General features: G+C 37.1%; 2 protein-coding genes across 2 annotated transcripts; both read left to right on the top strand.

Moving 5' to 3' along the window:
* The first annotated feature begins 38,176 nt into the window (after positions 1 to 38,176).
* Positions 38,177 to 39,286, top strand: LOC110701502. The gene has a single exon (XM_021879143.1). It carries the CDS (start codon positions 38,177 to 38,179, stop codon positions 39,254 to 39,256), a length of 1,080 nt encoding a protein of 359 aa, XP_021734835.1. The 3' UTR covers positions 39,257 to 39,286.
* A 291-nt stretch (positions 39,287 to 39,577) lies between these two features.
* LOC110701555 lies at positions 39,578 to 40,462 on the top strand. Its single transcript, XM_021879189.1, has 2 exons — positions 39,578 to 40,085; positions 40,329 to 40,462. Exons 1-2 carry the CDS (start codon positions 39,578 to 39,580, stop codon positions 40,460 to 40,462), a joined length of 642 nt encoding a protein of 213 aa, XP_021734881.1.
* The last annotated feature ends 31,627 nt before the right edge of the window (positions 40,463 to 72,089 follow it).

Genomic DNA, 72,089 nt, shown 5'->3' with positions numbered 1-72,089 from the left:
GGAATGGGTGAATGGTTACTTTTAAGTTGTTTTGATGGGTAATTTTGAAAAATTAGAGATTAGTAACCTTGTTAGTTTAGCAATTTTAAATAAATTAGATGAATTAAAGTAGTGAATACATAGTTTATCAATTGTTAGATGAATTAAAGTAGTGAAAATATTTGTGATTTTTGTCAATTAGTTGGATTTTATTATGTTTTAATGGTTAATTTATTTGTTTTGGTGGATAATTTTGAATTAATTATAGAATATATATTAACCTTGGTACTTAAATAGTTGAAATTTGGTATGTTACTTTTAATGGTTAATTTGAAGTTGTTTTGATGGGTTATTTTGAATAAGTTAGCGATTAGAAACCTTGTTATTAAATTAGTTGAATTTTGGAATGTTTAAATGGTTAATACTAAATTGTTTTGATGGCTATATTTGAATAAATAAGAGATTAGTTACCTTGTTACTAAAGTAGATGAATTTTGGAATGGGTGAATGGTTACTTTTAAGTTGTTTTGATGGGTAATTTTGAAAAATTAGAGATTAGTAACCTTGTTAGTTTAGCAATTTTAAATAAATTAGATGAATTAAAGTAGTGAATACATAGTTTATCAATTGTTAGTTCGATGAATGATGTGTTTTAGCTTATAAATAAATTAATTAATTGACATGTTATGAGAAAGAAATAGTACATTCATAATATTTAACCTAATTTTTGTTTATTGTTTTTTTAGATTTGTGAATTGAAGCACGAGTTTAGCTTGAGGACTACATATTGAGCTCAAGTGGGTAGTTGCTATATTGGTATGACTTATAAACTTTACTAAGCTATATTTCTTTCTATTTATCTATTTAATAAAAGTTTATTCATGAAATTGCAACTTGTGTATTGTTTAATTGCAAATAAATACAACCATATATAGAATACTTGCATCATCATATGCCTAGATACCCGTTCAAGGCTTTCTCATTAGGAGAAAGCCTTGAATAGTCCCCGGTTGGGACTGTTCTTGAATGTGTACTCTCACTTAGATGGTGAATGTATGTTTTCTTTTCGATTTTAAGGAACATCTTGGCCTACCATTTCCTCACTATGTTCTCTGGGTACATACGTGGGTAATTAATTATCTAAATCGTGTACTTGGAGAACTAGGGGGAAATGCTGTCGGATTTTCCTTAAAATTGAAAAGTTGACATACATTCACTAGTGAGAGTAGACATTCAAGGATGGGTTAGGTTGGAGTGATAAGGACCCTTTGGAAACATGCATTTTTTCACTATATGAATGGTATACTCACGTTTTGTACTTGAATTTGATTTACATAAAATATGTATCAATTACACATTATTCATTATATATTGCTATATATGTTTAGAGACAATTTACTAAATGGAGAAGGATTGTGGTTGGATGTATGGTAGACGCGATACATTGGAATTTTGGAATGGGGTTCAAGAGTTTTGCGAGAGGGCTTTAGCTTATCAACGCAAATTGGGTGGCAAAGGCCTTTATTGTCCTTGTGTTGATTGTAATTATGTGAATGTGGTCGATAGTGTTGAAATCATTAGAGATTATGTATTATGTCGTGGGTTTAGGCATTTATACCATGTGTGGATTTGGCACGGAGAAAGTGGAGAGTACAGTGGGGATCTTGATCAGAATGATGTGCATGTTAGAAGCAATGAGATTCATGTGGACGAGGAATACAAGAATGATGACTATATTGTTGATAATGGTGAGGATGGAGCCGATGATGATCAGGCGGATGAGGTCAAGGATGAACAAGTGGATGAGATGTTGCATGGTGATGAAGGTGGAGTGTTTGAGTTATTATCGGAGGCTTCCAAAAAGCCTTTGTATCCTGGGTGCAAAAAATACTCCAAACTATCAGCCGTGCTAACACTTTTCAACATTAAGTCGAAGCATGGGTGGACGGACATTAGTTTTACTTCTTTGTTGACCGTATTAAGTGATATGTTGCCTGATGGGAATGAAATTCCTGAGTCTTACTATTACGCAAAGAAGCTCATGTGTCCCTTTGGTTTGGAGTATAAGAAGATACATGCATGTCCTAATGACTGTATTCTGTATCGAAAAGAGTATGAACAATTGCAGGAGTGTCCACGATGCAAGCGGTCACGCTACAAGCGCATGAGTTGAAATCTTGGTACGGAGGGACCTCCTGCTAAGGTGTTGTGGTATCTTCCCATTATTCCAAGGTTTAAGCGTCTGTTCTCAATACCAAAAGATGCTAAAAACTTGAGGTGACATGCAGAGGGAAGAAAGAAAAATAGAATGCTAATGCATCCAGCTGAATCTCCATAGTGGAAGAACATTGATTTGAAGTTTCAGAAATTTGGTGATGAAGTCAGAAATTTAAGGCTTGGGTTGTGCACGGACAGGATGAATCCATTTGGCACTCTTAGTACCCAACACGACACATGGCCGATACTTTTTGTGATTTATAGTTTGCCTCCTTGGCTGTGCATGAAACGTAAGTATGTAATGATTTCATTGCTAATAACGGGGCCTAGGCAACCTGGAAACGACATAGATGTTTACCTTGCACCTCTTATTGACAACTTGAGAAAGATGTGGGACGAAGGGGATTTTGTTTTCGATGCTCATTAGAACGAGATGTTCACATTGCGTGCATCCCTTATGTGGACCATGAATGACTTCCCTGCATATGGAAAATTTATGTGGGTACAAGGTCAAAGGGAAAAAAGCATGCCCCATATGTATTAATGACACATCAAGCGTATACCTTACTCATTCTCACAAAGATGTCTACTTGCGGACTTGAAGGTTCCTTAGGCGTGATCACCCGTACCATAGGTAGAAAAAGGCTTTTGATGAAACAGTGGAAGAGGATACTGCGCCTAGACCATTGACTGGTGCTGAGATTTATGCTCGGGTAAAAGGGATACGAACGGTGTTTGGAAAATCAGAAAAAACTGTGGTCTCAGCCGCTCTGTTTAAGAAAGAATCAATCTTTTGGAAGCTTCCGTACTGGAGAGAACATGACGTTAGGCACTGTCTTGATGTAATGCATATAGAGAAGAATGTGTGTGATGCTCTTTTGGGAACGCTTATGATTATCCAAGGCAAAACAAAGGACGGAAAGGGTGCACGGTTAGATGAAGGTTAGAAAGGGGAAGGAACCGAGAAAAGAAGATGAAAATGTTTCGAAAAAAGGGAAGGAGAAGAGAAAGGGAAAGGGAAAGGCCAAAGATGCGTCAAAGATGAAAGTTGAGGGTAAAGGGAAGGATGAAAATAATTATTTACCCCCGGCTTGTTATACATTTTCAAGGGTAGAAAAACGTATGTTTTGTGCATGTCTGTACGACATTAAGGTCCCATCGGGGTACTTATCTAACATGAAAATATTTGTAACCTTGAATGGAGAATTAAAGCTGAAAAGTATGAAATCCCATGATTGTCACATTATGATGCAAGTATTCCTACCGATTGCAATCCGTGGTATTCTACCGAAGCACGTGAGGGAAGCGATTACAAGCCTTTGTTCGTTTTTCAATACAATTTGTAGCAAAGTGCTTGATCCTTATACACTAGATGCTTTGCAGCCAAGGCAGCAGGCTGCCGGGGCTGCTGCAGCCTCGGCAACCTGCTGCCAGGGCTGCTGCAGCCTCGGCAGGCGGCTGCTAGGGTTGCTGCAGCCTCAGCATCAGCCTGCCGGGGCTGCTGTGGCCTCGGTGGGGGCTGCATTTGCTGTTCCGGCAGCGGGGGCAGCTCCCTTGGCTGTTCCGGCCTCGGCGGAAGTTGCAAATTTTTAAAAAAAATATTTTTAGCCATTTTTTTTCTCAATTCACTCGGCGGAATGGCGTCTCACATGCCTATTTTCTTCATTTATTAACTTATGAACTTATTCTTTCTCAAACCATATCATAATTACATATTTATAAGTGAGTGTGACTTGAAATGACATAAAAGAAGCTAATTTCTAAGTTTTTTGCTCCATTTCATCAAAATAAAGCCATTTAGAGCCTAAATGGCTTCTCACATGCCTATTTTCTTCATTTCTCAACTTATGAACTCATTCTTTCTCAAACCATCTCATAATTACATATTTATAAGTTAATGTGAGTTAAAATAACGTAAAAGAAGCAAATTTCTAAGTTTTTGGGTCCATTTCATCAAAATAAACCCATATTGGGCAAAATGGCTTCTCACTTGCCTATTTTCTTCATTTCTCAACTTATAAACTTATTCTTTCTCAAAACATCTCATAATTACATATTTATAAGTGATTGTGACTTGAAATGACATAAAAGAAGCTAAGGGTTCGTTTGGCATTGTCGTGGTTTTCAGTTTTTTTGGTTTTTTGTATTTTAAAAGTGTATGATATATGTCATATAATGAACAAAAAATTAGTCAAACTTATTATAATCATGTTAATTTTGAAAACTAACAATAGAAAAGTGAAAACACAATTTTCTTGTTTCTTGTTTCCTGTTTTTGGTTTTTTGTTTTCAAAAAGCTGAAAACTGAAAACAAAAAACAATGCCAAACAAGCCCTAAATTCTAAGTTTTTGGGTCCATTTCATCAAAATAAAGCCATTTTGACTGAAATGGCTTTTCACTTGCCTATTTTCTTCATTTCTCAACTTATAAACTTATTCTTTCTTAACCATCTCATAATTACATATTTATAACTGATTGTGAGTTGAAATTACATAAAAGAAGCAAAGTTTTAAGTTTTTGGGCCCATTTCATCAAAATAAAGCCATTTTGAGCCAAAGTGGCTTCTTACATGCCTCTTTTCTTCATTTCTCAACTTTTAAACTTATTATTTCTAAAACCATCTCATAATTACATATTTTTAAGTGACTGTGACTTGAAATGATGATATGTCCAATTTATATAGTGTTTTACCCCCGTCCCACGGTCATAATTAGTAGTGTTTTTGGCTCTCTAGAGCCACTTTTATTACTAATTTGTGTTTTCTAGTGTTTTCATAGTTTTAGTTGTATTTTACAGGAAATTGCACTCTTGGAGCATTTTTCCGGGTTTTCATGGATCAACTACGGAAGCTAGAAGGTCACGACCACTCTTGAAGCCCAGGATCGGTGAGAGCCGATGATTAAGGGCTCGGTATGAGATACCAGGGCTATTGGATCGATTAATCAAGACATGATGAGGAAACTTAGATTGGGCCGAGGAATTGAGCCCAATCGGAATCCAAGCCTCGAAGAAGAAGACCGGGCCCGATCGGGCAAGCATACGCCCGATCAGGCGGCTGCACGCATAAGAACCCTTAAAGAAGAGGCGCGCCCGATCGGGTGAGTGTAAGCTCGATCGGGCGCGGCACACCAGCATCGGGCAAGGCAAAAAGGCGGGCCTGATCGGGCGCGTGTTTTTCTCAGAGCTGATTAGATTAGTTTTAATTTTTGTTTTGAGGAATGTTTAAGTACGAATTATATATGTAATTTTGGATTACCTTCTTCTTTAGACTTTCTCTCTCTACTTAGGATATTTCTCTCTCTTAAATTCTCTCTCAACTTTTGTTCTTAATTACTTTCATTAATCCAGATTTCTTTTGGTAACAATTTCTTCTCTTTTAATTTCAGCTATTTTATTTACTTCTTTGATTATGCTTTGCTTTATTTATTTGATTAGTTTAGTTATGATGATGCTTGAGTAGTTTTATTTCTAGGGTTTATGGGGATCCAATAAATTATATGAAGGGGTAATTTTGTGATTGTTAATTATCAATGCTTGGTTAATTTCCTATTGATTGATTTAATGCTATGCAATTAGATTTGGCAAGATTTAATTGTATGAGTTTAACAATATTAATTCGAGATTCGACAGATGAGAATTGATGTTTAAGCTTAGTTTCAATAGGCGGACTAATTTATAAATGGTTAAGTTGAGATTCGACAGATGAGATTTAATACTGGTAAATTAACTCTGTGATTATAATACATAGCAAAAGCCCTTTACAATCTGATTAATCAATGCTTGATGATTGCTTATTATGATTTTCCCTGGAATATTGTTATTAGTGAACCTATACCCTAGGTCTTTTAATTTTTGATTTTTCCCTACTTTATTTCTTTCAACCTTATTCTTCGTAGTATAGAATTTATTCACAATAATATTGGTTACTTAGATAACTTAGATTATAATAATTAATTAGGAGTAGAGAAAGACTTGTTTCCCTGTGGAGTTCGACCCTACTTCCCTATCTACTTTAGTTAGAGGACTTAGGTAATTACTTTTGATTAAAGGATACGACTTTACCCTGTCAAAATTTGGCGCCGTTGCCGGGGAAACGGTTTTATTTTTATTTTCTGATTATTTTTTGTAGTCTAGATTATCCTCTTTTGTCTCAGAGAACGTTAGTTCTTTGAGGCAATTCTCATATTTGTCTTTTAGTTCCTTGTTTATGCCCAGGTGTTCCAGATCAGGTTACATCCCATTCGATCCTGAGATCGAGCGCTCTTTTCATAGGCAAAGGAAAATCTATAGACAAATTCTGGCGGGTTCCGAGGAGGATAACAGTCGAAGAGATCCTCCCTCTGATTCTAGTGACCCAGATATTCCTTCAGATTCAGAATCAGAGATGACGGCCTAGAAGAAACTCAGTGACTACTCGCAGCCGAAGCTCACAGATTTCCCGCACCTTACTCCCACTCCGGCACTAGATGGAGTTCAGTTCAAAATCAAGACCCAATTTATCACTATTGATAGAGAGGAAGCAATTTAGTGGAGCTAAGGGTGAAGATCCTAATCTTCACATCGCAGATTTCTGCCAGTATTGTAACACCATTAGACAAGCCGGGGTCACGCAGGACCAAATCAGGGAGATTCTTTTTCCTTTTTCATTAAGTGGAAAAGCTAAATTATGGTTTAATGGTTTGAATATAATTGCACTTGGTATTACTGACTGGGAAACTCTTACTTTAAATTTCTATAATAAATACTATCCTGTAGAAAGAACAGCGGTACTAAGGAGTGCAATTCAGAACTTCGCTCAAAAGGCTGATGAAACGCTATATGAGGCTTGGGAGAGGTTCAAGGATCTACAGAGAGAGTGCCCCCACCACAATCTAGCACAACGGCAATTGATCGAAGCATTCTACAATGGACTTGGAAATTCTTCTAGATCAGTGCTAGATTCTGCAGCCAATGGGAGGTTCATGAATTTAAATGTGGACGCGCAGGACAGGTTATCGAAGACATGGCAATACACAATTCCCAATAAGGGAATCCGAGAGGGTTTGCAAATAAAGGAAAACATAATGTCGATTCCGTATCCTTTTTGCAAGCTCAATTAACATCTATTTGTCAAAAATTAGATAATCTTACTGTTGCTCCTAACTCTGTAGCTAATGTTTCTGTTGTTGCTAACAATTAAGATTTTTGTGAAAATTATGGAATTGTAGGGCATTGGGAGCAAGATGTTAGGAGCTCTATAGAATAAGTTAATGCCTTTCAAACCTATAGGCAGAATAACCCATATTCCAATTCCTACAATGCCGGTTATAGGGACCATCCATATCTTTCATACCGGAGCACCAATGTGCAAAACCCTCCACCTCCACAACAACCACAACAGCAAACCCCACCACAACAAAAATATTATCATCCTAATTCCGGCCAGAAAAGCCAAGCATCACCCTCATCATCTTCCGACCCTGCTATGACAGAAATTAGAGCAATGCTTGCTAATATGCAAAAGCATATGGAGAGTAGGGATGCGCAAATTGAATCCATTTTAGCCCATAATAAAATCATGGACAATCAAATTGCACAACTTTCATCTACCCTACAATCCCGTCAGCAGGGAGCTCTACCATCACAACCTATCCATCCTACAGATCATGCCAATAAAATCACTCTAAGGAGTGGTTCACATTATGATGGACCTCCTATGCCAAAGGAAGATAGACTAGTTCCTGATCTAGATTCCTCTATACCAAACGCTAATCCTGCTAGCCCTGCAGGGCTACAAATAGATACTAACTCTACTAATGTTTCTGTGCAGGGTAAATCGCAGGATAAGGGAGGAGATGTGCAGAGCCCGGTTATCAAACTTCCATTCCCTAATAGACAACTGAAGAGTAAGTTTGATAAACAATTCGGTAAGTTTTTAGAGCTTGTGAAAAACCTGCAGGTAACAATTCCTTTTACTGATTTAATCACTCAAGTTCCTGCTTATGCTAAATTTATGAAACACATTCTGACTAGGAAAAGGACCTTTAATGAAGTAGAAACTGTAGCTTTCACAGAGGAGTTTAGCGCTTTATTGCAAAACAAATCCCCTCCTAAATTAAAGGATCATGGTAGTTTTTCTATCCCTTGTCATATAAGGAATGTTTTTATTGATAAAGCTTTGTGTGATTTGGGTGCTAGTGTCAGTGTCATGCCATCGTCTGTCTATGCTAAACTTAATATGGGAGAATTAAAAGTTACTAATATAACTTTGCAAATGGCTGATCGTTCGGTAAAATACCCTTTAGGTATTTTAGAGGACGTCCCTGTCAGAGTTGGCAAATTTTTTATTCCTGTTGATTTTGTTGTGTTAGACATGGCAGAGGATACGCAAATACCCATTATATTAGGTAGGCCTTTTCTCCATACTGCAGGAGCAATTATTGATGTTAAAAATGGTAAACTAACCCTTTTTGTAGGTGACGACAATGTTACTTTTAATTTAGGGAAATTTTTGAAAGGGCCTATGCTAGAGGAAAATTGTTTTTATATTAATGTAATTGATATAATGGACAATATTTGTGATGATAGCTTGCCACAGGTTCTTGCGAGGGATCCTCTAGAGGAAGTTCTCTGCGGGAATTTATCTAAAGACAATGCAAGCGTTTGGGGTAATGAGGTACAAGATATTGAAAAGGCTCTTCCCTTAAAAGAGTTAAGCCCCAAGGAAACAATGAAGGTGGTAAATTTAGTTTAGGAATCAAAACCTGCAGAGGTCTCTCCCTTCTCATTTAAAATATATTTTTCTTGATGAACAGGAACTATACCTCGTGATCATCAGTACTGCACTTACTGACTTACAAACTTCCCAACTTCTAGGGGTTCTCAAAACCCATAAGAAGGCTATTGGGTACATTATTGATGATCTCAAGGGTATTAGCCCTGATTTTTGTATGCACAGTATACATCTAGAGGACAACTATAAGCCCTGCATTCAACCCCAACGAAGATTAAATCCGAACATGCAGGAGGTAGTCAAGAAGGAGGTTATGAAATTACTCGATGCAGGTATTATCTATCCTATTTCTGACTCCAAATGGGTAAGTCCTGTGCAGGTAGTGCCAAAAAAGGGTGGGATGACTGTGATAACCAATGAAAAAAATGAATTAATTCCCAATGGAACTATCACAGGGTGGCGTATGTCCATTGATTATCGTAGATTAAATATCGCCACTAAAAAGGACCACTTCCCTCTTCTCTTTATCGATCAAATGCTTGAGAGGATAGCTAATCATAAATTCTTTTGCTATTTGGATGGGTATTCGGGATTTTTCCAAATTTTTGATTCACCCTGAAGATCAGGAAAAGACTACTTTTATGCCCTTATGGCACTTTTGCTTATCGTAGAATGCCCTTTGGTTTATGTAGTGCACCCACTACCTTTCAGCGTTGTATGATGAGCAATTTTTCTGATTTCATAGAGTCTATTATGGAAGTCTTTATGGATGATTTTAGCGTGTATGGTTCCTCATTTGATTCATGCTTAATTAATCTCGCTAAAATTTTGAAAAGATGTGAAGAGTGCAATTTAGTTCTAAATTGGGAAAAATTTCACTTTATGGTGACAGAGGGAGTAAATCTAGGTCATATTGTATCTATTAAGGGCATACAAGTAGACAAAGTTAAGGGAGTTAGAAGTTTCTTGGGTCATGCGGGGTTTTATCTCCGCTTTATCAAAGATTTTTCTAAAATTGCTAAACCACTAACTCAGCTTTTGCTCAAGGATGCTCCTTTTATTTTTACTGACGAGTGTCTTGAGGCTTTCAACAGGATTAAGCAGGCTTTGATATCAGCACCCATCATATGTGCTCCCGATTGGAACCTTCCTTTCGAGATCATGTGTAATGCAAGTGACTTTGCGCTAGGAGCCGTGCTCGGACAGAGAAAGAACAAGGTTTTGCATGCTATTTATTATGCAAGCAAAACTTTGGATGAGGCCCAAGTCAACTATGCCACTACGGAAAAGAAGCTTTTTGGTGTTATTTATGCTTTAGAAAAATTTAGATGATATCTTGTTGGTTCTAAAGTCATTGTTTTCATTGACCATGCAGCATTAAAATACTTGATAGCTAAGGCGGAATCAAAGCCAAAGCTACTCCGATGGGTTCTCTTGCTCCAAGACTTTAACATAGAAATAAAAGATAAAAAGGGAGCAGAGAACGTAGTGGCAGACCACTTGTCACGTGTCAGGTATGATGAGGGTAAGGATTCTCTACCTATAGATGATTATTTCCCTGATGACAACCTCTATGCAGTTGTAGAGCGACACCCATGGTATGCGGATTTTGCTAATTATTTAGTGGGCGGTACTCTACCTCTTGACTTGTCCTACCAACAAAAAAAGAAATTCCTTTCTGATGTTAAACATTATTTTTGGGATGATCCTTTTTTGTTTCGTGAGTGTGCAAATAGATTGTTTCGCAGGTGTGTTCCCGAATGGGAAGTCCACGGTGTGCTTAATAGTTGCCACACCTCACCATATGGAGGACATCATGGCCCCACTAAAACGGTGGCCAAGATTAATGAGTTGGGATTCTATTGGCCTACAATGTTTAAGGATGCTAACATTTTTGTGAAGGCTTGTGACTCTTGTCAGAGGACTGGCAACATCTCGCGGAGGCATGAGATGCCCCAAAAAGGAATTTTAGAAGTTGAAATTTTTGACGTTTGGGGTGTTGACTACATGGGACCGTTCCCTTCTTCAAAATGGAACCGTTATGTTCTTGTCGCCGTCGACCATGTATCCAAGTGGGTTGAGGCCATCGCCACTCCTACCAATGATGCCAAGGTGGTCCACAGACTTTTCAAGAAGACCATCTTTCTAAGATTTGGCGTACCTAGAGCAATAATAAGTGACGGAGGATCTCACTTTCATGAACGGAAGTTAGACACCCTCCTTAAAAAGTATGGTGTCTACCATAGGACAGGTTTAGCCTACCACCCCCAAACTAGTGGCCAAGTTGAGGTTTCTAACCGTGAGATCAAGGCCATTATAGAGAAGGTGGTGGCAAAGTCAAGGAAAGATTGGAGTGACAAGTTGGACGACACCCTATGGGCGTACAGAACTGCATTCAAGACCCCTATAGGTACTACTCCGTATAGACTTGTGTACGGCAAAGCATGTCATCTCCCGGTCGAATTGGAAAATAAGGCATATTGGGCTATTAAGGAGCTCAATTTAGATGCCAAACTAGCGGGAGAAAAAGAGGTTACTTCAACTTAATCAACTTGATGAGTTTAGGTTGACGGCCTATGATAGTGCTCGAGTCTACAAAGAGAAGACGAAGAAGTGACACGACAAGATGATCCTTCCGAGAGAATTCAAGGAGGGTGATAAAGTGTTACTATTCAACTCTCGACTTAAAATTTTCCCAGGAAAGTTAAGGTCAAGGTGGTCGGGTCCTTTTATTGTAAAAAGGGCCAATAAATTCGGTTCTGTGGAGGTTTTCGACGAACATGGTAACGAGTTTAAGGTTAATGGCCAAAGACTCAAGCTATATCATGAGGGGGCTACAATTGGTGTAGTTGAATTACTTCACCTAAGCGGTTCCAATTCACTCTGAGTTTCACTGTGGTAAGAGGGTCGTGCGGGACCTAGATAAACCAACGCTTTGCGGGAGGCAACCCGTATTTCTTGCTTTCTAGACTAATTCTTTATTTTATTTTTATTTTTACTTTTTCTTAGAGAGTTGAGGAGAGTGAATTTTACCTTTTATGAGTGTTTTGTAAAGGTTTTAGATCACAAAGTACGGAGGTTTCAAGAGAAAAAAATAGGCGAAGAAAGAGAAGCTCCAGGCCTGGGTACGGGCCCGATCGGGCGAGCCTCGCCCGATCGGGCGCACACCTAAGGTCAGAACTGAAGAAAAATTCGCTCGATCGGGCAAGGAGGCCCGATCGGGCGCGCAATATTGATTTTATCGGAGCGTAATTTCACCCGATCGGGCAAGGAGTCCCGATCGGGCGCGCAAGTCAGGGAAGAAATCAAGGGAAATTTCACCCGATCGGGCGAATCCGCCCGATCAGGCGGAATTTTGGAGCTATCGAGTGCCACAAAAATAAATATCGGGCAAAGCTCGCCCGATCGGGGGAGCAAAGGGCAATTTCCAGGTTTGAGTTGCGCCCGATCGTGCAGAGGTCACCCGATCGGGCGCGCACTTTACAAATTCCCCTGAACTACCTTCGCCCGATCGGGCGCGCCTTTTTAGTCCGAGGTTTTACACCCCCTTCTCCCTTTCTCTTTTCTTTTTCTTCCTTACTTCTTCTTTATCCTTCACACTTTCTCTCTCTAAAACCTCCATTTTCAAACCTTCAACTACGCCTTCAATCCAAGGTCTCCTCAAATTCACCCATCAAAACCTCAAATTTCTTACATATTCTTAATCCTCACACCTTCCTCTACATTTTCCACCCATTTTCTCCCACTTTCTCTCATACTTCCTTCAAACCCTTAGAGAGAGAAAGCTCCAAATACCCAAATTTTCCACATACAATGGCTTTAAAGCGTTTAAGGACACAAAGGGGTGAAAGTTCAAGGGCACAACAACCCATGGTCAACCCAGAGCTTTAAGTACCGGGATGGGAGGAGGTTGTTATCACCTCGGAGGAGCAACGGGCTAGGATGTTAAACCTCATTGATCGACAGGTAATCTCAACCCGTTTTGTTCATCATCCCACACTAGCTAGATTAGGTATAGATAAATATGTGGAAATATTGTTTAAAGGTATAGGCATGAGTGGTTTCTTTCAAATGTGCCATGATACATATGACTAATTAAGATTAGAATTTATCTCAAGTTTTAATGTTATTAAAATGAATGCATTAATCACTCATGTGCAATTCCGATTATTAAACAACGATGTGAGACTAACTCTTAAAGAATTTGGAAAGTTGTTTGATTTAAAATCGGATAAACCAATTGAACCCTCTCAAGACCACACTGCCGTGGTCTATAAGAGGCTAACTGGGAAGGATTTGGCTAACCTCCAACATGCCAAAGGGACGTGGATTTAACATCCCGTCTCAAATTTTGGCAAAGATTTGTCGGCCTCACTATTTTTGGCAGGCATGAACCGGCAAATATGAGGAGGGATGAATTGGAACTATTGGCATCCTATGTAATTCCTAACGCTGAAAAATTGAACATACCCCATAGGATAGACAATCACTTCCAAAGGGCGGCCAATGCGGCCGAAGCGAGTAGGTCTAGGGAACTTATTTATTCTAGGGGGTTAGTGACCCATATTGCCAAAAAACACCTAGGTTGGAACCCGGATGGGCATAGGAAAGTTGTAGGCTCAAACCTCATGTACATCGACTATTTAGGGAGTCTAAACTAAGTGCAACCCGTCGGGGGTGACACTTGGTGGATAGTCCACCGACAATCGGGTAGGAGGGACTAAGCCTTCACCTTACCCAACCCCGCCTTGACCAAATTTGAGAAGGGGAAGCCTTCCTATACATTTGAGATTAACGGTCAAGGTGAGGTTCAAGCACCTCACCCTTCACCACAACCCCACCAACCTCCCCAAGACCATTCTCCCCACCACCATTCACCACACTACCCACCACCTCCACCCTTCACCTATGGCATACCCACTTCCTCGGTCGACCATAACGTCGACCCCAATGCCCCTTATGACTTTTCAGCTTTTAGGAGCCAATTGGACCGTATAGAGATGGGGCAAGGGAGAGTTGAGGGTATGATGCAAAACCTAGATTCTAGGTTAAGCACCTTGGATAGTCGGGTAGGACACATAGAGAGGAACCTTGGGAGGGGTCTATACCCCATGTACGATGACTATGCACGCCGAGGGGCTATCCCCCCCGAGGCATTAGTTCCCGACTGGTTCCAATACCCCCAAGGAGGGTATTCTCACCCTGGTGCATTTGGTACTTATGTGGACTACTCTTCAGTCCATAGATATGGGGCTGACGCTCCTTTTGGGAGTATGGGGGGGAATGTGAACCCTAACTACTTTGCAGGTGGTTCGGGTTATGGTGGTGCTGGACCGAGCCAGGGTGGTGCCGGCTCGAGCTATGGAGGAGGATATGAGAGGATGGATGACGATGAGGAGTAGCTCCTCCTAGCTATCCTCCCAAGTCAATGAGGGCATTGCTTGATTTGGCTTGGGGGAAGATTTCTTGTATATATGGTAACTTTCTTTCTCTCTTCTCTATTTATTGTTTTCCTAGTGTAGTTTTTATTGCTTTCCTTTATGAAAAAAATTCAAAAATACGGTCCAATGAATTGTAATTCATGCTTCCCTGTGTCCCATACTTAGAAAATATTGTGTTGATTCTTGATATATGATAGTGAGCTTTGTGAATTTGTTGATCATGATTTTAAGTTTAATTGTTTGGATTCCTAAACATGCGTCAATTTTGCCAACTATTTGTGAATATAAAGCTTGACTAGTTGATTTGGCTAGGAATGTGTGTTAGTTCTTGGTATGTCAATGAATTTGATTATTGGTTTGCAACTATTAGTAATGTTTATATAGCTCAATATTATGCACATTGAGGAGGACGAAGGCATTTGTTCTCTTAGGAAGCCTTCAGACGATATTAGATACATTTGTTCCCTTCTTGTTACCTATGTTGTTGCTTGTGCCCTTTAATTGTTTTTTTAGCAACATTACAAGCCTTTACGAGCCCCATTGGTTACTAGTCCCAAGCTTGGTTTGGGGGAGCTATTAGTTGGTGAGGTGAGAGAGTTGTGGTGTGCACATTATTTGCACAATGTGGGAATAAAAGAAGAGTGATTGTTCTTTGATTTTATGATTGGAAAATATTGATATGTTGTGTTACAAAGTTAAAATTTCCAATATGAGTTAAAAAGAAAAAAAAAGAAGAGAAAAGGAAAAAAGGTTGTCTCATATGTTCAAATGTTCTATTTGAAGGTTGTTCAAAAAAAAAGAAAAAAAATTCAAAAAAAAAGAAGAAGAAAAAGATTAAGTGGTTCAAAGTTTGTTTTAATTCACTCTATTTCGTATTATCATATTTTGTGAGTGAATATGTAAATGTTGGGATTATGTTGTATATATGATTGTTTGGTGAACTTTTGTGGAGTTGAGTTGTTATTGGAGATGTTTTGGTCATCACTTGTTGTGACCTTGGGTTTTACTAGGATATGGCTCCCTTAAGCATGGCTTTACTCTCACATTTTTCCCAAATTTTTCCTACCCTTTACCCTAGCCTTACATTACAAGCTTTAAAGACCTTCTGATCTTTGTGCATAAAGTTGTATGAATGTGAAAGTGTTGTTTATCAATGCAAGTTTTGACTTGACATATTTCTAGTCGACTAGTAGGTTGAGCGTTCATTGTTTTAAACACACGAGAGTGTGAGATGGGTGGGCATTGTTAACAAATAAAGGGGTTGGTTGGAGAGCGATCGAGTACATCTTTTACTCGCCACATAAATGAGAGTTGAGTGTGTGAGCACTAGTCTTGAATTCTATATGCTCATGTGGTTTGCTTTACTTGACAATTGTTGGGGATGAATGATAATTAGATGTATGAGATTGATTGACATTGAAGCATGTTCATTTGGTTTATCTTGAATCGTTTGTGCTTGATTTTGTTTATTGGGATGAGGCATGTTTTATATGTTCATTGAAGAGCTCTTCGCTTAGGGACAAGCAAAGGTTTGGCTTGGGGGAGTTTGATATGTCCAATTTATATAGTGTTTTACCCCCGTCCCACGGTCATAATTAGTAGTGTTTTTGGCTCTTTAGAGCCATTTTATTACTAAGTTGTGTTTTCTAGTGTTTTCATAGTTTTAGTTGTATTTTACAGGAAATTCACTCTTGGAGCATTTTCCCGGGTTTTGATGGATCAACTACGGAAGCTAGAAGGACACGACCACTCTTGAAGCCCAGGATCGGTGAGAGCCGATGATTAAGGGCTCGGTATGAGATACCGGGGCTATTGGATCGATTAATAAGGACCCGATGGGGAAACTTAGATTAGGCCGAGGAATTGAGCCCAATCGGAATCCAAGCCTGGAAGAAGAAGACCGGGCCCGATCGGGCAAGCATACGCCCGATCGGGCAAGCATACGCCCGATCGGGCGGCTGCGCCCATAAGAACTCTCAAGAAAGAGGCGCGCCCGATCGGGTGAGCGTAAGCTCGATCGGGCGCAGCACACCAGCAGCAGGCAAGGCAAAAAGGCGGGCCTGATCGGGCGGCCCTTCGCCCGATCGGGCGCGTGTTTTTCAGAGCTGATTAGATTAGTTTTAATTTTTGTTTTGAGGAATGTTTAAGTACGAATTATGTACGTAATTTTGGATTACCTTCTTCTTTAGACTTTCTCTCTCTACTTAGGTTATTTCTCTCTCTTAAATTCTCTCTCAACTTTTGTTCTTAATTACTTTCATTAATCCAGATTTCTTTTGGTAACAATTTCTTCTCTTTTAATTTCAGCTATTTTATTTACTTCTTTGATTATGCTTTGCATTATTTATTTGATTAGTTTAGTTATGATGATGCTTGAGTAGTTTTATTTCTAGGGTTTATGGGGATCTAATAAATGATATGAAGGGGTAATTTTGTGATTGTTAATTATCAATGCTTGGTTAATTTCCTATTGATTGATTTAATGCTATGCAATTAGGTTTGGACATATTTAATTGTATGAGTTTAGAAATATTAATTCGAGATTCGACAGATGAGAATTGATGTTTAGGCTTAGTTTCAATAGGTGGACTAATTTATAAATGGTTAAAACGAGATTCGACATATGAGATTTAATACCGGTAAATTAAATCTGTGATTATAATACGTAGCGAAAGCCCTTTATAATCTGATTAATCAATGCTTGATGATTGCTTATTATGATTTGCCCTGGAATATTGTTTATTAGTGAACCTATACCCTAGGTCTTTTAATATTTGATTTTTCCCTACTTTATTTCTTTCGACCTTATTCTTCGTAGTATAGGATTTATTCACAATAATATTGGTTACTTAGATAACTTAGATTATAATAATTAATTAGGAGTAGAAAGACTTGTTTCCCTGTGGAGTTCGACCCTACTTCCCTATCTACTTTAGTTAGAGGACTTAGGTAATTACTTTTGATTAGGGGATACGACTTTACCCTGACAAATGACATAAAAGAAGCTAAGTTCTAAGTTTTTGGGTCCATTTCATTAAAATAAACCCATTTATAGCCGAAATGGCTTCTCACATGCCTATTTTCTTCATTTCTCAACTTATGAACTTATTCTTTGTCAAACCATCTCATAATTACATATTTATAAGTTAATGTGAGTTTAAATGACATTAAAGAAGCTAATTTCTATGTTTTTGGCTCCATTTCATCAAAATAAAGCCATATTGGGCAAAATGGCTTCTTACTTGCCTATTTTCTTCATTTCTCAACATATAAACATATTCTTTCTCAAAACATCTCATAATTACATATTTATAAGTGATTAAGACTTGAAATGACATAAAAGAAGCTAAGTTCTAAGTTTTTGGGTCCATTTCATCAAAATAAACCCATTTAGAGCCGAAATTGCTTCTTACTTTCCTATTTTCTTCATTTCCCAACTTATAAACTTATTCTTTCTCAAAACATCTCATAATTACATATTTATAAGTGATTGTGAGTTGAAATTACATAAAAGAAGCTAATTTCTAAGTTTATGGGTCCATTTCATCAAAATAAAACCATTTTAAGCCAAAATAACTTATAATATGCCTATTTTCTTCATTTCTCAACTTATAAACTTATTCTTTCTCAAACTATTTTAGATTTGGCATGGAAGAAAAACTTCAAAGTGAAAGAGGGTGGAGAAGCCTAAAAGCATTGATAAACCTAAGAAGAGGCTAAGTGAACAACTGTCCAAGAGTGAACAAGCGTCGAAGTTGCACTCTTCGAAAGGTTCACCCATGCCACCTACTCCACTTGTTGAAGACATTGTTCTTCAATCGCTCTTTGCAAACATGAACTTTCTTCACAACCATGCTTGTCATTTGGTCGATCCCATGGAAGTTGTACTTCCTAAGGCAATGTTCCACTATGATGAGGATGCAGTTGCATGGATTAGCAAAGAAGATGTGAAGGAATTTCTACGTGGTGCAAATCTTAACATTTCCCTCATTCAAAAATTCATGAGGTACTTCAATGCCCACATAATCTAAACTTTTTTCAAGTTGTTCAAATTTATGGTGATTATCCTACATGTGATTAATTATTCAATGTTCATGCACGCAGAGCACTATAGGAGCACTTAACTGAAACTGATTCTCCTTGTAAATTTTGGTGGTTATGTCCCAAGCAGTTATCCACTACTAGAATCATAGGCAACCCCCATGACGTGTTGTACTATGTTGAACAGAGTATTAGGGAATTAGCGCGTGCGGGAGACAATTTCATATTCACCCCATGTTATAAAGAGTAAGTCTAACCATGTCAAATTCAATCGATTTGACCTCATTATATGTTGACTCCTAAATATTAATTTTCTTGTCTATTGTGAATTTATGTAGGGTGCATTGGATCCTCATGGTGATTTGTAATTCCAATAACACAATTTATCAACTTGATTCAGCTCGATCATCGGAGAAGTGGCTCGCGAAGTCTATATTGCAAAAGTAAATATATATATAGCTACCTAGTGATGATTATTGCTAATAATAACTAATTTAGTATTCAAACGACTAATCAAATTTGAATGTACTTTATTTACTACAGTGTTATGAAGAAGCTACATTGTCGTGCTCCACAGGGTCCAACATGGAAGTCACTGTTGGTAATTTACATGATATTGTGATTATCTTCAAAATCTATGTTATTAGTAAATATTTGCTAATTTCCTTTGAATGTTTCACTGATTTGATTTGTTCGTCATATGCTAGTGCGCACAACAAGAAAATGGACTTGATTGTGCTTTGTATGTGATGAGATTCATGCTTGACATAGTGACTCAATGTACGGACAATCAACATCTTGATGAGGTAAGTCCTAAAAATTAATGAAATGCTATTTTGAAGTGATTTCTAGCCTTATACACCTAATATTACCCAACATTGACATGTTATGAGAAATAAATAGGTCATTTGACAAGATAGGTAGAAAATGGGCTGAATAGAAGTCATATAGGCCATATTTGGGCCATTTTGTGTTAATATGCTCTTTTGATGTGATTTCTTTCCTTATACACCTATAAATAGATAATATTGATATATTATGAGATAAATAAAGTTCATTTGATAAGAAAATGTAGGAAATGGGCAAAGTAAAGTCGTATAGGCCATATTCGGGCCATTTTGAGTAAAAAGCGTCTTAAACCTTAATAAAATGTTCTTTTAAGGCCATTTTAGGGCTTAGACACATAAAACTAGGTGAAATTGACATTTTATGAGAAAGAAATAGTACATTTGATAAGAAATGTAGGAAATAGGCTAAATAGAAGTCAAATAGGCCATATTTGATAAATTTTGAGTAAAATGCATCCTAAAACTTAATGAAATGCTATTTTGATGTGATTTCTAGCCTTAGACACGTAATATTACCCAACATTGACATGTTATGAGAAATAAATGGGTTATTTGATAAGAAAGGTAGAAAATGGGCTAAATAGAAGTCATATATGCTATATTTGGGCTATTTTGTGTTTTTATGATCTTTTGATGGGATTTCTTTCCTTATACACCTATAACTAGATAATATTGACATTTTATGAGATCAACAAAGTTCATTTGATAAGAAATGTAGGAAATGGGCAAAGTAAAGTCATATAGGCCATATTTGGGCCATTTTTAGTAAAAAAAACGTCTTTAACCCTCATAAAATGCTCTTTTGATTCAATTTTAGGGCTTAGACACATAAAACTAGGTGACCTTGACATGTTATGAGAAAGAAATAGTTCATTTGATAAGAAATGTAGGAAATGGGCTAAATAGAAGTCATATAGGTCATATTTGATAAAATACATATTGTTTTGCCTAATTAATTAATTCTAACATATTTTTTTTGTATTTCAAGTTTTGCAAGGTACAAGAGGATGGTCCGTTGACAATCAAGGAACTTAATGAAGTTCGTGACGTGTTGGCGTCTTTTATCACCTTCAACATGTAAATGTCATTTTAATTGTAAATTTATGTTAACTTTTAAACTATATTATTATTCATTATTTACTTACTATCATTTGTATATATATATATAACACTTGTTTTTTTTTATTGTATTTCGTTTGGGAATATTTATATCTATACATATATGAATTCTTGTTTTAAATATTATTTTTATCTTATTATAATATTTAATACTTCCCCCGTTCTTTTTTTATTGCACCATGAGGGATTTCACACTTCCCAATGCATTACTTTAGCTATTAATATCTTCAATTTTACTTTTGTAAAAATTATAAAAATTTGATATTTGAAAAGTAAATTTCGAGATGAATCTAACTAGATCCCACGTGATTATGTTTTTCCTAATGAATAAATCACAAATGATGGTCAAAGAAATTAAGTGAATAATGTAAAAGTCCTTATGGTGCAATAAAAGAAAAACGGAGGAAGTAATATTATTATTATTAGTAATTATAATAATAATATTATTAATTATTTTTTTAATACTATTGCTGGAATTACAGGTTATTATTGCTGGAAACAAGGTTTTTTTTTTAATATTATTGCACGAAAAATGGAAAAAAAAATATTTACTGAAAAGGCACCGGTTAACCGGTGCCAAAACTAGCTGCCACCAAAAAAAAACGCGGGAGATTATTTAAGGCATTGGTTAACCGGTGGCCAAAATAATTAAAGGCACCGGTTAACCAGTGCCAAAACCGGTTTAGGGCACCGGTTTCGAACCAGTGCCAAAAAGGGGGGTAATTGGCACCCCCCACATTGAAACCGATTCAAACCGGTGCCTTAGATTGGGTTTAAACCGGTGCCCTTTGCCTTTTTTCTACTAGTGCTTGTTTTTAAAATCAAATGGAACTGATATATTAGTTGTATAGATTTATGTTGATGATATTTTATTTGGTGCAACTAATGAATCGTTGTGCAAGTATTTTGCTGACCTAATGAGTGGAGAATTTGAGGTGAGTATGATGGGAGAGTTAAACTTCTTCCTCGGTTTGCAAATCAAACAAATTAAACAAGGAATCATGATCCATCAACAAAAATATATCAAGGAACTAATCAAGAAATACAAGATGGACAATGCAAAAACTAATAAGACTCTTATAGGCATTGGAACCAGGTTGGATGAAGATCCAATTAGAACTTGCATAGATCAAACTATGTATCGAGGTATGATTGGTTCTCTTCTTTACATAACAACTAATAGAACTAACATATCTTTTAGTGTAGGTCTATGTTTCAGGTTCCAAAGGAATCCCACCTGATAGCAGAAAGAGAATCCTTCGTGACTTGAAGGAACTGATGACTTGAGTCTCTTTTATCCTAGAAGTGATTCATTTGAATTAAATGGCTTTACTGATGCTGACTACGCAGGTGATTTGGTTAATAGAAAAAGCACTTCAGTTATGGTACATTTTTTAGGACCTTGTTTGGTTTCTTGGGGTTCTAAGAAGCAAAACACAGTTGCACTATCTATAGCTGAAGCTAAGTATGTGGCAGCAGCAGCATGTTGCTCACAAGTGCTATGGATAAAGCCATAGGTTAGAGATTTTGGAATTATATTTGAATGTGTTCCTATTTACTGTGATAATACTAGTACTATATGTATTTCTAAAGATCCAGTTCAGCACTCAAAGGTAAACACATCCACATTAGGCATCACTTCCTAAAAGATAATGTGGAGAAAGGGAATATCAAGTTAGAATTTTGTCATACTGAAAATCAAATTGCTGACATTCTAACCGAGCCCTTGAACAGAGAAAGATTTGAGAAATTGAGATTGGAACTTGGAATGATCAAGCTGACTTGATTTCTTTTTAAGTTCCAAGATATGGTAAAGTAAAAAACAATGTAAATGAAGAAAAAAAATCATTTGGCACAATTTTGGTGTGCTAAACATAGCTTGAAGTGTCACCGTTGTTAATCACTGAAGGTTAGTTCATTAAACACTTAATTGTTTAAGTGATTAGTAATGTACATTGCATGTGTGTTGAAAGCGTGTTCCAATACGTGTATTTTAGAAAGAAAACTCGTTTTGGAAATAAAATGAATTTGGAAAGGAAACGATTGGAAAATACATCTTGCCAAAATTAATTTGCAAAAATTAATTGAACTTGTTCCATTAAATGACTGAACAGTAAAACCCATCAAATTCCATTACACCGCTTCAATTAATATAAAAGCATCTTTCACCCACTTTTTTCAATCCACTGTTAAATCACTTTAACCCTCTCCAGTAAAAACAATCAAAGCTCAAAACCACCATCTAAAACCATGGTTATCATTGCTGAAATTGTGTCTTCAAAAACTCTCACAACACAGAAAAATACTATTCAAGGAGAAACCTCTCCTCTAGCAATGGTGAACTACAAACCCACTTCCGAAACAGCCAAAACCGCTGAAAACCCTAAACTCCTGACTTCAAACCCTAAAGAAGCAGAGAGCAAGAACGAAAAGGAAGAAATGGCTGCCTCGAGTGTGCTTGAAAGGGTGTAAGAATGGAAACAATTCAAAATAAAGAAAAAGAAAAATCATGGGAGGATCAAATGCAGGAAGTTGAGGAGTTGGATCAAGGGGTTCAGCATGAGGAAGAAAACGATCAAGAAAAAAGTGATGAAAATGATACAGAGGAGAGAGAGGAAGAAGAGGAAGAGGAGAATGAAGATCAATTGGAACTTCTTGAAATTTCTGGAAGGTATGTAGTTGAGCATAGACTTGATATATCTTGGGGCAAGAAGTCTAAGTTTTTAGAATTTCTTGATTTAATCAAATTTCAAGGGTGGGAGTACTTGTTAACTACTGCATCTAATAATGTTCTGTATCTAGTTGCTATGAATGAACTTTGTAGCAAGTTCCAAGTTAAACAAGGAAAAATATCTAATGTAATTAATAAAAAGAAAATTGAGTTTGATGTTGAAAAATTAGGGACAATTATGAAAGTACCTACTGAGGGCTATGAATTGTATGTCAAAGGGAAAACAATTGTGAAGGTTGGTGATTATTTAAGTGGTGATATAGTTCAGTCCTTGGGAGGAGAAAGGGGGGAGAATGTTATGAGTCATAATGATCTAAGCCCTTTGAACAAGTTGCTGTTTAACATGGTTAGAAAAATAATTCTACCTAGGACTCAAAAAAAGAGTCAAGCATGTTTAATGGATTTGGCTGTAATCTTCTGTCTCTCTAAGAAGATCAAAATTAATTTTCCTTATTTGATGTATGAACATCTAGCACACTGTGTTCCCAGAAAGAACAAAGTGGGCTATGGGGCTGTGCTCTCTACTGTGTTTGAGTTTTTAGGGGTGAAGCTCAAAGGAATTTATGAGGCATTGGAGGAAAAACCAGAAAATGTGATTAATGGTGAGACACTACAGGGTATTAGCCTAGAGGTAGTGAATGGGAAGGTTAGGAGAGTAGAAGAGAAAAAGGAAGGAGGTAGGAAGAGAAAAGGGAAAGAAGTTCCTGAAAAGCCTATAAGGAAAAGTAGGATGCTCTCAGCTAGCACTGTTCCTAAAACGAGTTTGGAGAAGCCTCTAGAGCTGGATGCTGATGAGGAAAATGTGACTATTGGACAGGTGGCTGAACTTACTGATAGAGTTGAAAATTCTGAAAAGCAGCTTAAGGCAGTCACAGAACAGGTGAAGAAACTCAAGAGGAAGGTACAAGGTCTTTAGGGCAGTCTCAAACTACAGCAGCTGGAGTTCCATAAGGATCTCAAGAGTCTTCAAGATAAAATAGAGGAGTATGTGAATTAGAACTTGGAAGACAACAAGAATATTCTTGAACTCCTTCAGACTTAACTCAGCACAACCTCATTCCAACCTCTTTAGCCTACCTTAGCTTAGCCCTTTCTCTAATTTCTGTTTAAGTTATGGACAAGTTTATTTCTGATTTTGTTTTGAACAATTTATTTTAGTTTGTAATAGTTTCAATTGCTCAGCAGGATGTTTATCTTTTGTTTTTTATTAAATGTTTTTTGAACTTTGCCTATGCATACATGTTTTTGTATATTATGAAAGCTTATGCAGGGAAGTGGAATTAATTTAAGGGAAGTTAGCAGCGTTGCCTTCAGTTTCCCACACTCGATGAATTGCTTGTGGGGCTGTGGCTAGATGCTTAATAACTTGAAAAAGCAGGCCTTTTTTATGATGCCAAAAGGGGGAAAAGAAGAAGCAAACTTGGAGAGGCTGAAGTTATTCTAGGTTCCAGTTGAAAAAGTATCAGAGATTTCGTCTGATATGATGCCAGTAGCTTAGTTTCATTTTCTGTTCTGTTTGTTTTTGTTTTTCTTGCTTCTGTTTTTAATTTTAGTTGTGTGATTACTTTTTGTCAATGAATAAAAATCCAAAAATACGTCCTTCTATTTGTTTTAACTTTTCAAAAGAGTTTGCTTAAGTTTGTCATCATCAAAAAGGAGGAAATTGTTGAAGCTTAAAGGTTTTGATGATGATGAACTTAAACAAAAGAAAACTCAACTCATAAAGGTTTATAAGTGTTTGATTAGTACGGGTGAAGTAGGCCTTGATGGTGGAAGAGTAACTCAAGCTAAGAAGACATGAAGAGACCTTTGAAGAAAAGTCAAAAAAAGTAGAAGAAGAGTTCTCTAACAAGAAATGAGTTCCTTAATAGGAATGTTCCCTAACAGGAACTTGGAGAAAGCAAGATGAAGACAGTAAGTTCTGGAAAGGACTTAGTCTGCGAAGTTCCAATTGAAGACTGGAGCAAAAGTGACAGCAGGAACTTGGTCCTGGTCTGCGTGAAGCCAAAGTAATCCACAAGTACAGAATCGCGACACAACAATATTTATTTAGTTAAGATTTTATCTTCTAGATTTATTTTTAAATATGTTAAGTAGATATGACGAAACTTATTAGAAGCATGACAAGTTATTTGGAAAATTTAATTAACGGAAAAGATAAAAGATAGATTTTAAGAAAAGATTTTCAAGTTGTTTTATTTCTTAAAATTAGTTTTAAAAAAAGATATTATTCTCTTTGCTATAACTTATTTTATCTTATTTTCAGAAAAGATTTTCTTTGAAAAGACTTACATAAAACTATATTTTGTGATTTAGTTAAATTAACTTATTTATATTTTGAAAAACCCCACTTGCTATATGAGTTAATCTTGTATAAATAGTAGAGATCACATTTTTCGTAAGTTTTTGCGAGTTTTGTGTGAAGAAATCTCTGAGCTTAATTTGTGTAATTTTGCCAAGCTTTTAATCTTGTCATATTAATTTCGGGTTTCGTGCATTGCTTTCCTAACATATTCTAGGTGTTTACATTATGTAGTGGTTGGGTTATTGGGTGTGTGTGTGAATATTATATTGTATACAGGTGTGTGAGCTTTGAGTGAAAAGTTATGAGGTAGTACTGTGATATTACTAGTGAACTCAAGTGTTGAACTTGAGTTGGATATGATAGGGTCCTAATGTGTAGCAAGTACAATCTGGAACTTGTGAGTAAACATCTGTTTCATAGTATGTTGTAACTTACGTGTTTGCCCTATTATAGTGAATTGGTTTTGGTTTGTAAATCCCTTAGAAGGGTCGAGTTTTACTTCCAGTTGGGCCCCGGAAGGTTTCCTCATAAAATCTTGTGTGCATTGCAAAGTCCCTTATATTTTGTTTTATATTTTGCAAAAGTAGTCACTAGGAACTCACCAACAATTCACCCCCACCCCCTCTTGTAGTGTTCGTTTCAACTAATAGGTGTGTCATATAAAAACAATGGGAAAGGGGGGACAAAGAGGGAAAATAATCAATAGAGGAGGCTAGTGGCCACTAGGGATGGTTCCATTATCACTCTTATCCCCCACTGAATCATAAGAAAACCCGCCCAGTGGAATGCCATGAGGGTCCCAACCACTGGTGAAACCCGGGGGCCAAACATAGTGACCTCGAAAGAGGTCTTGTTGCCATTGAGGCAAAGGGTGGGGGAAGCTAAAGAAGGGAGGGGTGCGAAGGGTCAACATGGTAGTTGGGGTCACCCTTAAAATCACTCCTTCCCGGGGCACGATAATCGTACTCGGTCTACGTCGAGTAGTCTACCTGGGGGACGCCTTGGGAGGAAGGCCCTTGCCAATAGGGCCAAGTAGGACGTGATCCCTGCCGTTGAGGGATCGGGCCTTGCTTAGGTGGCCATTAAGGATAATTGACCGGGGGGTGACCTCACCTCTCTCCACGGTCGCACCACAAAGAGCTTGAGTTTGCATAAACATACCTTGTTGGTTCTCAAGCAAGCTTTGCATGCCAAGTTGCATGCCCATCATTTGTTGCTCAAGGCTACTCATGCCTTGATGATGTTGATGTTGATGATGATGATGATGATAATGTTGTTGTTGTTGTTGTTCCTCTCCAACTATCATGTTTCTTGCGCCTCCTAAGGTGTTGGGCAACACACCATTGTCTTATGGAACCTTCCACACATTCCTAGCATTCTTCCCTAAAGAAGTGCGGCTGGGGTTAGGCAAGATACAATGGTGCACGTACTCGACACAACAATAGTAAAAGTTATTGACATCGGTAGTTGGTTGGATGAATCCCGCCCTTCTCATTTGTTGGATGTCGACAAAGAGATCTTTATCACTCCCAACTTGAGTACAAGCGGGAAAGAAGCGCTCATACCAAAGATTCTTAGCAATCCTAGTTATCATCCCACCAAGAGCGATTTCAACTGTTTTGTTGCCCGATTTGATTGCTTCACAACATAATGTGAACCAATATCCCATGTTGAGCCGCCCTATCAACTTCTCCTTAGTTACAACCCATAGAGTGAAGAGCTTTTCATGTGAGAGCTTGATCAAGTCCTGCTTGCTAAACACCACATACCCCAAAAGGCGGTGAAAAATACGGAGAACAGGGTGGATGATTTGGCTCGCTACCAAATACCCAGTACTGAACTTGTTAATATCGGCAATTGCTTGCCACCAACGGAATGCATTATACTCGAGGAAAAGCCTTGTGGATGGGGCAAGAAGATATGCATCAGGGTGGAAGTCCAATAAGGAAAAGAATAAACAGGTTTAGGGTTAACCTATTGATTGCATGTTAGTCAGAAAACGCACATGAATACGAGAAAAATAAAGTAGAGGCCTATTATTAGGGCAAGTTCAATCTCTTTTAGGTTGGATTTGTACCTTCATCCCCGAACTTCTAGTCTTGGTTCCAGACCTATTGGAGTTAACGATCTCCTGGATCGTTAAAGGGTGTAACCTTCACCCTGTGAATGGTTTACAAGTTCCTAAAACTTGTTGGCGACTCTTTTGCTCTAGCTTCCTTCCCTTTGGACGCCACCATACTTAAGTGTATGATCACAGTGGGGGGCTCAAGTGTGGGTTGACTTGAAATATTCCCTTCAGGTAGGCAAAATACAGGTATTATTGTGACACATAAGAAGCTAAGTAAGCGAATTTTGGATAGTTTTTTTTAAGATAAAAATGTTGTATAGTGTTTAATTATTGATATACTTCTAATATTTCATATATACAAAATTAATTATAAATTTTAATAAATATCTTATAACTAAGTACTATTTTCATCATTAAGTTCGTTTTATAAAGTTCTTAAAAATGAGATCCATTTATAATATATCTTAATAAAAAATAGAAAATACGTAAAAATGAGTTTTAATCAGAAAAAGTAATTTTAGTCTGGTAAAAAATACATTCAGTTCATTAGATTTTATTTAAGTACGTGCAGACAAAAAAATATCAAGTTTAATAATAACATAGATATTTATTTACAATAAAACTACAAAAAGTAAAATATCAGTAACTATATACTAAAAGACACACCAGCAATAACGAGTGTCATCTTATGGTGTGTCTTTGCTTTTTTTTAAATAAGAAATTAGAAAAAAAAAATTATATAATGATTACCTTTTAAAAAAAATACAGTTTAGAGTAATTACTTTAAAAAATGACTTGACAAATCTTTCTACAATTATTTGTTTGTTAAGCTTTCTACAAATAAATACTATTCCATATAATGTGTACATACATGTAACATTTTTTTCTATTTTATTTCACCCTAATTTGTAATCATATTTCTTAACTAAAATTTCAATTCAATATTAATTTATATATTCAACATATCTTTTATTATGTGGAAGAGAATAGGTAGGGAAAAAATAATAAAAATTATTTTATTTAACTTAAGTGGATCAAACATTTGTTATATATAATAAAATATTTTTAGGGAATTTTTAAATGAAATCTAATCATACCTCTGTTTCATATTATATATTTCCAATTTTGAAATATTTTATATTTTATAAATAATAGCCAGCCAAAATTCCTATAAAAAAAGTTGCAAATATTATGCAATGGAGGTAGTTTATAATTTTCTCACTTTATGTATTTTAGGAAGACAAGATACAATCATTTGTTAGAATTCTTTGTTACACATGTTTTATTCTCATTGGCTTAAAATGAAAGTTTTATGACATTAAAAAATCAAAACAAAAAAAATCTTTCTAATTCTTGAAACAAATCTTTCTAATGCATAAAATTATATATTGTAATAGTTAAATCAACGAAAAGCAAAAATATTAGGTAAAATGACACATGAAAAAAAAAACTTATTTTAATTCTTTATACTCCATATTTTATTAGTAATTAATGTGCGTTTGAAACTAGTAATGACACTCACTTGATGAGTATTTAGGTTGTTTTTACCTTCTTTTCATAGCTTTCTTTCTTAATAAATTCTTAGATTCATGCATTTTCTCTTTATTTTACCATTTCTCTCTAATTGTGTGTTTGTATGGTTTTTCTAGTGTTTTCTCCTTTATTTGATCTCTTTTCGTGGTTATAGGTATTGTACGAGGTTTGATCTTGATATTGGTGGCCAACTAAGTTGGAAGATGCATTTGGAGCAAACTTATAGCATTGGGAAAGCTCAAGAGGTACAGAAGTGGATGCTCCAAGTTTTAGCTTCTGCGCCCTAAAGCCGCGCTCTCATGAAAGATGATGTTAAACCCACCTTGGAGGCCCTTGGGAACTGCCACCCCCAATTTTCATCAAGTGGAGCTCACAAAGACCCATTTGCGAGCGCACAAGGCATCGAAGAAGTTGAAGAAACGTAGAAGAGCGAGGGCGTGCAGGCCACACGCACAGGCGCGCAGGCCACACGCACAGGCGCACATGGCTCATACGAGGGCTCGTACCCCTGCCCGCGCATGCGCTCCTCCCTGTTTCCGGCTTCGCTCGATTTAGTTTCCATGCCTTTTATAAATACCTTTCTTAACCCGATTTTTGTAAGAAGTTTTGATACATAATTTTGATCATAATTTTAGCTTAGTTGAGAGTTTCTCTATCTAGTTTTAGGGTTTTTTTTTTTTTTTTTTTTGAAAGATATCTAGTTTTAAGGTTAGTTTAGGAGTAGATTTAGAGAGAAAAAGTGATATATTTCAATGGTGATTTGAGAGATTGATGATACAAGGGTGACAATTGTGTTGAACATCTTCTCTATTATCAATGAGCATTTCTAACGTTATCTCATTTTATTGCTTGGTTTAATTTCATGTTAGATTTTATTTTGATGTTTGATTCTTGAATAGTGCAATTGTTCTTCATATTTTGTTGATTCTTGATTTCTTAGTTGCTTGTTGATTAGATGATGATTCTTGAATAGTTGTTTGTCTAGGGATTGGATGAAACTTTTATGATTAATTGATTGTGATTAATTTGGGAATTATGTTGATTAATTGTTGAGATTAAAGTGACTAATGTAAGTTTTCATGTGTGTAATTTCATTAGGCCTTGAGAATTATGCGAGATTGCATTGTAATTGCTGATGACATGACCCATTGATTTAGGAATTGCAATTATTGATTGGTTTGGATTGTGAATCTCCTAGTTTGTTATTCGTAGAGACCACTAGCTTAACGATTAGGAGATAGCACTTTGATTCCAATTGATAGCTCTTATCATTAGTCTTCACAACCATTAATTGGCATGTTCTTCCCAAGTTGTTACAATTGTCATGACTACTTGTTGATCTCCATTCCCTAGTGTTTTATTTGTTTGCTCGTTTGTTTTAGTAGTTGTTAGTATTACCTTCTTCACCCTTGACTTTGACCTAGCTTAGGCGCACAATTGAGAGCACTTGAGTATAACAGTTCCTTTGGGTTCTACCCTTGACTTACCTCTATACTTGTATTTTGGTTTCTTAAGTGTTTATAAATGTTTTTTGGCGTAGGGAGGATTAGTCAACGACCTAGTTTTCCCCTTGTCAAAATGGCGCCGTTACCGGAGAACAGTGTCTATGTTTGAGTGTTTTTTATTACTTTAGTCTAGGTATTTGTACATACTTTTCTTTTATTTGATTTTTTCTAGTTTTCAAAAAAAAAATGGCATGTCTCTCATTTCCTCAATATGATAATGAGTCTTTTTGTGAATATTTCAATAAACTTGTGGGATTTCTTGATTATAATTGTTGTAATAATCTTTGGGAAGCTTGTGAGATGTGCTATTTTGGTTTGAATGAGCAAACTAGGGATGAAGTTAAATGCATGCATAATGGTGAATTTAGAGCATTGTCAATTGATGATGCTTGGGATTTTTATGTTTGGTTTCCTTGGGATGTATATGATAGGGGTAATCATGTTTCTAATATTGATATGCAATGTCTTGTTTCTTATTATGTTAGCATGAATTCCCGTGAATTGTCACATAATCCAATAAGTGAACCTAGAACAAATATTTTCAACTCTATTTCTCCTATTGTTCATGATATTGAGGTACATGCTCAAGTTGATGCTAATGATGTGTTTCAATTTTCTTCATTATTTCCCATGCCTTCTTGTGATGTGTTTTGCTCCCTTAATGACGAATCTCATACACTTAATTGTGCCCTCACTCCCCAACGTTATGTATATGCTCATGATCTTAATGTTGATTCTTCCAATCTTGGTTGTACTTCTTTTTCTCTTATTGAGCCTCAACCTTCTAGACCTTTTGAATATCTTATTGCTATTTTTGTAACTCAAATTAGACCTGTTGAGCTTAGTAATGAGCTTGCTTAGTAAGGAGTCGATTCTTAATTCTATGAGAAGTTAATTAGAGATGATGAAAAAGAGTGACGAGCATTTTGAGGAGGAAAGAAGGAGATGTGGAGAGCTTGAGAGCCAATTGTCATCTTTGATGCTTGTTTGTGAAAAATTCCAATCTAATGTGTGCTTTGAGGATGATGATGATTTTGAGCAACCAAGAGAGTGTGAGGATCCCATTAAAGAGCATTTGAATGACGGTAAAGGAGCTAAGAATGAAGAGAGTGTTGAATTTGAAAATCCCAACCCCTTCTCCCATCTTAATGAGTCTCAAGTGCATGATTATGATTCTTCTATCCATGAGTATTAGGACTCGTTTGAGGTTATTTCCAATATGTTCTTTGAGAGTCAAATGAAAATCCATAGCCTTTTGAATGAGTTCATTGAGGATGCTTCACGGGAGAGAGATGAGTTTGAAATGAATTTGCATCCATTCATGCATGGTTTTGAGACTTTGGGCTTTAAGGATGTTGAGGGAGTTGTTGTTCATGGTTGTAATGGAGGGGATTATGTGGTCTCCCATGGAAGTTGGATGTTTGAGGGAGATGGAGATTATGAGTGTTCTTTTTTTTAGGATTCTATTATTGCTTTCCATGCTCTTATTGGTGATTTGAAGCACGATGGTGAGAAAGAGTTTATTTGAGTAATCATTGCCCTTATTCCCTCTTCTCATAACCCTTTCCAAGGATATTTAACCATATCCCTTACACTCTTATATCCCTCCCTTCGTTTGTTAATGAGCCGATTGGGGACCCTCCTTCTATTTGTGATATTCAAGCTCCCCACTCATCGATTATTGAGGAAAAGGGTGATTTTGCCACCCAAAAGCATTTTGAGGAGAGTTTGCCTTCTTTTTCTTCTTATTCTTCTTCTTCTTCTTCTTCTTCTTCTTCTTCTTCTTCTTATTTTGTTGAGTTTTCTTTTGATTTTTCTTCTTTTTCTTGGCATCTCTCTCCTCATAGGTGTGTACTAAGCTTCTTGCACATCCTCTTCCCGTCATTTTCCTACCTTCTATTTTGCAAAATGTGTATTAGTGCATTTGACAAGCTCTTGCATTCGTTGCAATATTATTTACTAGATCAGTCAAGCTTGGACCTTAAGCAAGCCTTTCTCGGGAAGTAACCCGTGTTTTATTGCTTTCATTTCTTTTCTTTTTAGAATTGATTTTCTCTCATGGAAATGTTTGTGTGGCTTTCTCTAGGTACATAACTTGATATACTTTAGTGCATTGGTTTGAAGCAAGATTCAAGAAAGTATGACTCAACATATGCTAGCATATGGAAAGCAAGATTCAATTCTAGAGGAAATTAGCTTTGAAAGGTTGAATTGGGACATTTGCGGGTATTTACACCCACATAACATCCGATAATATATTTCCTTGATATTTCTCTAATGGTTGATGACTTGTTGGACATGTGTTGGTTTGTAGGTTGATCTCTTTGTTTTCCCCTCTCATGGATTCTATGATTTATGATTTGAATTATTGTCTCATTCAAGGTTGGGGGAGATTATTCTACCATGTTTGGTGGAATGTTGATTCATATATGACATGCACATTTGTATATGCATTTCCATGTTCTTTTATATTGAAAAACTCCAAAAAGATTATGTTTCTTTCAAGGAAAATTTGCATTGTGTTTAATTTGTTCTTGCTTTGGATATAATACTTTTGGACTTGTATAGTTGAATGCTTTTCTTCTTAAATGGTAACGGTGTTCATGGTTTGAGAGTATGTTTGGTTGATTCTAGGATAGAGTATGCTAAGGTAGTGTCTTTATAACTTTTGGGGCCTTGAAGCCGGATTCTAATTGTTTGGGATAAGAAGGTGTTTGTAACACCCTAGAATTCCTTTCTTTTAAAATAATTGTTTTGCTCTGTTTAAAACTCAAAATAGGAAAATCTAAGACATTACTGCCACCGTGACAACGACTAAGGCAACTATCAAAGACACACGGCGGAAGACTATCTTTAAATACATTCAAAACGACTCAACTTTAAAAGTCAACCAACGAAAGTAATGTCAAACCAAAGTATAACAAAGTTAATCTACAACTTGGAACCATTGTAGGCCCTTAACAAAACTGAGCCAATTCAAAACCTTTGCGTTAGTCTGACAAACATAATATAATAAAATAATGAAAACAATAAACACGTCATAAAATTATGGAAACTAGCATGATTCGCTCTTCACTCATGCCCATCATGAATATGCTTCATCACTTAAAAAGCTTCTCTCTACTTGTTTCCACTACTCTTCACTAAAATGGGTCATCATAGGGCTAAGGTAAAGACAAGGCCAACAAAGACATAAACACACAATCAACAAAGCTGAGTACATAAGTGTAATTAAACACACTAACATGCTTTCACCTATCAATACACAAATTACCTCGTTGCACCTGTTTACAAGCACACAACATACAACAAGACTTCTCAACTAAGTAACTAAATAATTTATTTAGTATTAATTACAATCGAATGGGTTTCCCCTTAACTTGCCCCAATACAGGGGTACTAACACGGGAGCTAACCGGTATAAAAGAACCACTCGTAAATGGAGGAATTCCTGCACATAATAATAAAAGGAAAATACAGCGTCCTACACGCCCAGTAGAAGTTATGATCAAATATAAAGTCACATAAATCCCCCCATATATTCATACTCAAGGTATATACGTTCCAAGAGTTTTGGTGTGTAATCTCTTTCAATTTACGTTATTTACATATTATTACACTCGGTGATGACTCTCAAACCATAACACAATCAAACATCATAATTATCCAAACAATTAAACATTCCAATTTAAATCCTGAATAATTAGTAACCACATAATATTTATGTTGAACCCTTTTTAAATCTACCTCGGTATCAAAGACACCTTAAACGCGTAATGCGCCAAAATTCCTATACCTCGGTGTTAGAAACACCTTAAGTGCACTAAGGCACCAACATATAATTTATTCTTCGTGTACATAGACACTTACATAGCTCCTTTCTCATGATTATAGCATCAATAAAAATTATATGAACCATAATAAAATTCTTTTTTAATATTCCAAACCAAATTAAACATGTAGTTTAATTAAACATGCTGTCTATCATGCCATAAATAAATGTGTGGTTCATATTCAACATGCCAAAGGATTATTTTCCAATCATTAATCCATCACAAATAAATCATGCTTTATAATTCAATCACCAATGTCAACCAATCACAATTTCCAATCATAATCTAGCATGATACTTCTTGGGATTAAATAATCAAGCCTAGCATGTTACTACATCATCAAAAATATAGTAAGTACACGAACGTACCTTGTATACGATCTTAAAATCACCACGACTAATAGAAATCGCTCACTTTAAAGTCTCCTACAATCCAAAATCATCTTATGGCATTAAAATCTACTCCCCCACAAATTTCCAGCAATATATACTCTTATTAAACCACTCATAATTTAATTAAAACAAGCTGAAAATTAATTTAAAACCTCATACTTTAATCCCAATTAACGGGTAGTCAAAATTTCTTCAAGGAACTTAATTTTTAGCTTACTAACAAAAATTCCAGCATTATTAATTCATGAAAACTTGCTATAATTATACTTTAAAACCCTCAGATTAAAGGTTTAAACCACACTAAATCATATTCCTTCAATAATCAATTATTTATAAATCTAGGGTTTCAAAATTGGGGCTTTTTAATTAAATTTAAAATCTGAAAATTTATTTGCATCATACTTAAAGTCAATCATCATAAAACCATCACTAAACTCATAATTTATAATTAGATCTAGGATTAAACAAAAAATATATATTTTTTCCCTGAGGGGGGCCGAGCAACAATAGCACCGGCACGGCTGAGCTGCTGTCGAGCCCTGCCGGTGTCGCCGTGGCTATTGGCCGTTGCATCTGTGGCTGTGGTGGCGGCCGGTGGTGTGAGGTGGTGGTCGGCCTTGCAAAAATAAGAGGGAAGGGGAAAAGAAAGAAAAAGAAAAAGAAATAAAGGAAGAGGGAAAGAAAGTTTACCTTGGGTATTCTCCAATATGGGCAAAGTTTAATTTGCCCAAGTGTTCAATATTTATACCCCTTTCTTTAGAAACCCTTCTTACCTAAACTTTCCTTTTTTAATCTTTCCTAATCCCTTTCGTAATAAAAATTTACTAAAATAAAACTTTCCTAAATTAAATCCCAACTTAATAAAATAATTAATTCAATAAAACTGTTCTTGTATAAAATATTTACAAACTTATTTAAAATAAATAATTAAAATGCCATAAATAATTTATTTCAAATTATCTAAATACCTCACAAAATACTATTTAAAATAAAAAAAACGTGTAAAAATACGGGGTATTACAGTGTTGCTCCCTATGGTGAATTTGAAACTAATAGTGAGTTGTAGCTACAACCATGTGAGGTTTCCTTCTTTTCTATCCGTCTACGTATTTTGCATGAGCGGCACGTGGATCCTTGATTATTGCATGCTTTATCAATAACTTGACTCTCATCTCTTGAGATCGCGACCGAACCATTTAGGAAGGACAAAGGCATCTTTTCGGCAGGGCCGTATCTGGGCCGGGGCGCCCGTCCAGAGCCCCAAAATTTGAAACCCATATTCGTGTATATATATAAAAAAATTGTAGTGATTATACGAAATAAGCGGCGTTTATTCCAGACTTCAAGTTAATCAATCAAGTTATTCCTTCAAAAATCCCCTCAAATTAATTCCTCCTAGAAAATAGCCCCTTCATCTTTGGGAAGTTGAATTTGCCATATTAATTCCTATAATCTACCCAAATACAACTGTATAATCTTCAATTTCATTCATGAAATCAATTAATTTTCTGATTGTTCATTTTCTTTCACAAATTAATTCTAAGAAGAGATTTCCCCCATAAACGTTCATCTTTGCAATCAATTTTCAATGGGATCAAAGTCTAAGAATTTGCCTATAAATTATATTCTTTTAATTGTTATTCACATATCAATTTTCTTAATCACTTTTTTCTATTTGTATCTATTATTTTTTCACCATTATTATGGAGTTTGGCTTCGACGTTCGAAGAGGAAATCAGAAACCATACGGAGTATCAGAGTATTTCTTGAGATTTCTGAAATCATACGAGTAAGTTCTTAATTTTTTTCCAGCAATTTAAAGCAATTAATCTATTTTGATTTATGAATTATTCAATTTAAAGCAATTTAAAGATGCTACACGAAATATATTTTTTTAGAATTCCAGTTAGTTCTTAATTTATCAGTTTGCTTGAATTATGAATATGATATTTGATTATTGATTATGAATTATCAAATTGTCAAATAAGAATTTTTAATTATGAATTTATGAATTATGAATTATTACTCATCAAGTTATCAGTATCTCTACCCAAAAAAAAAAAGAAGTTATCAGTATCACATTTTTGTCAAATGTCGATTGATAGATTTTATTTATGGTCTTTAATTCTTTATGTATTAATGAATTATGAGTGTATGACAGTATCACATATTCACCATATGTTTAATTGTCAAGTGATAAATGATATATTTAAATAATGTACTATTCAATTGTACTGAATTTATAATTTTATGTTATTGTAGGTATTGCTAAAGCTGTCAGTTTCTGACCCGAACCATTAAACTCGATTGTTTCGAACCGATCCGAAAAGGAACTGAACTTTTTAAAACCCGTTTTTTGGAAATCGAAAACTGACCCGACCCAATTTTTTCCAAACCGAAACTGAACTAAACCGAATTTGTGCAAATCGTTACTAACCTGACCCGTTATCAAGCCAAACCGTTACAACCCGAAACTGAAAGCAACCCAAACCGATTACGTTTAAACCCGATAGTAACCCGACCCGTTTTAAACCGAAAACCGTTAAAACCCGATAAACCTAAATCGTTCCAACCCGTAACCCGTTGTGACCGAACCGGTTATAATCCGTAACCCGTTGTGACCGAACCGTTTACGACCCGTAGCCCGTTATGACCAAACCGTTTAAACCCGTAACCCGTTATGACTGAGTCGTTTAAAACCCAATATGTTTATGATCTAATCTGTTTCAACCCACTACTCGATAAACCCAACTTATTTATGACTTGACTTGATTATAACATGACTCGTTCCTACCCATTATCTGACTAATTCGACTCGATAATCATCCGACTCAATTTTAACTCGATATGATTTTGATTAGAAACCCGTTTCAAATTGGGTAAACTCGTTTTCAAACCAATCAAGTTCAATCTAAATCGATTATAACCGAAACAATAATGGTTGGACCTAATTTCACCCGATCTATTTTGAACCGAAACCCATTTTCGAACCGACCCATTTAAACCCAAACTGATTATGACCCGAACCAATTACGACCCGTCCTGATTAAGACCTGAACTGTTTTTAACCGAAACCCACATTAAATGGGCGAAAACCGTTTTCAAACCGACCCAGTTCAACCCAAATTGATTATGACCCGAACCAGCTAGAACTCGACCCGATAAGGACCTGATCCGAATAGAAACTGCAATTAAAAAAACCAAACCGAACTGGCCCGTAATTTTCAAAACCGACCCAAACCGAACCGCTTATTATTTCAATCCGTTATAAACCGACCCGTTATAACCCGAAACTGATAAACTCAACCCAAACCCGAACTGTTTAACCGAATTGACACCCCTGGGTGTTACCCATATTTGACGACTTTTGGACTTTTCGGATTTACTACTAGCATCTTGCGAGATTCGGTGATATTATTCTTTAACTTTTATTATATTATTTATTTTAATAATGTTTCCGAGAAAATATGCATCCAGACATGATAAAAGGGAAAAAAGAAAACGAGCCCAACATTTGATTGAATCTCAAATAGGAGCATTAGATAAATTTTTTTGTAGTAGTCGAGTGGAAGAATCTTCGAATAACTTGAATAGTGATGATAATTTTAATGATGTGCCAATTGTCGATTTTCCTAATGATGTGCCAAATGTCGATGTTTCTAATGATGTGCCAAATGTCGATGTTCCTAATGATGTGCCAAATGTTGTTGTGGGTATTAATGGACACTTTATCCCTCCTTTTGATATCTATGATCCTAGAAATTGGGGTTTACTTGATGCTACTAGAGATATTTTGATTGAAAAAGGACCTATAAGAGAATTAAATCTCACATTTCCTATCGATAGTTTTTCTAGGCATTTTTCATATTCTTATTTTATAAGAAAGTTGAGTAATGGGGAAACTTTGGATAGAAAATGGTTGGTTTATTCAAAACATGTTGATAAAGTATATTATTTTTGTTGTAAATTGTTCACTTCTCAAAATAATAAAACTCTTTTAGCAAATGATGGAGTGAATGATTGGAAACATTTGAGCGAGAAACTCAAACTACATGAGAATAGTGTTGAACATTTGACTAATATGAGTGCTTGGAATGAAACAAGATTGAGATTGAATAAGAACAAAGGCATTGATAAAGAGTTGCAAGAAGGGATTCTTAAAGAAAAGGAACGTTGGAGACAAGTTTTGATAAGAATAATATATGTTGTTAAATATCTTGCTAAACATAATTTAGCTTTTCGTGTATCTAATGGAAAATTGTATGAGGATAGTAATGGTAATTTTTTGGGTTTGATTGAAATGATAGCTGAATTTGATTTGATAATGCAAGATCATGTTAGACGTATAAAAATTCATGAAATTCACTATCACTACCTTGGTCCTCAAATTCAAAATGAATTGATTTCTCTTTTAGCCCATAGTGTTAGAACTTCTATGATAAAGATCATCAAAGAGGCTAAATATTTTTCTGTGATACTTGATTGTACCCCGGATGTGAGCCATCAAGAGCAAATGACTTTGATAGTATGATGTGTTAATGTGTCTTGTGATAAGATAAAAGTAGAAGATTTTTTTAGAATTCTTAATAGTAGATGATACATCAGGGTTGGGACTTTTTAATGAATTGTTAAATGTATGCAAGTCTCTTGATTTAGATATTGATAATGTTAGAGGTCAAGGTTATGACAATGGTTCTAATATGAAAGGAAAACATCAAGGGGTTCAAAATAGACTACTTGGAATAAATCCAAGGGCTTTATATATGCCATGTGCTTGTCATAGTCTCAATCTAACTCTTTCGGATATGGTACATTCTTGTGTTAAACCTATTTCTTTTTTTGGAATTGTGCAATGCATATACACATAATTTGCAAGTTCTACAAAAAATGGAATATTTTAGTTGATAATGTTTCGGGTCTTACTGTTAAATCTTTGTGTAATATTCGATGGGAAAGTCGAATCAAAAGTGTTAAAGCTATTAGGTTTCAAGCGCCTCAAATAAAGTTAGCTTTGCAAAAATTATATGAATCTAGTGGTAATGATGCTAAGACTAAGAGTGAATGTGAAAGTTTAGCTAATTGTGTTGCAAGTTATGAATTTTTACTTGGCATTGTGATTTGGTATGAAATTTTATTCTCAATTAAAAATGTGAGTAAGAAATTGCAAACTAAGTCTATGTGTATTGGAGCTGCAATGAAGGAAGTGAAAGGTATTATGTTGTATTTTGAGGAGTATAGAAATAATGGCTTTGAATCTAGTATAAATATTGCTAAAAGCCTTGCATTTGATATGGATATAGAGCCTTCACTTCCGACAAAGCGTCAAATATTTAGAAAAATGCAATTTTATGAGAATAATGGTAATGATGAAGAAATACAATCACCCGAGGAATCTTGTAGAGTTAATTATTTTTTGGTGGTTGTTGATATGGCAATAAACTCTTTGAAAAATAGATTTTAACAATTAGAGGTGTTTGATAATATATTTGGATTTTTGTTTGATTCAATCAAATTAAAGTCATTAGACAATCATGAATTAAAAAAATCTTGCATCAATTTTAAGACTACTTTTTCTCATAATAATTTGTCTGATGTTGATGCAGATGATCTTTTCTCAGAATTAAAAGTATTGCAAATGACTTTACCAAATATGTTGATGTCGGCACATGAGATTCTAGAGTTTGTCAAAGATGTCGATTGCTTTCCAAATGCATTAATAGCTTATCTGATCTATTGACTATGCCGGTAACAATTGCATCTGTCGAAAGAATTTTTTCAAAGTTTAAATTATTGAAAGCCTACTTGAGATCATCAATGTCTCAAGAAAGGTTGAATGGTTTAGCTACTTTATGTATTGAGAGAACTATGTTAGAGCATATTGATGTAGAAACTATTATTAATGACTTTGCATCTAGAAATGCTAGAAGGAAACATGTTGTATAAGCATTATCTTAACTATAAATAAAATACCGCGTATTTTTCGTTTTTTGCATACCCATTTTTTCTATTATTAAATTTAATAGTTAGCTAACTAGGGCCCTATTTTATAATCCGCCCCTAGGCCTCTAAATTCTCAGAAACGGGCCTGCTTTTCGGGATGGTAATTTTTCTTTTTCTAGGATAGTTTCATTTCTTTATTTTGGGTTTACATTTTCATACTTTCTAACCATTTGAGCCATAAACCTCCTTTTCAAGCCATGTCTTTAGATTTTGAGCCTTTCGCTTCATTCTTGTTTCCATTCTTTGTTTTTGTGAAGCAATTGATCATTATTGTTGGAGATTATGGTGTATGAGTTTGATAATAGGTTCTTATAATGTAAGCAAGTTTGTGTTATGTTTATTTTGTGAATAAAGGCAAATGTCAGTTGAAAAAGCCGTCCATAGTTAAAAGAGGCGAGGAAAATGCAATAAAGTGGAAAATAGAAAAATGAAAAAAAAAAGAGAAAAAGCAAGGAACATTCATATGCTTTGGAAAAAGTGGAAAAAATGTGAAAAATGAAAAATTCAAAAATATTTTGATGTAAGTGTATTTTTCCCTATTTTAAGTATTGAGGACAATGCTTTGTTCAAGCTTGGGGGAAGCATTCTTATGCTTTTTGTATATATATTTGTGATTTTGGATTTGAATAAGCTTGGGGTGTTGGTGTTCTTGTTTGTTGATTGCTTGATTATGGTGTTGAGATTTGGCCAGTCTTTGCTTCACAATATAGGTATATCACCAAATTTTAAATTTTAGCCTACCTTCACCCTTTTAGACCTTACATTAAAACCCTTTTCAAGACCTTTTGACCTTTTTGGTTGAGTCACAAGTCGGTGGAGGGAGATGTGAGTCAAGCCTATGGAGCGGTTTCCATAGTCAAGATGTTGAGTAGCCTTAAAATCTCTTCTTTTTCGGTTCCTTTGAGGAATCATTGAGATATTCACTACATGTGGATTTGAAACTAGTTGGTAGGACATGGTAAGATTGTTTAAGATGAAGGTGTATTGTGTCTCATCAGTTCTCTATACTTAGCATATCTTATATTTCAATCAACCTTGGATATCTTAAAACATGCACTCCCTTATTTATTTAATAAGAATTGCATTCAATTGTGCTTGTTCATTTTGAAAAGTCCATTCATGAACATTTGTGTTCTTTTCTTTTCTTTTGATTTCTTTTTCATTTTTTGCCTTGTTTGCTTGGTTTGAGAATAGTTGTGGGTTAACCTTTTAGGAAACCCTCATGAGATCTCACTAGTCTTCATTGGCGACTTTAGGGTTTTAAGGGCATGTTTTAGCTAATAACAATCATGATTCTTATGAAAGTGAGTTAGTGTATATTTTATTCTCCTCTCTTTTTCTTTTGTTTGTTTGAATAAGCTCATCATTTTTTTTCCCTTACTTGTTTTGGTTTTGCTCGAGGACGAGCAAAAGTTAAGCTTGGGGGTATTTGATGAATTCCATTTATGGCACTCACTTGATGAGTATTTATGTTGTTTTTACCTTCTTTTCATAGCTTTCTCTCTTAATAAATGCTTAGTTTTATGCATTTTCTATTTATTTTACCTTTTTCTCTTATTGTGTGTTTTTATGGGTTTTTCTAGTGTGTTCTCCTTTATTTGCTCTCTTCTCGTGGTTATAGGTGTTATACGAGGTTTGGGTCTTGATATTAGTGGCCAACTAAGTTGGAAGATGCATTTGGAGAAAACTTATAGCATTGGGAAAGCTCAAGATGCAAGGAATCGGATGCTCTAAGTTATAGCTCCAACGCTCTCAAGCTGCGCTCTCATGAGAGATGGTGTTAAACCCACCGTGGAGGCCCTTGGAAACTGCCATCTCGAATGTTCATCAAGTGGAGCTCACGAAGACCCATTTGCGAGCGCACGAGGCATCGAAGAAGTCCAAGAAAACCAGAAGAGCCCGGGCGCGCACCCCTGCTCGTGCAGGCGCTCATACCTGTTTCCGGCTTTGCTCGCTTTGATTTTGGCGCCTTTTATAAATACCTATCTTACCCCAATTTTTGTAATAAGTTTTTATACATAATTTTGATCATAATTCTAGCTTAAATTAGTTGAGAGTTTCTCTCTCTAGTTTTAGGTTTAGTTTAGGAGTAGATTTAAAGAGAGAAAGTGAGAGATTTCAATGGTGATTTGAGATATTGATGATACAAGGGTGACAATTATGTTGAACATCTTCTCTATTATCAACGAGCATTTCTAACTCTATCTCATTTTATTGCTTGGTTTAATTTCATGTTTGATTTGATTTTGATGTTTGATTCTTTATTAGTGCAATTGTTCTTCATATTTTGTTGATTCTTGATTTCTTAGTTGCATGATGATTAGATGATGAATCTTGAGTAGTTATTTTGTTAGGGATTGGGTGAAACTTGTATTATTGATTGATTGTGATTAATTTGGGAATTATGTTGATTAATTGTTGAGATTAAAGTGATTAATGTAAGTTTGCATGTGTGTAATTTGATTAGGCCTTGAGAATTATGCTAGACTGCATGTAATTGCTAATGACACGACCCATTGATTTAGGAATTGCAATCATCAATTGATTTGGATTGTGCTTCTCCTAGTTTGTTATTCGTAGAGACCACTAGCTTATCAATTGGGTGATAGCTCTTTGATTCCAATTGATAGCTCTTATTATTAGTCTTCACAACCATTGATTGGCGTGTTCTTCCCAAGTTTTTACAATTTTCATGATTATTTGTTGATCCCCATTCCCTAGTGTTTTATTTGTTTGCTCGTTTTTTTTATTAGTTGTTAGTATTACCTTCTTCACCCTTGACTTCGACCTAGCTTAGGCGCACAATTGAGAGCACTTGAATATAACCGTTCCTTTGGGTTCGACCCTTGACTTACCTCCATACTTGTAATGAGGTTTCTTAAGTGCTTATAAATTTTGTTTGGCTTAGAAAGGATTAGTCAACGACCTAGTTTTACCTTTGTTAGATATGATAACGAATGCCTTAATACTTTACATTATCAAAAGGGGTTTTTATTAAGGAAAAATTGCCAAGAATAATCCCACCTTTAGCCCACCCGCTAAAAATAATCCCACCTTTGGATTATTTTTAAATAATCCCACCTTTACCCCTTTATCTTTTTTAATGGTCCCATTTTACCAGGAACCGGTTGAGTAGGTAATTTTTATTTTTTTAAGTTTAATTGACACGTGTAGCTATCTGATTGGTAAAAAAAAAATTAGTAACAAAAATTTAAACAATAAAAACACCACCACCTAAGCCACCACCATCCCCACCACCACCCAAACCCAAACCCTACAACCACCATCCCCCTAGACCCGAAACCACCGCCACGGAGTTCGCATTGGCCAAAATCCCACACACCCACCCTCCCAGCCAACCCAACCCCATTAACCAATAAGCTTAACCATTCGAAAACCCACCAAACTAAATCGATGAATCCCAGAAAACGGGATGAATCAGGTAGGGGATTCGACATCGGGGAATCAAGGGACGGGGGAGGTTGGCTGGGAAGAATCAGGGTATGGGGGAGGTCGGCGAAGCCGAATTTAGGGGACGAGGGATGAGGGAGGTTAGTGACGCCGGAATCGGGTGGGGGAGGTTAGTGAGCTGAGACCAGATTCGTGGGTCAAGGAGTTCGGCGAGCTGAGGCTGGATTTGTGGGTCAAGGAGTTCAGCGTGACCGAATTTGGGGCTAATTTGTGGGCGTCGAAGCGGCTTCTCTATTGATGTTCGCCGGGGGCTTGCGAAGGAGTAGCAGTAGCGTTGCTACTTGGTGGTTTGCGGGTTGCTGGTGGAGTTAGGCCGGCCGAAAACTTGAAGGGATTGACCGGAATCGAGAAGGGGAAGGTATTTGGTGGTCGGATTCGGGGTGGGGAAGGAGATGGTGGCCGGAAAGCCGGTGGCTGGGGCTGACGGATTTTGGTTTTGGGATTTTTTTTAATTTTATTCTGGTTTTTTTTGTTTTTTTTTATTTTTTTGACCAATCCTATACTGACACGTGTCTAGTAACTTGTAATTACAAGTTAGGTGACCGATTGGGACCATTTAAAGCGGAAGAGGTATAAAAGTCGGATTATTAAAAAATAATCAATAGGTGGGATTATTTTGAGGGGATGAGGAAAAGGTCGGATTATTTAGGGCAATTTTTCCTATTATTAATTGTATTTAAGCTTAAAAGTTTAGGACAATCCGCGCATCGCCCAGACACAAAACTAGTCAGTAATATATAACGACAGGTCTCACAACCAGGCCACGAGATACTGACACTTGGCATTTCAGTTTTTTTTCCAAGTGTCACGCCACATATACGTATTATGTGACACATATGATGCTAGATAATCAAATTTTGGATAGATTTTTTTTAAGATAAAAACGTTGTATAGAGTTTTATTAACAATACTTCTAATAACTCATATATAAAAAAAATTAATCATAACTTTTAATAAATATCTTATAATTTGTAATATTTCCATCATAAAATTTGTTTTAAAAAGTGCTTTAAAGTAAGATTCACCTATAAGGTGGGTTAGAAAGTTAGACCCACCGGTGGGATTCAAATATTTTCTTTCGCTATGCAATATTATACTCTTTGAAATTTCTATTTTTTGAATTATTTTTTAGGTTGAGTATTTATACAAAACCTAAACTCATAAGATAGGAAACAATTTTTCTAAAAGATATACTAGCATAACCATATTCGCTAAATAATATTTTTGACATAAATATCCTAAATATATTATAATCTAATACAATATACTTTTTGTGCATGTATAAAGATTTACTTAATTATATTATCTATCTATATTTATCTATAATTTATTATTATTATTATTATTATTATTATTATTACTATTATTATTATTATTATTATTATTATTATTATTATTATTATTATTATCTATACTTAAAAAGCGTTCCTAAAAATGTCAATGTGCCACGTGTATCTCATTCTTACACCAGCATAATGCCACATCATCATTCAATATGCCACGTGTACTTCTAGCATATTTTTGTTTCATGTCATGGTTAACCAAAAATGCATACAATAAAGTTTGAACACAAGACCTCATTGAATGAAGACCAACTTATTACCACCAAGTTATAAGCTAATGTTGTTCAATCTATGCACATAAATATATAAATACATATTAGAATTAAAAGCAAAAATTATTCAAAACTATTTATTATTGTTATTGTAATATTATAAGTTTCGACAAAAAAAAAATTCATTCAAGCTCTTTAATAATAATAATAATGATAAAAATACTCAAAGTAACACCCGGAGCAACTCCCGGGCCAAACACTAGTTAAATACTTACTAAAAACACGACATATTAAAAGCCATGAGTAAAGAAAATACACCCTATAATCCTAAATTATACATTTTTCCCTTTGTTGAAGGGAAAGTCTTGTTGCTTCCCCTAATTTTTGTTCGTTTAAATTACACCATCTAACATGGTACCAAGTCAAACAATCCTCCATAAATTAATCTTTAATATATCCGGACTTATCATAGCTATGAACCAAATCTTTAATAATATAGCGCCCGAGCCAACAACTGGGAAATTATATTATAAAAAGGCTAATGCCATTAGAATATTTACATCAAGCATCAATAATTTGTACAAGAAAATTGATGCAGCCTAAAAAATAGCCTTTGAAAATGCATAATTAGTTAATTACAGCCATAAGACACAAGCAATAGCAATATATACATCAAATAGGTAATGTACTTCCTTATAACTAATTAACCCAAAAGTGTATTCCATCCATGTAGAAGTAGCTTTGCATATTAGTTTCTAGTAGCAGCCGCCACACCCTCCAAATATGATTCATACAGACCTCAAACTCATTCTGGTACCGATTAGTGAGTTTTATAGCCCACTACCATATCATTACCATAAACCGCAAGCTTATGCGCCAATTCATTCTTTTCCCTGAACACGTGGAATGATAGCTACCTTAAACTTCTTTAAAACAACATCAACATCACAAACAACTGTCAACTCGTAATATATGTATTAATAATTTTTTGAACCACCCAACTTCATCTTTAAAGTCTATATCTTCAACGTCTTCATCATTAACAACTCTTTTAGTTATCCAACGATAGATAACTAAAATCCACAAATATAGCAGTGATAATAATAAAAGGAATGGTGTCCTTTGAACAATTGTACTATTCCGTTAGTGGGTTCAGAATTATTAGAAAGCTAATATATTCAGTGAGGTCAAGTGATCGGAATGCCTGGGTGGAGGCCGCTTCCGATCAGTAATATTAATGAATAATTAATATTACAGCTTAATCTTGACTGAACCCTTCGGGTCACACCCAAGCATTCAACAAACCGAACCGACGAATTAATTCGGAAGGAATTAATGAGTCAACCGAGTAATATTTATTTAGACGTCGGAAATTCGAGCTTAGAGCGTCGAAACCGAGCATCGGAAGTCGAGTCGAAAAATAGTGAAAGACGAGACGAGAAATAGTAATAAATCAACAAATGACCAAAATACCCCTATCATCCGAATGCCTAAGCAAACCGAGTGCTAAGGGCGTATGGCCTAGCATGGTGGCTAGCATGCGCACCAAGCCAAGCCTAGGCTGGCTGGTGCGTGCTAGCGCACCCATGCTAGCATCGCAAGGCTAGGCGCTGCCTAGTGCGTGCTAGCATGCTAGGCACAGCCTTGTGCGCGCAATGGCTAGCAAGCCATGCCGCAACAAGCTGCAGCAGCTAGCACGTTAGGCGCGCCAGCTCGCCACAGCTAGCAGTAGCATGGCTGGGCCATTGCTTGCTGCCTAGCAGCGCTGGCCAAGGCACAAGGCCAGCAGCAGCCCGCACAAGCATGCGAGTGCTGGGCCTGCTGGGCTTGCTGGGCGTGGCTGCCATGGACAACAGCACATGGCAGCCCACCTTGGCAGCCTTGGTGCCCAAGGGTGGGTGCCATGTGGCTTGTGGTCCTTGAGTGTGTGTGGAGTGAGGTGGCCGGTTATGGGAGAGGGAGTGGGGAGTAAGTTTGGTCCCCCCTTTCTCCAAGTGGTCCTCACCTAACCACTCACATGAGTTTGCCACTTGTTGATTTATTACTAGCTTGATTATTAATTTTATTTTAGCTTTAAAATAAAATGGAAAAATCATACTATCCCACATTGATGGGAGAGTAAATGATACTCCCATCATTTCCTATAAATACCCAAGTATGGGCATTGGGAATGATGCTTGAGTAAGAGATGGAAAAGGCATCACAATTAGTGAAAACCTTTGAACTCAATATAATTACTCGGGTTTTATTGGTCGGGTCTTGCTAACCCCAAGACATTGGACCTAGTCGGTTTTGTTGGTGCGGGTGGACTTCGTTGGAGGTCTCCGTGTGAGCGGGACTTGAAGCTTTCAAGTAAGAGCTCATTTTGGAGCAAAGCACGCGTCAAAGGTAATTAGCTTATCTTAATCTTGTGATTAATTTAATTATGTTTATGGTTTTATTTATTGCGAGTGCAGTCTTGTTTTTGGGTTTGTTTCCGCGGTGAGTCGGACTCACCAAACCCCAACAGCGGTATTGGAGCCTCGCTCGTTTATTTTTAAAATCATAAAATTTTCAAGGTGTTTTTATGGCTTAATTTTTCTGGTTTTAAGTTGCTAATTAGATTAGTAACTCGTTTTTCCAATTTTTACCTCGTATTAGAGCTGTTTTCAGCTCCCGAACCCAGTTTTCGACCCAAAAATAGTGAATTTTGGGTGGAAAAGGCGTTCTGGAAATGGTTTTACCCTTTGAGGACTCGATTTTTAGCCAAAAAACGACCAGAAATGCATTTTTCGAGGGATTTTTCGTTTTAACGAAAAATTTTAAGTCTTTCTAACTTTGAAAATTGATTGCATATTTATGGTGGTTATGTATTTGGTTCTTTCCTTAATTTATATGCAATTTTAGACCACTTTAAGCATGATTACTTGGTAGTAATTGGTGCTTGAAAGTTTGGTTTTATTTTTTCACATAATTGCAAATTAATTGCATTAAGTGTGAAATAGTTGTTCTTTGTTGCTTCCAAGAACTAAAGATTCAATCTTTATTTATGATAAGTGATTGAAACTTTGAGTTACTAAATTCCATGAAATTTCGTTAAACTTTGTTGATTTAATCATTTTTTAGTTGATTGGAATCATAAAGTTTAAAATTGTGATTGAAATTGGTTTATCTTCATATTGGAAGATATAATTTTTCATGGATTCACAAGTATTAAAGTTGGATTCTTTATTGAACTTATGTTCATTTTTCCAACTCCCTTTTATTTTGTCAAAATCTCAAGATTAATTTAAAGTAATTAAATTAATAGTGAGAATTGCCCTAATTTATTTTATTACACCAAGTTAAACCAATTTTATTAAAGAATGGTTCTTGGAAATAAATTTTGTTAATTGCATTTGGATGAATTATTTAAGTTGGACTTGTTATTTTTCATTTTTCCTCAAAATTGATTCTAAAATTAATTTAGAATTGATTTATAATTTCACACACAAAATAAATAATTTTCGAAGCATTAGCACGCAACACGAGGCCTAAGAGCCCCGAGCTAGCTCTCGGCCAGCTGGGCTTCTCACGCAACCCATATGTGGTTGCCAAGGCTGCTGGGCATTTCGTTCTTAGGTGCTTGGTGCTGTGCATGTGTGTGTGCGAGGAAGGGCGTGGGCTCCTGCTCGCTGCCAGCAGCAAGCAGCAGCATGGCGCAGCAGCAGCATAAGGTTGTGCGCGCTGTGCGTGCTGCTACGCTTTGCTGGGCTGGGCGTGGTGCATGCGAGCACAAGCAGCCCACATGCATGCTTGGTTTTGCGGGGGTGCGCATGGGCATACTACGTGCTTGTTGTACGGTACGTACAATCCCATAATTGGCACAATAACCCCGGGTTATTAAGGCGATGCTATTTTAAAGTTAACTTTAGCGTTGCTTAATATGTAAATAAGGGTATTTTTTGGACTCCAAGTCTTAGTGCTAGGCACTTACACATTGTGGAATACGTAATTTTGCTTAAATATGTCGTTTTAATTATTTTAATTATTTTGTTTATTTAATTAAAAAATTTTGGAGGCTAGGCCTCAGGTTTTGAGCGACGTTTGCAAAATTAATTTTGGCAAATATTTGGGTTCACCGACTTAATTAATTGGATTAGTTAAGTTGGATGCGGAATTTAGTGGGAGCGTCTCTTAGTTATTTCCATAACCGGTTAAAACAACTTTGACTAGTTTAATTAGGCGTTTTAATTGGATTAACCACCTAGATTAGTTACTAGTTCTCGCGCGTTTTAAGCATTGTTACTTGTTTATCGTTGTAAAATGCATGGGCCATTCACAGATAGTGAATGGATGAATGGAATGTAAATTCTCTCACAGGTTTTATGAAATGGCAACTAGTGGGGCCCGATTAGGATAGAAAATACGGACTGTGATCCGTGACGTATTTTTGTAAATCTAAATACGGTCTGCGAACCGTTGAGTATTTTTGTACCTTAATATTTAGATTAGTCCTAATCGTAGATACTAGCAATTGTAATATTTTTGTCAAGTCTTGAAGACGGGGTTCTTAGAAGACAAAGCCATGAAGTTGCAAATGAAGAACTTTTGAAGACTTGAAGATCTCAAGGGGTCATGCTAGTTGCCAAATGCATCTCTATTTATGTTTTCGATATATATTTATATTTATATATATATATGAATTATATGTTAGATGCATGTTTAGGATTTCGAATGTTGAGATGATTAATTAAGTTCACTTAAATCAACCAACATAGAAACCCTAGGTCCCTAAAATATTGAGTAAAACTTGCCATTCCAAAACACACTTACCAACCGAACGAGGGTAGTGGTGGGCTACGCCAAAGCGAGGCATCACTACTTCTCCAAGGAACGTAAGGCATACCGGGTATGCAAGGTGGTTTTGGTTATGCTCAACGATATGAGTGATGGAGTCCTAACATGTCGTGGCAAAGTGAATAAATTGTTTAGAGAGCATTGGATGCGACGATTTATTCAACCAAGAGTGGCTTGGAGCCATTAGCAAAGAGTTTCTTACCTTAGGAGATTGAGTGTTAAGACAAGCCAAAGCATGCTTAACCACTCTTTGTTTCTTTGGATCTTGGAATCGACTTATTCTCACCTAAAATGGGGACAATCTTTAATGTGTGAATAAGACGTTTTAAATAAGTTTGATTAAAATGCATGAATTCAATCTTATTTAAGTATAATGAATGGTTTTTCATTTCAAATTCTTTCAATTGTAGAATCAGGTCTTCAAATAACTCAAACAACCAATTCTCATTACGCTCAATTCTCGACAAGGAGAAGCTGAGTGGGCCAAATTTTCTTGATTGGCAAAGGAACTTGCGAATTGTTCTCATGCAAGAGAAAAAGGAATATGTCCTTGATGAGAAATGCCCGAGGCTCCCAATGAGGAGGTGACTCAAGCTGCCCTAAATCGATGGCAAAGTGTTAATCGAGATGTCAAATGCATCATGTTAGCCACAATGTCTCCTGAGCTTCAAAAGACTTTCTTTGAAAAAGAGACGGCTTTTCAGATCATTTCTGAATTGCAGAATATGTTCCAAGAGCAGGCCCGAACTAAAAGGTTTGAAACCCAAAGGCAGATCCTTGAGAGCAAGCTCAAGAAAGGAGAGCCAGTCAGCCCACATGTACTCAAAATGATTGGATTGTTAGAAAACATGGGAAGGCTTGATGCGGGGTATTCAACCGAGATGGCAATTGACATCATTCTCCACTCGCTGCACAAAGGCTATGATCAGTTCAAGATGAACTATAATATGCACAGCATGGAGAAAACCCTCACCGAGCTTCATGGTATGTTGAAGCAAGCTGAGCAAACGCTCAAGGATGAGGGAAAGCATGATATGCTCATGATTAAAAAGGGCAAGCCGTTCAAATTTTCGGGCAAGAAGAAGAAAGGCTTTAAGGGGAAAGGTAAGAAGAAAACTTTTCCGCCTAAGTCTAAAGCTACCAAGGATAAGAAGGTAGCGTCTTCTAAATCTGATTCCGAATTTTTCTACTGTAAGAAGAAGGGACATTGTAAGAGATATTGCCTCAAGTTCAAGGAAGATAAGAAGAACGGAACCGTTGCTTCTGAATCAGGTATATTCGTTATAGACTTTAACTTCACTAGCTTAACATCATAGGTATTAGATATCGGATGTGGCTCACACCTTTGTTCCAATTCTCAGGGACTAAGGAACGCTAGAAGGCTAGAGAAGGGAGAGATTGAACTCCGGGTTGACAATGGAGCCAGAATTGGTGACGTATCTGTAGGAACTCTCAGTTTGTCTTTGCCTACCGGGATAGTTTTGGAACTCGATAATGTTTATTATGTTCCTAGCATTACCAAAACATTATTTCAATTTCGGCGTTGGACGCCAAAGGTTTTGAATTTCGAGTAAAGGACAAAGAATGTTCGTTTTATCTCGATAATGTTTTATATGGTATTGCACATTCTGAAAATGGCCTTTATGTGCTTTCTTTAGACAAACAAGTTTATAATGTGAATAATGATACCAAAAGAGCTAAGACCATAGAGTCAAATCAGACTTACTTGTGGCATTGTCGTCTTGGCCACATCAACATCAAACGCATCAAGAAACTTCTACAAGAAGGTGTTCTTGACTCTTTCGATTTAGAATCGTTTGAGAATTGCGAGGGATGTCTATTAGGCAAGATGATTAAACAACCATTCTCCAAGTTGGGAGAAAGGGCAAGTGACTTATTGGGTCTTATACATACCGATGTATGTGGACCAATGAGCTCAACCACAAGAAATGGACATCGATATTTCAGCACTTTCACAGACGACTATAGTAGATATGGCTATGTCTACCTCATGTCGCATAAATCTGAATCATTTGAAAAGTTCAAAGAATTTCAGAGTGAAGTTGAAAATCAGCTTGGCAAGAAAATCAAAGCCCTTCGATCGGATCGAGGTGGTGAATACTTGAGCCAAGAATTCGATGACCATCTGAAAGAAAAGGGTATACTTTCAGAATTGACACCTCCAGGAACTCCACAGTGGAACGGAGTATCCGAAATGAGAAATCGAACCTTGTTAGACATGGTACGATCAACAATGGGTCTTAGTGATCTTCCTATCTCTTTCTAGGGACACGCACTTCTAACTGCGACACTAACACTGAACCGTGCTCCATCAAAATCTGTAGAAAAGATTTCATATGAATTATGGACGAAGAAACCTCCTAGGTTATCTTTTCTAAAGATATGGGGATGCGAAGCATATGTCAAGAAATTGATTTCTGACAAACTTCATCCCAAATCTGACAAGGTTTACTTTGTGGGCTACCCAAAAGAAACCAAAGGGTATTACTTCTACAACAAATCGGAGAACAAAGTGTTTGTTGCTCGCGATGGTGTCTTTTTGGAGAAGGAGCACCTTTCCAAAATGACAAGTGGGAGGAAAATCGAACTCGACGAAGTTCGTGAGGATAAGCAACAAAATCATAATGACAGTCAAAGTGCTCAAACAGCATCTGTTGACGCAGGTCAAAATGATCAAAATGTGCAAAGTCGAACCGACAATGCAAATGCTCAATCCATTACCCTACGTAGGTCTCAGAGGCCGAGATCTCAACCTGATAGATATCTTGGTTTAGTATTAACCGAGAATCAGGACATCCTGATTATGGATGGAGATGAACCGGCAACCTACAAGCAAGCGATGGCAAGCACCGACTCTGCTAAATGGCAAGAGGCCATGAGATCTGAAATGGATTCCATGTTTGAAAATCAAGTCTGGGACTTGGTTGACTTACCCGAAGGTTATACACCTATTGGATGTAAGTAGATTTTCAAGTTGAAAACCGACAAAGATGGAAATGTATTCATTTAAAAAGCTAGATTGGTGGCAAAAGGTTACAGACAAGTTCATGGTATTGATTACGATGAAACCTTTTCACCAGTCGCAATGCTTAAATCCTTTCGGATCCTCCTAGCGATTGCTGCATATTACAATTATGAAATATGGCAGATGGACGTCAAAATCGCCTTCCTTAATGGTTATTTGGAAGAAACTGTGTATATGACACAGCCTAAAGGTTTTGTCGACCAATATAATTCTAGGAAAGTTTGTAAGCATAAGAAGTCCATTTATGGATTAAAGCAAGCAAGCAGAAGTTGGAATCTGCGATTCGATGAAGCCATCAGTAAGTTTGGTTTTATCAAGAATCCAGATGAATCTTGTGTTTACAAGAAGGTCAGTGGGAGTGACATCGCCTTCCTAGTCTTATATGTCGATGACATATTGCTCATTGGAAACAGCATTCCGTTGTTAGAGTCTGTAAAGGCCTGGCTTGGAAAGTGCTTCTCAATGAAAGACTTGGGAGAGGCTCAGTACATACTAGGCATCAAGATCTATAAGGATAGATCGAAAAGGATGATTGGATTGAGTCAGAGTACTTATATTGATAAGGTACTTGCTCGATTTGGCATGGAGGAGGCCAAAAGAGGTCACCTGCCAATGTAACATGGCATAACCCTAAGCAAGAAGCAATGTCCATAGACACCTGATGAGCGGGTAAGAATGAATCAGATTCCATATGCTTCGCTTATTGGATCGATCATGTATGCCATGATATGTACTAGGCCAGATGTATCGTATGCCTTGAGTGCTATGAGCCGTTACCAATCAGACCCAGGAGAGGCGCATTCGACTGCGGCCAAAAATATCCTAAAGTACCTGAAAAGAAACAAGGATAAATTCCTGTTGTATGGTGGTGCATAGGATTTAGTTGTGGAAGGTTATACCGACGCAAGCTTCCAGACAGACAGAGACGATTTCAAATCGCAATCTGGATATGTGTTCTGTCTAAATGGAGGGGCGTTTAGTTGGAAGAGCGCAAAGAAGAGTACAACTCCAGATTCTACAACTGAAGCCGAATACTTAGCAGCTGCTGAAGCAGCTAAGGAGGCTGTTTGGATTCGTAAGTTCGTTGGTGAACTTGATGTTGTACCCTCTATAAAGGGTCCAATAGCCCTCTATTGTGACAATAATGGAGCTATTGCTTAGGCCAGAGAGCCTAGGGAACATCAAAAGGTCAAACATGTCAAGCGGCGATTTCACATGATTCGAGAATGGAATCAGAGGGTGAAATCAGAATTTGCAAAGTTGGAACGGATGACAATGTAGCCGATCCAATTACTAAACCTTTGCCTCAAGTGAAGCACAACAAGCACGTTGAGGCAATGGGAATCAAGCATGTAGGAGACTGGCTTTGATTTCCTTGTTTAGTGTTTTAGTTAATTTTGAGAAAAATTAATGTAAGACTCTAAGGAAAACCATTCAAGTTTTGGAGTAATATTAAATTTCATGTAATATTTTATTACTCCGTTATGCTATTTAATTGTGGTTTAGGATTAAATAATGAGTCCATTCGATTATGAGAATATTCAAAATAGGGTATCAAGACCAGTCTTGGTAAGGAAACACCTATTAAGTGAACATTGAATATTATAATCGAAAATCATCACTAATCAAGGTCATTTAAACGATGGACGATTAATGACCGATTGAGATTAGTGTGTAGTTTGATTTATAGCACCGTTTCATGTGCTACAAGGACATGATTGTCATAAATCATTTGCACAGGTATTGGTTTAGAACCATACTGGACCGACCTATGAGAATACTTTAAGAAATTAAAAAAAAATTTGTCATAAGTATACAACTCTTTATGGCTATCGGAACCTATTTCCTCGACCATGAGTATTGTGAGTTCTCTTGTTTGAGTACTAGTTCGCTTTGATGTTGTCAAACGTCTGCCGTAATAGGGGATTATAACGGCAACACTCGGGCGACTAGGTCCTCTCAATAAGAGGAGCTACATTACAAGACTGGGAATGTTCCCCTACTAAAATAGGGAATATGTCTTTGTTGTATAAAAGGCCTCTAGTAGAGCGAGACTGTAAAATGCATGGCCGTGCTCGGATGGATTTTAGAAATCATCTGTTTATTGACAGTCGGACTCGGAATCGGGAAACACTTCTGGACGTAATAAGGATGACAAAATAAATCTTACCTTATAGTTCATGAAGAGACATTAAGCGACATAGGAAAAAGGTTGTACACAAATGCGCACTTGTCCGGAAGGATAAGTGGGAGATTGAAAGGAATGGTGTCCTTCGAACAAGTGTACTATTCCGTTAGTGGGTTCAGAATTATTAGAAAGCTAATATATTCAGTGAGGTCAAGTGATCGGAATGCTTGGGTGGAGGCCGCTTCCGATCAGTAATATTAATGAATAATTAATATTACAGCTTAATCTTGACTGAACCCTTCGGGTCACACCCAAGCATTCAACAAACCGAACCAACAAATTAATTCGGAAGGAATTAATGAGTCGACCGAGTAATATTTATTTAGACGTCGGAAATTCGAGCTTCGAGCGTCGAAACCGAGCGTCGGAAGTCGAGTCGAAAAATAGTGAAAGACGAGACGAGAAATAGTAATAAATCAACAAAAGACCAAAATACCCCTAGCATCGGAATGCCCAAGCAAACCGAGTGCTAAGGGCGTATGGCCTAGCATGGTGGCTAGCATGCGCACCAAGCTGAGCCTAGGCTGGCTGGTGCGTGCTAGCGCACCCATGCTAGCATCGCAAGGCTAGGCGCTGCCTAGTGCGTGCTAGCATGCTAGGCACAGCCTTGTGCACGCAATGGCTAGCAAGCCATGCCGCAACAAGCTGCAGTAGCTAGCACGCTAGGCGCGCCAGCTCGCCACAGCTAGTAGCAGCATGGCTGGGCTATTGCTTGCTGCCTAGCAACGCTGGCCAAGACACAAGGCCAGCAGCAGCCCGCACAAGCATGCTTGGCTTGCTGGCCAGCAGCGCCTGGCAGCCCACATGTGAGTGCTGGGCCTGCTGGGCTTGCTGGGCGTGGCTGCCACGGACAAAAGTACATGGCAGCCCACCTTGGCTACCTTGGTGCCCAAGGGTGGGTGCTATGTGGCTTGTGGTCCTTGAGTGTGTGTGGAGTGAGGTGCCCACTTGTTGATTTATTACTAGCTTGATTATTAATTTTATTTTAGCTTTAAAATAAAATGGAAAAATCATACTATCCCACATTGATGGGAGAGTGAATGATACTCCCATCATTTCCTATAAATACCCAAGTATGGGCATTGGGAATGATGCTTGAGTAAGAGTTGGAAAAGGCATCACAATTAGTGAAAACATTTGAACTCAATATAATAACTCGGGTTTTATTGGTCGGGTCTTGCTAACCCCAAGACATTGGACCTAGTCGGTTTTGTTGGTGCGGGTGGACTTCTTTGGAGGTCTCCGTGTGAGCGGGACTTGAAGCTTTCAAGTAAGAGCTCATTTTGGAGCGAAGCACGCGTCAAAGGTAATTAGCTTACCTTAATCTTGTGATAATTTAATTATATTTATGGTTTTATTTATTGCGAGTGCGGTCTTGTTTTTGGGTTTGTTTCCGCGGTGAGTCGGACTCACCAAACCCCAACAAATAATCCACAAATATTAGAGATTATTATCCCGTGATAAACAGATTATCATGATTCCGATAGCTCAAAACCCGTATGAACTAAAATTACTTCATATTTAAATAAAGCAATCATTTCTAAGCAAAAAAAAAATCTAGTGTACTACACAACGCTACCCAAAAATCCAACATTCTCCCCTTAACCTAGTGTTTTATCTAGGCTTAGAATAGTAAGGAGAAATGCAATGATCATAGTAGAACACGTAAATATATATTAAAATGGTTATGCTATTACCCATTTAAGATATTGGTTAGACATATTATATAGAAACACAAACACATGAAATATTTTACATCGGTTGTCGCTAGTAAGTAAAAATATAAAAACGGTTATATACACTCGGGTGCACTGACACCCAACTAATCTAAGGTTAGTTTTTGCTCTTCATTTGATGATTAAATAATAAACAATCATAAAAATAAGAATAAAACACTTATGGGTGTATGGTACTAATGTGATTGATTTATATAGTGTTTTACCCCCGTCCCTTGGTCGTAGTTAGTAGTGTTTTTGGCTCTTTAGATCCACTTTTATTACTAATTAGTGTTTTCTCGTGTTTTTGTAGTTTTGCTTGAGTTTTGTAGAAAATTGCACATTTGGAGCGTTTTCCGGTTTTTTCATGAAGCAACTATGAGAATTAGGAGGACACGACCATCTTTGAAGCCCAAGACCGGTTAGAGCCGGTGATTAAGGGCTCGGTATGTGATACCGGGGCATTTGGACTGAGTATTCAAGATCCGGAGAGGAAATCTGAATTGGGCCGAAGAATGAAGCCCAATCAAAGTCCGAGCCTCGAGGAAGAGACCGGGCCCGATCGGGCAAGCTTGCGCCCAATCGAGCGGGCGCGCAGAAGATAGCACCAGCAAAAAGGCGCGCCTGATCGGGTGAGCATAAGCTCGATTGGGCGCGGCTGACCAGGAAGGCTCTGAAGAAAAAGGTGGGCCCGATCGGGCGGCCCTTCGCCCGATCAGGCGCGTGATTTTGGAGCCGAGTTTTTAGTTTTCAATTAGGATTTGTTTAAGGGATGCTTAAGTACGATTTTTGTACGTAATTTTGATTACCTTCTCTTTTAGACTTTCTCTCTCTACTTAGGATATTTTCTCTCTTAAATTCTCTGAACTTTGTTCTTGATTCCATTCCTTAATCTAGGTTTTCTTTTGGTAACAATTTCTTCTCTCTTAATTTCAGTTATTTTCTTTAATCCTTCATCATGTTTTATTTTATTGTTTTGATTAGTTTAGATTTAATTATGTTTGAGTAGTTTTATTTCTAGGGTTTATGGGGATCTAATAAATAATATCACTACAACAAAATAAAGCAAAGGTAACAATGCAAAACCATTGCCTAATATAAAAAAAGTATTGTCTTGTAGCTAAGACAACACATATGAGGCGTAATTTATGCCCCCGTTGTCTATTCATAAGGCAACACATTTTTATTCAAAGGCAACAATTTTGAAATCTTAGGTAAAATGATACATAAGGCAACACTTTAACAAAGACAACAAATGAAAAATGTTGCCATTTAAGAAGATAATTCAAAAATGTTGTCACTCCCTAGCATTTAGTAGTTGGTAGGGCTCGAACTTGTGACCTCAGAGTCCCAAGGTGAGTTCCCCACCAACTCTACCAAACTTGCTCATATATTGTCATTTTAATATAAATGTTGCTATAGATGGCAACATAGATATTAATGTTACATTTTTTAAACAATAGTTTTGTTATTTTATCTTTTCATGCAACAATTATTATATTTGTTGTCTTAGACAAGAAAAATGTAACACTTTAAGCGATTGTTGCCTTATATAGTCTAGAGCAACACTTTTTTCTGTTACTTTAGTTCAAGGTAACAAATAAGTATTGTTGCGTTAGATTATTAAGAGTAACATTTCTGTAAGTGTTGCAATCTTAAGTGTTGCCTATTCTCATTTTTTTTTTTGTATATGAAGGGGTAATTTGTGATTGTTGATTATTAATGCTTGACTAATTTCATATTGATTTATTTAATGCTATGCAATTAGGTTTGGCCAGTTTTAATTGTATGAGTTTAGCAATATTAATTCGAGATTCGAGAGACGAGAATTGATGTTTAGGCTTAGTTTCAATAGGCGGACTAATTTATAAATGGTTAAGTCGAGATTCGAGAGATGAGATTTAATACCGGTAAATTAACTCTGTGATTGTAATACATAGAGAAAGCCCTTTATAATCTGATTAATTGATGCATTAATGATTGCTTATTATGATTTACCCTGGAATATTGTTTATTAGTGAACCTATGCCCTAGGTTTTTCCTTCATTGATTTATCTCCTATTTTATTCCCTTCCTACTCTTACCTTTTAGTAGTTTAATTACCTTTTTACAACAATTTGGTTACTTGATAATTTAGATTGCATTTAATTAATTAAGAATAAATTGACTTCTTTCCCTGTGGTTCGACCCTTCTTCCCTATCTACATAGTTAGTGGATTTAGGTTTTATTTTTGATTAGGTGAATACGACTTGAGCCTGTCAAAATTTGGCGCCGTTGCCGGGGAAACGATTTTATTTTTATTTTCTGATTATTTTTTGTAGTCTAGATTATCCCCACTTGTATCAGAGAACGTTAGTTCTTTGAGGAAATTCTATATTTGTCTTTTAGTTCCTTGTTTATGCCTAGGTGTTCCAGATCAGGTTACATACCATTCGATCCTGAGAACGAGTGCTCGTTTCATAGGCAAAGGAATCTTTATAGACAAATCCTGCGGTTCTGAGGAAGGCAATAATAGAAGAGACCCTCCATCTGATTCTAGTGATGCAGAAATTCCTTCAGATATAGAATCAGAGATAACGGCTCAAAAGAAGCTCAGTGACTACTCGCAGCCGAAGCTTACAGATTTCCCGCATCTTACTCCCACTCCGACCCTAGATGGAGTATAATTTGTAATCAAGCCCCAATTTATCACTGTGATGGAGAGGAAGCAATTTAGCGGAGCTAAGGGTGAAGATCCTAATCTTCACATTGCAGATTTCTGCCAATATTGTAACACCATTAGACAAGCCGGGGTCACGCAGGATCAAATCAGGGAGAATTTTTTTCCCTTTTCGTTATGTGGCAAAGCTAAATTATGGTTTAATGGTTTGAATAGAAATGCACTTGGTATTATTGACTGGGAAACTCTTGCCTTGAAATTCTATAATAAATATTACCCTGCAGAGAGAACAGTTGTACTAAGGAGTGTTATTCAGAACTTCGCTCAAGAGGCCGATGAACTCTACATGAGGCTTGGGAGAGGTTCAAGGATCTACAGAGAGAATGCCCCCACCACAATCTAGAATAATGGAAATTGATCCAAGCTTTCTACAATGGACTTGGAAATTCATCTAGATCAGTTCTAGATTCTGCAACTAGTGGCAGATTCATGAATTTAAATGTGGACGATGCCGGACAGGTTGTCGAAGACATGGCAATACACAATTCCCAATACGGGAATCCGAGATGGTTTGCAAATAAAGGAAAACATCATGTCGATTCCGTGTCCTTTTTGCAAGCTCAACTGACATCTATTTGTCAAAAATTAGATAATCTTACTGCTACTCCTAAATCTTTAGCTAATGTTTCTACTGTTGCTAACAATGAAGCTTTTTGTGAAAATTGTGGAATTGTAGGGCATTGGGAGAAAGATTGTAGGAGTTCCATGGAACAAGTTAATGCCTTCCAAACCTATAGGCAAAATAACCCATATTCCAACTCTTTTAATCCTGGTTACCGGAACCATCCATATCTTTCGTATTGGAGCACCAATGTGCAAAAATCTCCACCTCCACCTCCACAACCACAACATCAACCTCCACCACAGCAGAAATATTACCTTCCAAATTCTGGCCAGAAAAGCCAAGCACAACCCTCATCATCTTCTGACGCTGCTGTGACAGAAATTAGAGCAATGCTTACTAACATGCAAAAGCATATGGAGAGTAGGGATGCGCAAATTGATTCTATTTTAGCTCATAATAAAATCATGGGTAATCAAATTGCACAACTTTCATCTACCCTACAAACCCGTCAGCAGGGAGCTCTACCATCACCACCAATCCATCCCACAAATCATGCCAATGCAATTACTCTAAGGAGTGGTTCACATTATGATGGACCTCCTATGCCAAAGGAAGATGGACCTGTTCCTGATCCAGATTCCTCTATACCAAACGCTAATCCTGCTAACCCTGCAGGGCTACAAACAGATACTAACCCTTCTAATGTTTCTTTGCAGGGTAAATCTCAGGAAAAGGGAGGAGATGTTCAGAGCCCAATTTTCAAACTACCGTTCCCTAATAGACAATTGAAGAGTAAGTTTGATAAACAATTCGGTAAGTTCTTAGAGGTTGTGAAAAACTTGCAGGTAATAGTTCCTTTCACTGATTTAATCAATCAGGTTCCTGCATATGCTAAATTTATGAAAGACATTCTTACTAGGAAAAGGGCCTTTAATAAGGTAGAAACTATAGCTTTTACAGAGGAATGTAGTGCATTATTGCAAAATAAATCCCCTCCTAAATTAAAGGATCCTGGTAGTTTTTCTATCCCTTGTCATATAGGGAATTTTTTATTGATAAAGCTTTGTGTGATTTGGGTGCCAGTGTCAATGTTATGCCATCGTCTGTCTGTGCTAAACTTAATATGGGTGCTTTAAAAGTTATTAATATAACTTTGCAAATGGCAGATCGTTCTGTAAAATACCCTCTAGATATTTTAGAGGATGTCCCTGTCAGAGTTGGTAAATTTTTTATCCCTGTTGATTTTGTAGTTTTAGACATGGCTGAGGATACACAAATACACATTATATTAGGTAGGCCTTTCCTCCATACTGCAGGAGCCATTATTGATGTAAAAAATGGTAAACTAACCCTTTTTGTTGGTAATGATAATATTACTTTTAATTTAGGGAAGGTTTTAAAAGGGCCTATGCTAGAGGAAAATTGTTGTTTTATTGATGTCATTGATATAATGGACGATATTTGTGATGATAGCTTGCCACATGTTCTTGCAAGGGATCCCCTAGAGGAAATTCTTTCTGGGAATTTATCTGCAGATAATGCAAACGCCTGGGGTAATGAAGTACAGGATATTGAAAGAGCTTTTTCCCTATAAGAGTTGGACCCCAAAGAGACAATGAAGGTAGTAAATTTAGTTCAGGAATCAAAACCTGCAGAGGTCAAGAAACCTGAACTAAAACCTCTCCCTTCTCACTTAAAATATATTTTTCTAAATGAGCAGGAACTTTATCCCGTGATCATCAGTACTGCACTTAATGACCTACAAACTTCCCAGCTTCTAAGGGTTCTTCAAACCCATAAGAAAGAAATTGGGTACAGTATTGATGATCTCAAGGGTATTAGCCCTGATTTTTGTATGCACAGGATACATCTAGAGGATAACTATAAGCCCTGCATTCAACCCCAAAGAAGATTGAATCCTAACATGTAGAAAGTATTCAAGAAAGAGGTTATGAAATTACTCGATGCAAGTATTATCTATCCTATTTCCGACTCCAAGTGGGTAAGTCCTGTGCAGGTAGTGCCAAAAAAGGGGGGGATGAATGTGATCACTAATGAGAAAAACGAATTAATCCCCACTAGAACTGTTACAGGGTGGCGTATGTATATTGATTATCGTAGACTAAATATCGCCACTAAAAAGGACCACTTCCCCCACCCCTTTATAGATCAAATGCTTGAGAGGCTAGCTAACCATAAGTTCTTTTGCTATTTGGATGGGTATTCGGGATTTTTCCAAATTCCAATTCACCCTGAAGTTCAAGAAAAGACAACCTTTACATGCCCTTATGGTACTTTTGCATATCGTAGGTGTAGACACCTACTTTTGGCCTCTTGCCCCGACAGGAAGTGCAATGACGATAAATAAAGCCATCTTCGTGTTGGATCAAATTAAAGAATATTTATGGATAACTGGTTAAGCCACAAAACACAAAAGACTAGCCCGAATAAAAGAACAAGGCCAATACAAGGTCCAATTAACTAAACCCGATCATAATTAGGCTTAAGCCCGTGCTTAAAACCCAATAATGACGGATTTAGGAGTGTCTAGGTTAAAATTTAAGCTGCTGCGGAAAATGTCGCGCGCATCTCACAAAGTCGCGCTCAGCTGTCACGCGCAACTTATTCAGTTGCGCGCAGCACTCCGCGCAACTTTTGGAGATGCGCTCGCGAAAGATTTAGAATAACAAAAATATTTGAAAATCAAATCTTACCATAGAGCTGCGCGCAAGACAAATAACTGCGCGCATCATCTGCGCGCGACTTATTCACTTGCGCGTGACAGCCGCGCGCAACACATTTAGTTGCGCGTGACACCTGATGCGGCAGAATGCTCATAACCCTAAACCTAATCATTCCTTATAAGTAAGACCCTAACCCGAGGCTTAAACACACGAAAATTAACCTAAAACGCTAGCAGAATACTTGTGAACTTGTGCTTCCTAACCCTCTTGTCCTAAACACTCACCCCTTTAATATTTTGTTACTACGGTGGAGGTTCCCCAATAAGAAGGAATCCATAAGTGTTCTAAACGGAGATCTAGCAAAGAGAAGTGGTAAATTCCCGAGAACTTAGTTAAATCAAGTTTATTTTCTTGTTTAAAAGAACCTTAATTAATTAATTAGTGTTGTTTGATCACCTTTAAAATAATTAATTAATCAATTCCATATAGTATCTTTCGTTAAATAAAGATTAGAATTGAATAAAATAATTGTTGGTTGATCACTTAAGCCAAGGCGAATAATGTTTAATTTCTTGTTCTTTTCACGAATTTAATTAAATAAGAATAACGACCTTATGATGTAATTCCTACGTGAATTAATGTGTGTAAATAAAATCAACTAACACAGTTTTTAGGTATCACGTTGCATATATTGTTTGGTGATGAAATTGTGCAAATGGAAGAGCTAGTAGAGGCCGCACTGGGGCTAGGATCGCGATTCCCCTCTAAAGGGAACATTGTACCCTCGCTCCCAAACTCATTTCTGGTTTATGCAGACCAATTTGGGCATGGGTAAACTTATGATTCATGCTAAATATCCCTTGAACTCTACTTGGGAGAAAGGAATGAACGAGGTTTATGGCTTTTCCTAAAACTCATTGGCGACTCCTAATTGTTCCTTACAAAAAAAGGGTGTATGATAGAATCATTTCTAATTCAAGGTCCCCCAAACAGTCAGGAATTCAAATCCTAATACACCCTAACAAGTGTAAAGTCCTAGGCTTTTAAAGGGCCAAGGGCACCCTCCTTACAGTGGCGACTCCACTGGGGACTTAGAGGTTACATAATTAGTTCGTAGTTATGGTCCAAGGTTTCCAACACCAGGTTGCCTATGGGTTGTAACGAGAACTAAATTGGATAATCTCTAGTTAGAGAGCGAGACTTGAACGCATAATATCTTCATTATGCACAAAAGTAAAAACCAAACAAGCAACATTGCATCATGCATAAGTATAGCACACTTAAACATTGGGGATTGGCTCATTGACTAGGGGTTGCCAACACTAGGCTTCTATCTCGAAATCAATAACAATCATCCCACCCATATCGCCAACAAAATTTTGGGAGGGCGATGTCATAGGTAAACTCGTTGAGTGATTGATTTGTGCGTCGTTTCTTAAGATATGGTACCTTGGACACCCAAGCCTTTTTCGACCTTAGAATGGAAATACGTGAATCTTGACTTGTGGCATGCTTATGTGATTATGTGACTATATGCAACGTGTTAGGATAGTCTTTTTTTTCCTTTTAGTTTGGTCTAGGATCCCAATTACGAAGTCGTCTCTTCGTGATTTAGAGTCATATTCGAAGGGTAACATAAAAAAAACAAAAATAACAATGCAAAAAAAAGAAAAAAAAAAGCTCTCGAATTAAAAAAAAATCATACGAGCAGGTGGCGCGCGCAACTCATTGAGTTGCGCGACCCCTCCCAGTGCAAGTCATTTTGTTGCGCGCGACATCCGCGCGCAACCGAATCACTTGCGCGCGCCCATTGTACGAATCAATTTTGATTTTTCAAAAAATCTAATTGACTCGTCAAAACAATATCTTTATTCAAGAATTGTTAAGGACGATGTTATCCGTTCGAATATATCTTGCGTCATTTTCTTTTTCTTTATTCCCCTTCTAAACAAGCGTATCGGTTTACTTATTCTTTCGTACTTCTTTTAGGGTCGGTTTCCAATCTTGGGAAAGAAGACTCCCGGGCACTCGCCTTCTATGTTTACCTTCCAAAGATATATCCCTTTCAAACCATTTTTCTTTAACAACTAGTCCTAGTCCAACAACAATGTCAACCATTGAAGAATTTCAAGAAGAGATTCTTCGTTTGAGAGAGGAAAAGGCTCAGAAGCCAAGGAGAAAAGAATTAAGAAAATTGAAAAGGCTAATAAGAAAAATGCTGAAGCTTTAGCCTTGCAAGAAAAGATGGAACAATTATCCATCAAAGAAAAGTCGTTGGAGAAGCTAGTTCTTCGTTCTACAATGGGGAACAAGTACTTCGACGCAGAAAAGTTTGCTCCTCCCGCAGGACTTGCTTTACCAGAAAAATTCGTAGCTACGGACTTGCCAATATTTAAGGTGACCAATAATCCACAAAATCATTTAATGTGTTTTACTGGCACCATGGCATTAAAGGGAGTTGATCCTTAGCTTTATGCTTTGACTTTCCCTTTATCTCTAGACCCAACCGCAAGAGAGTGGTACTATAGGATAGATCCAAAATTCAAGGCAACATGGGAAGATGTAGTTTTGGCTTTCATTACCCAATATGAGAGTAACGTAGAGTTCAAATCCACTCTACGTGAACTCGAAATGCTAAAGCAAGGCGACGATGAAGGTTTTCTTGCTTTCTATGGTAGATGGCGAGAAAAGGCGGCCCACCTTGCCCAAAGGCCACCCGAACTCGAATTAGCACAAAAATTCATTGACAATTGTCATGAAAAGTACAACAAACATCTACGTTACCTTGGTTTAGACACTTTTCAAAAGATTTATTCCGTGGCTACTAGGATTGAAGATGATCTTGCTAAAGAAAAAGCAAATAAACCCCATCATCATCATCAACCTAAAAATAACTACAAGAAGGGGAATGATAGCACATCATCCTTTATTGATGTATTTGCGACCTCCACGCAATACAATAACACGAATCAATATAATGATCCTAGAAAAAGATGGAAAAGAGAAAGAAAATTTACTACATTTCCTATGAGCTATAAAGAATTGCTAGAGAAATTAAATGAAAAGGGTTTACTTGCACCAACAGGACCAACACCACCCACTTCACCAGAAAGAAGATTTGCTAATTGGGATAGTAATGCTTATTGCGCTTATCATAGAGGCAATGGACACGATACTGAACGTTGCTTTGTCTTAAAGCATAAAATACAAGATTTGGTAGACGATGGGAGAATTCCCATGCCTAAACCTAATAATAATGCATCCCCCTTAGGGGTGTTTCACATCAATGAGGACCATATGGGAAGCAATATTGTAGGGAATAGATTTCAAGCGTTAACCCCTAGCTTCAACCCCACTGTGATCATACACTAAAGTACGATGGCGTCCAAAAGGGAAGAAGATAGAGCAAAAGAGTCGCCAACAAGTTTTAGGAACTTGTAAACCGTTCATAGGGTGAAGGTTACACCCCTTAACGATCCAAGATATCGTCAACTCCATAAGGTCTAGAACCAAATAAGGGTTCGGGGATGAAGGTACAAATCCAACCTAAAAGAGATTGAACCTTCCCTAATAATAGGCCTCTACTTTATTCTGATCGTATTCATGTGCGCTTTTTAATTAACATGCAATTAATAGGATTAACCGTAAACCTGTTTATCTATGTTGGTTGAACATTAATGCACAAATAAAACTATTATTGGCAATCACTTGAATTATAATCAAATTAATCCTAACAAGATTATTAAATATCTTATTAAGCATGATTTCAAGTACAAATTCCCTTTAAACATGCATAAAAGGTGTGATCAAGCAATAAAAATAAATATCAAGCAACATAATAAAAATCAATATCATGAATAATAATTATAATAATCATGATAATAATAATATCATAAATAAAATAATTATCATCAAAATAATAATAATAATAATAATAATAATAATATTCATAATCATCATAAGTCATAACAATTATAATCATAATCATGGTCATGTTAATTTTAAAGCACAATAATAGCAAGATCCTAGGCATGATACTAACAAGATTAATAACAAACCCTAGCATGTCGCTAAGAAATAAAAATCAATTCTTTAACCCTAACATGATACTAACAATCATAAATATTAGGGAGAACATAGGAAGCATCGCAGGAATCATAATAAGCATATTTGATATTATAACCTTTTCCCTAAACATGATACTAGGAATATCATAATAACAATTTAAACATGATTTCTACATCATAATATCAATTAAAACCAATTAAAGTACTTACTTTGATGGCTCGTACCTCTTTCTAATAACAAAATATACACGTTAGTAACTTCAAGGAAAATAATAAACAAAACAATTAAATTAAATAATTGAAATAGAGATTTGGAACCAAACCCTCAGAAATTAAACCTTTCACGTCTAGGGTGAAGACAACTTCGAATATGGCTAGGTATTTCTAGATCTTGTGAATGCGGAATTTTGTATGTAAAAACAAGGTTTAGAAAAAGAGATGAATGAATTAAGAGAAAATTAGAGAATTAAAGATTGCGAATGAAAACTGATTGTTGATGAGAATTGGTGAATGAAAACGGAGTTTTTAATACGTTATTTATAGAGAAAATCAGCCAAAAAGATAAATTTAACAAAACAGTGTCTGACGCACAAAAAACAGAGCTGGCGCAAGCCCTGGCTAATTGGCGCTAGGCACCAACACTAGCGCCAGGCCTGGTTTTAGGTGCCAATGCCTAGAGTCAGGCGCCAAGGCTGGTTTTAACGCGTTTTCGAAAATCAGATAAGTTTGATGTACTGGAGGATAAAATCATATAATTTCCTCGAAAATGCTATTTGATTTTGATTAAAACTCTGAAAAGTCAACAAAAAGTCAATTTATCAATGCTAGTTGAATTAGGAATGAAAAGAATCTTCTAGAAGAATCTAGAAGACAAAAACCATTCCTAATTTCATTAGGAGTGATAAATCATATTAGGCCCTCCTCTAGATCATTGGGCAGCACATAAGGCTCAAACCGGGCCTAGTTTAGTAAATTGGCCATAACTTCCTCAATATTCATCGGAATTGGGCTTATAATATATCGTTGAAAAGCTCTTGTGAAGCCCCATCCAACTACACTACTATTAGGCCCATATCATGGACCAACCAAACTGGGTTGGATATTTTCTTAAAATAAGTTTTCAAAAAGAGAGAGAAGAACAAAAAAAATTAAAACTATCCGCAACACTAGACTTTCCACACTTTCACTTCATTCAATTATGATTCGACGTGAAAGGTACTCATCACCGAGTTTGGTTTTTGGGGAGACACAAAAGGGTGTCTACAGAAGCCCCCACTTTGACTGAGTTTGGAGAAACGCGAGTTTCGAAAACAAAAGTTAAAGTAGCGATTGGGACGGAGAATGATTCAGAACGTTCTGCGATCCTAAATCACTCTTGTAACGCCGATACCTGCAAAACTAGCGTTAGTTAAACAGATAAAAGAGTTAAGAAACGCGTATCTTGCACCATCGAGCACACGTCTCTGAAAGTAACCGATTTTCTTTTGCTTTACTGTTGTTTTGATGACCTCCTGCAAGCTAGAGAATGTCATCCCGCTTGAAAACTACTACGCCTATAACTGCTTCCAAATTGGAAGATTGCATCGCCTGAAATGATCCTCCTCCGCTATGATAATATTCCACGTCCAAGGGAACATCATCAAAGATTATTTCTCTCGAAACAATCCTCACCCGCATTGATAATATTCCACGTCCAAAGGAATACTATCGAAGATTATTTCTCTTAAAACAATCCTCATCCGCATTATGACCATCTTCCATGCTAAGGGAACATGATCGAAGACAACTTCGCCTGAAATTACCTCCAGTTGTTTGTGACAACTCTCCGCAAGCTAGGGAATGTGGTCGAAGATATCCTCATTTGAAGTTATCCTCGTTTGATGCGATAATTTTCCAAAGGAAATTACCGAAAATTTCGCCTGAACTTTGCTTTCGCTATGCCTGTACGTCGGTGCTTCTGCTGCTTTGAACCTATATATCGGTGCCCTTTGCTGCTTTGAACCTGTATGTCGGTGCTCCTTTTTTTTTTTGAATGAACCTATATGTCGGTGCTTTTTGTTAATGAGCCAATGCTCAGGCGCTTTAAGCTAAGTGAGACGATATTTTATCACGTCGATCACTTTATGTAATCAAGCCGATTACTAAATCATGTCAAATTGCTTAGAGGGGCTAACTGGCGTACCAAGGAACCCAAAATATGTTGCAGAAAGGTAGAACAACCTCACCAAGTGGCTAGGTGTTCTGGCGCCGCTGAAAAGCCATCAGCGCCACACAATTAGCCTTAGCGTCAGGCGCTGAGATTGGCGCCAGGCGCCAAGCCTAATTTTTGACGCCAAAGCTTAGGGCTTGGCGCTAGCACGGGGATTTCCTTAAATACCCCTTTCTTCTTCATTTTGCTGCTTGCTTGTCGCGAAACTGCTCAAAAAAACCCGAAAGCTTCAATTGCTCGGTTCTTGCTTATTTCTCGACCGAATTCACTCAAATTCATTGCAAATCAAAGATCTTTTCATCTATTTTCCCGATCTATGTAAGTTTTCTTCAAACTCACATCAGTTTTTATGAATTTTGGCATGTTTATTCACGAATTTCATTAAATTCGAAATTAAAATTGCTTAATTTGCTTTGTTTGTTAAGTTTTATGCCATGAAATTGCTTGATTATGTTTATATATTTCCTTGGTAGTAATTTGAGACATGTTTGACTCAATTTAGTGAAGAAATGAGCAACTTGCCATTGTTGGACCTTCTAAGGTCGTGAAGAACAATGTGACTTGTTCTTGATGTTTTTGCTAGCAATTCTCATCCAATTTGTCACAATAATTACTATAGTGTTGCAAGAATTGTGTGATTTCTTGAGAAATGTCGTATATGCTCAATTTGAATTTGTGCTCTGTTTTAGTACTATGTACTCTATTTTTGCGAACATAGTATCATGCGGCTAGGCAAACTTTAGATATTATAGGACCTTAATTTATGATGATTTTTCACAATGTAGCATGGCTAGACAGCGAGGCTCGGGTTCACGGTCCCGAAACACCCGACGGAAGCATGAGCCCGTAGAAGATGACGTCACACCTTCGACTTCCGGAGTGGGATGAGCGGACCCTGTTCTTCGCCCCCGTCCACCACATTTCTGAGAGGGTGAGACAAGGCATCACGGTCGGGAGGACGCGCTATTACGGTTTCGGCTGTGATGGCTTAGGCGATTTGTACAAGATGTACATCGCCAGGGATCAAGATACGAGACTCTTATGGGAGTCTTGTGGACTGGCTACCCTGTTCGAGACCTCCGAGGCCAGGGTTGCCTCCAGTAGGGGTCATCATGTAATGCGCGCTCTAGTGGAGTTCTTCTGGGACACCACCAACACTTTCCATTTCCCTTGGGGTGAGACGATGGTCACCCCTACGAACTTCAGTCTCATTACAGGACTGGAGTTTACCTCTGTGCCACTGCCGTTTGACAGTGGAATCGACGTCTTTTCTGTGGAGGTCGAAGAGCTGGGACCGATCGCTATTCGGGCCCAAGCTGAGGTCGAGACGACTCAGTTTAGTGCTAGGGGAATTCGCCGCTCGACGCTGGCAGCGGCTTTTGATGATGATGCGACCACCCGAGAGCAGCGGGTGTGCATCTTTGCGCTGATGTTGTTATCAGGGACATTCTCCCCTGACAAAGGTAGTAGGGCGCTGCTTTACTACGTTCCTGCTGTCCGCGATCTTCACCGGATCGGGACTTATGACTGGGCCAGCTTGGCCTACGCTGACTTTGTTCGTGCACTGAGGGACTCGTGTCGACACCGGTCCTTTGGGACAAATGTTGCTTTGTCTGCCTTTTGGAAGGTCGTAGAGGTAAACATTATTCCCTATAAAGTTTAGCTCTACACATTAGCTAGAATTTACTCACACCTTTTATTCCTTGTAGATCTGGTTCTACGAGTACTTCCCCTCTGCGGCACCGGCGAGACCATCGCCGCACGAATTTCCAGTGAGTGCTTCCTGGGGCGGCCACCATGTGGATATGTCTACTACACATGTCCGGAACTAGATCATCGCGGTACGACTTCTTATTATTTATTTGCTTTTTCGCGATGCTTTAGGTATACTCTCGCCTGATTGATGTTCTTTGTAAGGGCCTGAGGTGGTGTACCGGTCGTGGGGCGGCTGGACAATCCCTGGGTTAGCCGCACAGTATTCTGCTGAGCGTCGCTATTTCCTGGGGACTTATGGAGATATCGTGTACTTAGGAGAGAGGGTTGCTAGACAGCATTCCTCTGATGTGTTCGTCGTTCTTGCTGCTCCACCGCGTCATATGTTCGACGACGCACGATTGTTGAGCATGTCTAAGGGAGCTGATACCTCTTGGCGGTCCTACGCGATCCCTAGGCTGTGCTATGCTTAGGAGCTACTACCGTTGTTAGCTCCGGCCCCCGTACCGGCTGAGGATGTGAGGGTAAGATTTTTTGGTTTTTACTTTCCATTAAGTAGCCCCCAAGTAATGTCTTACTAAGTTTTGCTTTATCAGGACGGTGCTGCTGAGTT

The sequence above is a fragment of the Chenopodium quinoa genome, unplaced genomic scaffold, assembly GCF_001683475.1.
Source record: "Chenopodium quinoa cultivar QQ74 unplaced genomic scaffold, ASM168347v1, whole genome shotgun sequence".
NCBI classification, from domain to species: Eukaryota; Viridiplantae; Streptophyta; class Magnoliopsida; order Caryophyllales; family Amaranthaceae; genus Chenopodium; species Chenopodium quinoa.
The sequence above is the reverse complement of the archived record's forward strand: the minus strand, read 5'-3'. Positions and strand labels throughout refer to the sequence as shown.

Bases quoted from the DNA above. Each gene is read 5' to 3' on its own strand.
- LOC110701502 (XM_021879143.1), top strand. From the start codon at position 38,177: ATGTTTCCGAGAAAATATGCATCCAGACATGATAAAAGGGAAAAAAGA.
- LOC110701555 (XM_021879189.1), top strand. From the start codon at position 39,578: ATGCATATACACATAATTTGCAAGTTCTACAAAAAATGGAATATTTTA. The intron at 40,086-40,328 runs GTAATGATGAAG...ATGTTGATGCAG, and splicing joins GCAATTTTATGAGAATAATG to ATGATCTTTTCTCAGAATTA.